This window comes from Scylla paramamosain, chromosome 14 (assembly GCF_035594125.1).
Source record: "Scylla paramamosain isolate STU-SP2022 chromosome 14, ASM3559412v1, whole genome shotgun sequence".
Lineage (NCBI taxonomy): Eukaryota > Metazoa > Arthropoda > Malacostraca > Decapoda > Portunidae > Scylla > Scylla paramamosain.
Window position 1 is genome coordinate 1,022,767 of NC_087164.1, and position 60,948 is coordinate 1,083,714.

The window sequence follows — 60,948 nt, forward strand, 5'->3', positions numbered from 1 at the left end:
GATAGGAATGAAAGAGTGGAGAAGACAGGAAAGGAGTGGATGGTGTTGTTGCTGGGATTGTGTAGAGAGGCGAATGAAAGGATGATTGAGGCGGTGAAAGAGTTTCTGGAGAGAATGTGGTGTGCCAGATGTAGGAACAATTAGGATAGAGGATGCTGTTCGTTTCTCTTTTTTTTTCCCCCGCCTTCTACAGGGGTTGCCGATCCAAAGGCCTGGCTCAGGAGCTATCCTGTGCCACCTGTACCATCAAGATCAAGATTAAGATCAGAAAGGAGTTAGGCAAGGCTGTATTTTGTCACCAACACGTTTTAGCTTGTGTACAGAGGAGTTAGCAGCCAGAATGAGAAAGAATATGGGAGTGAGTGTGGGGAATGATAAGATATGTGTGCTTTTTTTTATGCAGATGATGTAGTGGTTATGAGTGAATAGGCAGCTGAGCTTTAAAGTTTGTTTGATGTTGTAGATGGGTATGGAAGGGACTTTGATGTGAGATTTAGCAGCGAGAAAAGCAAGGTCATGATTGTGAAAAGGTCAGAGGATGAGAGAACTTCGGTGTGGAGACTGGGAGGAAATGTATTGCAACAGGCAGATGAATGCAAATACCTGGAAATGTGGATGAGTCTGAATGGCTGTGTGAAGGTAAAGAATGAAAAGATGAGCATGGTGAACCAGTGGATGGGTAGTCTAGGAAGTGCAGCAAGGATGAAAGTGAGCAAATATGACGTGCTGCGAGAGGTTTGGAAGAGCGTGGCTATTCCGAGCATTATGTATGGTATGGTTGTGATTGTGTGGAATGAGAGTGAATTAGAGAAGTTAGAAGTAGGACAGAATAGAGTAGCAAGGATGGCACTTAATGCACCAAGGTATGCAGCGATAGAGGCCTTGAGAGGGGACACGGGTTGGTGTAATTTTAGAGACAAGCAACAGCAGCCTTAAGGTACAAAGCTAGATTAAAGTGAATGGATGATGCGAGACTAGTGAGAAAGGTGTTTCTATGGAATGTTAGGAGCAGCAAGTGGGGGAAGAAGTGTGTTAAGATGGTAGTAAAGAGTGCTTTGGAAAGTAGTTGGACTTTTCAGCGGTTTGAGGGGAGGCATGTTGAGAATGACTGGAGTATGATTGTCAGAAATGGGAAGGGTTTAGAATGGGATGTAAGAAAGTGGAAAAGTGAGATAGACAGACTGGTAAAGCATGTGGGATATAGTGAATGGAAGAATAAGATGGAATAAAAGAGTATTTTGGAGTTGTATAGAGAGAAAGAGACTCCAATGTATGAAAAGAGGTATGAGGGAAGCCTGGGTCATGATCTCTTCCGAGTGAGACCACAGTGTATGGATATAATGCAAGGAGTTACAGATGGTCTGAGTCCCACAGCAAACTGTACTAGATGTGTGACATAGGAGAGGATGAGGTGGTGGAGCAGGTGGTGCTGGAATGTGTGAAGTATGTCAGAGATAGGGATAAGATTATGCAAGAGGTGCTTAGGGAAGTGGGACATGCTAGAGTGAGAAAGACAGGAGGGGAATGGATGATGTTGCTGCTGGGACTGTGTGGGAAGACAAATGAAAGGATGATTGAGGCTATGAAAGAGTTCCTGGAGAAAATGTGGCGTACTAGATGTAGAAACTAGTGGTGTGATAGATTTTATATGACCCTGCATGCCGTTTCTTGTTTGTCGTCCTTCCCCCCCCCCCCCCAACAGGAGTGCCAATGCAAAGGCCTAGCTTGGGAGGAATCGTGAGCTTCCTGTAACATCAAGATCAAGATCAAAAACACTGAATTGCTGAAGTTTGATGCAGGGTGGGAATGAAGTGAAATTGCCAAGTAAGAAAAAGAAGTGGAGACTGAGAGATGTAGGGTAGAAAAACTTTCAGGTTTATCTGAGTGAGAGAAGCTGGGATGACGAAAGTGTGCATGGCGTGGAGCATCTGAATGAGAAACTGGTTGAGGACATGAGGGGTGCTGCTGAGAACCAGATAGGGTTTGTGAGAGTAGGTAGAAGAAATAATGTATGTAAACCATGGTGGAATGATGAAATCAGAGCGGCTACGAAGGACCGAAAGAGAATGAGTAGACAGTGTAGATGGCTGAGAAAAAAGAGGCATAAAAGTGATGAGGCAGAGAAAGAGTATCAGAATGCATGGGCTGGGTATGTGAAGCAGCAGTGGTTGACAAGACGAATGATAATGAGTGCTAAAGTGAAGAGTGAAAGGAGTGTGATTCAATCTTTAAGGGAGAAAGGTATGGAAGGTGGCCGTGAATGGTACAAGTTCATGAGAGGTGAGAATATGTCAGGCAGTGTTGGTGTGGAGAGTCTAAAAGTGGAGGGTGTAGTTATAACAGAGAAGAAGGGAATCAGGGAGGCAATCAAAGGGTTCTGGGAAGAAGTAGGTGGGGCAGGTGAGATGTTTAGTGTGAGAGAAGGATGTGTGACACTGGAAAGGAAGAATGCAAATGAATTGGATGAAAGAATCAGCAGGGAGGAAGTGGAGAGGTGTGTGAGAAGGTACCAGGTCCAGATGATATACCATATGAGTTCTACAAGAATGGTGGGGTTGGTAGTGATTGATAGAATGACTGAATTATTCAACCGAGTGTGGGATGAAGAGAGAGTGCCAAGAAAGTGGAATGAGAGCCGAGTGAGTCTGTTGCATAAAGGAGGATTTAAGAGTAAGAATGAGTTGAAGAACTATAGGCCAATTGCATTAGTGAATACAATAGGTAAAGTTTTCAGTGCAGTGTTGAGAGACTCTGTAAATGGATGGAAACAGCTGGAGTGCTGGGTGAAGAACAAAATGGATTTTGTGTGGATAGGAGAGATGAGGACAATATGTTTGTGGTGAATGAAATGATTGAGAAGAAAAAGAAGGATGGGAGTAAATTGTATCTAGGTTTTCTGGATATACAGAAAGCTTATTATAGAGTGAACAGAGAAATGTTAGGTAGAGTCTTAAAAAAGACTGGATTGAGTGCAAAGACAGTTAACATAGGGCAAAGTATGTATGTGGACACAAGAGCTAGATACAGACTAGGAGACAGAAACAGACTGGGTGAAGAGTGAGAGAGGAGTTAGGCAGGGCTATATATTGTCACCAACCCTTTTAGCCTGTATACAGAGGAGTTAGCAGCTAGAATGAGAAGAATGAATGTAGGGGTAAGTGTGGGGAATGATAAAGTATGTGTGCTTCTTTATGCAGATGACATAGTTGTTATGAGTGAATCGGCAGATGAGCTTCAAAGTTTGTTGGATGTTGTGGATGGCTATGGTAAAGACTTTGGAGTAAGGTTTAGCAGTGAGAAAAGCAAGGTAATGAATGATTGTGAATAGGTCAGAGGATAAAAGTAATGTGGTATGGAGACTTGGAGAGAATGAGTTGAAACAGGTGCAAGATTACAAGTACTTAGGGATGTGGATGAATCCTAGTGGGTGTGGAAAGGCAAAGAATGGAAAGATAAGTATGGTAAACCAGTGGGTAGGTCGATTGGGAAGCGCGGCAAGGATGAGAGCAAGTAAATATAATGTGTTGAGAGAAGTGAGGAAGAGTGTGGCTGTGCCAAGTATAATGTATGGTATGGATGTGATTGCATGGAATGAAAGTGAAATTGATAAGTTGGAAGTGGGCCAGAATAGAGTAGCAAGGATGGCACTGAGTGCACTGAGGTGCACAGCACAGCACACAGCATTTGAAGCCTTGAGAGGTGATATGGAATGGAGCACCTTTAGGGAAAGGCTCACAAAAGCCACACTTAGGTACAAGATTAGGCTTGAGAGAATGGATGACGCAAGAATAGCAAGGAAGGTGTACCTGTGGAATGAAAGTGGAAGCAAATGGAGGAAGAAGTGCATGAGAATGACAGACAGGAATGGATTGCAAGTTGTGCCTGCGATGAGAATGAATGGGAGGAATCAAAATGAGCGTAAATGGTTGGTAACAAGAGGAGGCAGAGTGAGAGCTGAATGGGATGTGAGAAAATGGAAGAATGAGATAGACAAAGAAGTTAAATGTGTGGGAATGGAAGAATGAAATGGAAAGAAGGAAGACTCTGGAATGATACAAAGAGAAAGGGGCCCCGAGGTATGAAAGGTAGTATGATGGAAGCCTGGGTGGTGATCTTCTCTTCCGAGCAAGGGCACAATGTGTGGCGGCCAGCTGTGTGTGAAAACAAGTGTCCCCGTCTCCACTAACTTGACTGGAATTAAGTCCTATTAGAACCTCTGTACGCCAATCTTTGCAGAATACCACTCCATGAATCCAGTAAGTTCATGCTGGGAGTGTTAATTGGTGGAGAAACCGGTGGACTTTATAGTTACACTCAGTAAAAGCTAAACACAGTTGGTAAAACCTTCCCTGGAAGATTTTTCCAAGTCTGCGCATGCGCACTTGATTCACACAGTTTCCAAGGCAACCGTGACGGCCTGGCCCTGGCTACCTTGACTCTATCTGGTGTTTGATTGCTGGTTTAGTGAGACAGTGCAGTGCGCTATGGCTATGGCTACACGACTCCTAACTGATTTACGTAAAATGTCACAACACCAGCTGAATGCAATCCGAAAGGAGGAGTTGATTCAAAGTATAATGAACACTGCAGAACCCGCCGATGATGGACATTTTGCAGTACAGGAGCAGTTAAAGTCATTGATTGAAGAAGTATCAGAGCTGAAGAAGGTGTTGACATCTCCTAATAGCATCATTAGCAAGATACAAGATCTTCAGGATCAGGTGAATAAGCAACAGGAGATCATAGCAAAGCAACAGAGGTATCTGGAGACCCTGGACTGGAAGGAGAGGGAGTGTAACCTGGTGCTGCTTGGTGTGCCTGACGGGAGCGAGAGTATGGATGGTGCTACGACAGACGAGACCAATATCGAGAAAGTGTGGACAGCTATAGGATCGTCCACTGCCATTATATCATCAAGACGCCTGGGTCGGGAGAGTGGTCGACGCTGCCCCATACTAATCACTGTGGTGTCAAGGAATGACTGCAATTCTGTGCTGGAGTGTGCCAAGCGCTTGAAGGATGCCGGTGATGCGTATAAAAGGATCTTCATTAAGAAGGATACACACCCAGCAGTAAGAGAAGAATGGAAGCGGCTAGAGGATGTTGAAAAAAGAGAGAAAGAAAGACCTGAAAATGTTGGTTGTAATATCTATATGGACTATAAAGAACGGCAGCTATATAAGGACGGACAAGTGATTGACAGATTTAGTTTGATGGGTTTTTAGGAAGACCACATCCTCTTGTGAAATCTATTAAGGTATTGTCGCGGAATATTAATGCTGTTCAAACTAAGCTGGAAAAACCAGAGGTGCAAATTCTATTATTACAATACGATATTGTGAGCTTGAGTGACATCAAAACTGAAATGAGTGTGTCTTTGCCCAGCTATGTAACCTTCAGATGTACTAATAGTGCTGTAGCCCACCGAGGTGGCACCATAGTGCTGATTAAGAATTATCTAACTCGATATATTAGTAATGTAGATTGCAACACAGATGATCAAGTGTGGTTAAAACTAAGATGTATTCCAAGTGTCACTTTTGGTTTTTGCTATATTGCACCCTGCGACTCTGAATATTTCACCCACCATGCATTTTCAGCTATCCAAGAAAAACTCCAGACTGACGACAAGTGCATTATCATGGGGGACATGAATGCTAGATTTGGAGAATATGTCCGTGAGTTACCAGCACTTAGTGACATTCCTAACGATCACATGTATGAGTATCCTACTATTTCTGATAATATACCTACTCCAAATGAAAATGCATTTGTGTCATCTACGTTGTGTGTGGATAACAGGTTACTGGTATTGAACAACCTGCTGACCCCTGCTCACCACTGTATGACATACCATAGGAGAAATTGGATGTCAGAATTAGATGTATGTTTGGTGTCACATGATGTGGTAGATATTATAGAATCCTTTTGTGTGCATCAAGAAAACTGTTTACCCTCGGATCATGCTCCCATTAGTATTGAAGTAAATGTTCCTGTAATTAGTCTGGACAATGTTTACCGCCTCGCATGTCACCTTGGTGAGCACGCCTGGTTTGAATTCTTAGAGCATGATTCGAGGGTGTGCAGACCTGTAGGATTTTATTTGTATTGATAGAAATTTATTCACAGATAATGTGCACAATCTTGATATATTAAGGTTTCATGACATGACTGACATCAATGAATGCGCTGAAAGCATAGCCAACACATTGTATGACTGTGCCAAGTCAAGCTGCTGTCGCGGTGAGAGGGTGCAAGGTGGCAGCAGTATGCTCACTCGCTGGGAACGACTATTAGAAGACCGGGATGATAGGCAGGTGTGGCAGGCCATCAATTGGAGAGGAAACCTACATGATAGTGTTCAGGCAGATATTAAGCCTTCTGATGAGGTATTTAAACTTTATTATAACAATTTAATGAATGTTCCCACACCTGACCTGGCAGATGAGTGCCATGATGCTCAAGTAATGATACCAGTGTTGGATGACCCGATTTCTCCCACCGAGTTCACGGCTCAGATTGCTAAGATTAATGCAAATAAGGCTTGCGGTCCTGATGGCATAGCTCCTGGGATTTTTAAGTTGCTTCCAGCCCAGTGAATAATGTTTGTCACTTCACTTTTTAACACAATATTTACTACTGCCCAGTACCCTACAAGTTGGAATCGCGTTAAGTTTTTTTACCATTTTTAAGAGCAGGGATCGGAAAGACACTAAAAATTATAGGGGCATTAGCGTCACAAACAGTATCTCGAAGTTGTTCGATATGGTGCTGTGCGCAAGGCTAGAGCAGTGGTTCAAACCATATCGTGAGCAGGCAGGTACACAGAGTGGTCATGGGTGTACAGAACATATTGTAACCTTGCGTCTCCTCATGGACTTTGCCAGAAGAAGAAAGAAAAAATTATTTGTTACTTTTATCGATTCTAGGAAAGCGTATGATTTAGTGCCAAGACATATATTAATAAGAATTCTAATGTGCCTTGGGTGTGGGATGGTGATGCTGAGTGTCGTCTGTGCCATGTACAGTATAACAGAGAGTATCATTGGCACTGCTATGTTCGTGGCCACAATCAGGTCCGTCAGGGCTCTCCCACATCCTGTCTGTTATTTATTATATATGTAAATTATCTTACTAAGCTTATTAAGGATAACTGTAATGATGATCGCTTCTTGAAATGGTTACACATACTTATTCTAATGGATGACACTGTTCTATTGTCAACTACCAGAGAAAGAATGATTCAAAAATCGTCTCTTATGAATAAGTTTTGTGATGATTACGGAATGGAAGTCAATGAGGCAAAAACAATTTTTTTTGTGATAAATGGCACGATTGAGGACAAAGAAATTGTACACATAGGTGACCTGAAGGTGGAGCCGTGTAGCCAGTACATGTACCAAGAGTCACCCTTCACTGCTGATGGGTCCAGTGGCGGCTCGTCAATAGGGACTGCAAGACTGCAGCCCCCTCCGTGGATTTCTAGGATTCACGAAAATAATGTTAATTTATTTATGTTTGACTATCATTCACATGAAAACACCAATTCTCATATGTTTATATGAACAAAAAATACTGCAAAACAATGAGGAAGTACGGAAATCATTTACTATTTAATGATAGGAAAGTGGGGAGAAATGGGGGGAGGCTTCCCGGGCGGAATGGCGAGTATGGACTGCGTCCAGCGCAGTCTTGTCTTGGCCATTGCTGTGGCTAGGTGAGTGTTCTTACGTCGGTCTTATTTTCGATCGTATTTTTCAATTTGTCAGGGATGATTTTAAAATATTATTGATCAGTGATGGCTTGTGCTCAATCTTAATTATCATAGATGGTGTAAAATCACAGAAACATCGTATAAAATAGTATTTTTTTTTCTTTTCCCAGGTAGGCCTAGCAGTATTTTGCAAAATGGCACAAGAAGCAAAGACGGTTTCTGCATTGAAAGAACTCAGTTTTTCACAGTTAACACTTCAAGAGAAGGTAGCAATTAAACAAGTAGGTCGCCCATTACCAGACATTAAAATTGTGCAAGAAGGAGTAAGCCACAACAAGAAGTATATTCGCAGTTTTAATTGTGATTGGTACCAAAGGAAAACATGGCTCTGTGGATGTGAAGTTAAGAATGCACTATTTTGCTATTTTATTTGTCTGAATGTGAGACAGCCCCCCCATCAGTAACAGTCACGAGCCGCCACTGTCCGTGTCATCGTCAGTGAAGGCCCACGCCACTGCTGAAATGGCTCATGTCACGAAATTTATATCGTTCCTAAAGAAAAATAATGATATTCCATTCCATGTCAAAAAAGCAAGTGCTTGAAGCCTGCGTAATGTCAGCTATACTGTATGGGTGTGAGTCCTGGCTGAACACTGACTTGAGACCGGTGATGAAATTATATAATTGGGCATTAAAATATTTATTGGGAGTACGATTATCTACATGTAATGATGTATGTTATAACGAGTCTGGTTGTCCCCCATTGCCCTCTTTAGTAAAGAGTAGACAGAGAAACTTCTTTGGTAAGATGTGGAACGAGAGGTCGTCAATGGAAGATGAGCCCTTGGTTCTCTCTGTAAAAACTTATGGAAAGTCAATATAGGATACGTAATTACGTCAGTGATTTGTTGTATGCCAACACTGACGACATATGTGAGGGAGTTAATGAGCTGAAAGCAAATCTCCTTGATTCAACCTCTTCCAGACGAATTGATATAAACCCTAGTTTGTCAGTTCACTCTGTGTATAGTACGAAATGTAATGTCAGTGAGCACCATCGTGTTGCCTTCACTCGGTTCCGGGTGTCGGCACATTCACTGGCAATTGAAGTCGGAAGGTGAAACAGAAGGGGTAGAAGAAGATTGCTGGTAGAGGACAGGACATGTGTGTGTGGTCAGATACAGACAGAGGTACATGTGGTTCAATATTGTACACTAACACAACAACTGAGAGACACCTACAATTTTTTCACTATTGCTGAGCTGTTCTCAGATAAGTATAGTGATGCTCTGATATGTGAGATAATATATAAGATCTTGGCAGTATATCAGTAGCTTTTTGAGTGTAAATAATACTTTTTATATAGTTAATTAGGGGATGTGTAATTGTGATTTAACTCATTTTAATATTTTTTTTCTTGTTTGTATTGATGCGTGTGTAATTAAGTTTTGGATTAGTTTGACTTGAGATTTATCTTTTTAGAATAGTTTTTATTTACAACTTTTTTTATATTAGGTTAGTTTGATTAAGTTTTAAGTTAATGTTTTTGAATGTTATTCCCTTTTATCTTGTTTAGTACACATGTAAATTGTTACAGTTTATTTGAAGATTATTGTTTTTTATAGGTTTTTTTTTTTTTTTTTTTTTTTTTTGCAGTTTTATCAGTTGAAAAGTAGTGTTTTATCGATTTTCTACGTAAATAATTTAGTTCTTTTTTTTCTTCTTTCGGTTAACTGCTAACAGTGATGCATTATTTATTGAAATATGAAGTTTTATGGGCATATATGAGGAATTATTTGTCATTATTTCATGGACCAATCCTATGTAATTAAGTGTAAATTTGTAAGGGATGTTGATGGTCAATAAACAATAATAATAATAATATGAATGTGAACGCAAGGAGTTACAGATGGTCTGAGTCCCGCACCAAAGTGTGCCAGATGTGTGACATGGGAGAAGATGAGACGGTGTAACATGTGGTGCTGGAGTGTGTGAAGTATGCAAGAGACAGGAATGAGATGATGCAAGTGATACTGACTTAGTTAGGGCATGATAGGAATGAAAGAGTGGAGAAGACAGGAAAGGAGTGGATGGTGTTGTTGCTGGGACTGTGCAGAGAGACGAATGAAAGAATAATTGTGGCGGTGAGAATTTCTGGAGAGAAAGTGGCGTGCCAGAAGTAGGAACAATTACTGTAGAGGATGCTGTTCGTTTCTCTCTTTTTTTTTTTTTTTTTTTTCTACAGGAGATCCAAAGGTCTGGCTTAGGAGTGATCCCGAGTCCCCTGTTTAATCAAGATCAAGATCAAGATAATTGAACGGGACAATACAAGATTAGGCTTGAGAGAATGGATGATGCAAGAATAGCAAGGAAGGTATACATGTGGAATGAAAGTGGAAGCAAATGGAGGAAGAGATGCATGAGAATGACAGACAGGAATGGATTGCAAGTTGTGTGGGCGATAAGAATGGCTGGTAGGAATCAAAATGAGCGTGAATGGGTGGTAACAAGAGGAGGCAGAGTGGGAGCCGAATGGGATGTGAGAAAATGGAAGAATGAGATAGACAAAGAAGTGAAATGTGTGGGACTGAATGAATGGAAGAATGAAATGGAAAGAAAGAAGACCCTGGAATGGTACAAGGAGAAAGAGACCCCGAGGTATGAAAGGTGGTATGATGGAAGCCTGGGCGGTGATCTTCTCTTCCGAGCGAGGGCACAGTGTATGGATGTGAATGCAAGGAGTTACAGGTGGTCTGAGTTCCGCAGCAAAGTGTGCCAGATGTGTGACATGGGAGAGGATGAGACGGTGGAACATGTGGTGCTGGAGTGTGTGAAGTATGCCAGAGACAGGAATGAGATGATGCAAGTGATACTGACTGAGTTAGGGCATGATAGGAATGAAAGAGTGGAGAAGACAGGAAAGGAATGGATGGTGTTGCTGGGACTGTGTAGAGAGGCGAATGAAAGGATGATTGAGGCGGTGAAAGAGTTTATGGAGAGAATGTGGCGTGCCAGGTGTATGAGCAATTAGGATAGAGGATGCTGTTCGTTTCTCTATTTTTCTTTCCCCTTCTACAGGAGTTACCGGTCCAAAGGCCTGGCTCAGGAGTGATCCTGTGCCACCTGTACCATCAAGATCAAGATCAAGGACGTCGTGAGTAACAGGTGTAGTACAATGAATCTTCATTTGGTTTTATGATTTAAGTACACTATAACACGAATATGGTTTGGCATTATCCTTTTGAAATTCACCATGACAGAAGCACGTTTTCATGATATTCTCAAGAAATGTTGACTGGCAATATTTGAGAGCAGAGCAATTCTGGACTAACCTGAAGTCTTAATTATGCAGGACATGATTGCCACCTGTGGGCGTAACAAGAAAAAAATAGTATGTTATCTGAAAGCCACAGTATTAATAAATATTAGTGTTTAGTTTGCTCTCAAATTTTTTATGACATTTTGCTCCGGTAGGTGTTGCTGTTTTCTTGGAAATAAATGCTTAATTTCATTACTTTATTTCATTCATTTTTTTATGCATTTTTTCCACATGAGACTTTGGTAAAACTGCAGGGTTGGACCTCCCCCTTTTCCTCCATCCCACCCCCCCACCCTCCCTAACAAGCTTGGGGGCCTGTGGGGAATCTGGTTTTTTTTGGGGGGGGCAGACACAAAAGAGCGATAAATGAACTTTGAAAATTTAGGGAAATTGCCCTAGAAATTTTCCTAGAAAAAAAAAATTGGGGGAAAAAATTTAAGTTTCAACCAATACGCCAGAATAATTATATACCTAACCTAACCTAGCCGGGGGGCTGCGCCCCCACTGGACCCCCTAAGGTTATTAACCTAACCTAAACGGGGGGGCTGTCCCCCACCTGGACCCCCCCCTAAGATTACTAACCTAACCTTAACCTAACGTAACCGGGGGGGCTGCCCCCCCATGGACCACCCTAAGGTTACTAACCTAACCTAACTTATATCCTTGGCTAGTAACCTAACCATGCAATAGTAACTTAGCCACGCAATAACAGTACAGTACCTAGGGAAATTTCCCTAGATTGAAAAAATGCATTTGTAGCTTTTTTATACCTCCTCCCCCAAAAAATTCCTGATATGATGATAATATAATAAGAAATTCATCAATGTGACTTACGTTTACGGTTGCTGTGGAGATATTAGAAAATACGTAATAAATAACAAACTTACCAAATTAGGAAGACTGTGCAGCAGCAGCTGTCCCCTGAGAACGGAGAGCGTCATGTGGCGCGCTATTAATTTAATTACTACGGCCTCACAAAAGCCTTCCCCACATTGAAAACATCAATCACATACATGTTCTATAGTACAATACAATACATACAATCACAGACATGTTCTACAGTAAGTACTCTATCACGTTGCAATGTGTTTTTAATGAATAGAGAGGAGGTACAACCCTGCAGATATACGGAAACTTTATGAATTGGCCCCTTTCCGTTTTCGGTTGGAGTTAAAAAACGCAATAGTGGTAAGAATATGTAAAAGATGGAAATTGTGGGTTTTAAAAAGTAGATGAAAATAAAGGATAATCTTTTACAGTAAGACCAAACTGCATTTCGAGTACAAAGTTATAACATTCGCTTCTTTTTTTTTTTCTTTTTTTTTTTATGCGATTTTGAGTTTAAAGCATGTCTGAAGGCCCTCATTTTGCCTCTCCTTCCCTCATCCCCCAACAATCTTGGAGACTCATGGGACAGTGAGTTCATGTGCTGGGAGCACGACAATGATAATTTTAGTGTACCTCAGTGGAGATGATACCTTAAAAGGTGGTAATCTTAATTTGACCTACCTTGATCTAACCTAACTAACCTGTCAACCTAACATACGTGCATCACCTAACAAAAATTCCTTATCATGGAAACTAATTTGCGACAAAAACTTCAATAAAGTAAATTTCTCAGTACCCATAAAGGTAATCAAAAAACAATACTTCTAAATGTGTAGAGCATTATGGTCCTTCTAAATGACAACAAACAAACAAAAACCTAGAAAAATGAACAAAAACACAAGTAAATAGAGAATAGTCTGTGATGAAAATTTCCCAGTAAATGAATATTTGGCAGACAGGTGGACTTCACCCAAATAGGTGGTAATCTGATGGGGGTCTTTGTTCTCCGTGGATGTCCCCAAGATTAGTGACATAACCAAAGCTAACCAGGGAGAGGCTTAGACTCCATAGACCCCAAAGAGTCTAACCTAACTGAACCTAACATGATGTTTTATCCACCTTGGATCCCAAAGGACACTAATGTAACTGAACATAATATAACCTAACCTACCTGGGGGTGGCTTCACCTGGATGCCTGCAGGGACACTAACCTAACTGTTAAGCTCATAACATCACAGCTGGAGATCTTAAACATGGAGGTGAATCAAAGAGCCAAGCTGCTTGAGACAGATGCCATTTTTTAATGTAATTTTATTCCAGTATCTATGTTGTGTTAAGTGTACAGTCAGGAAAATAAGTAACCATTTCAGACCTTGTAAAGTATACAAAGATGGTATTGTTGCAGTGATCATCTCCACATTGGTGATATAGCTGAGGCTGAAGGTTTCTCCTCTGTGCTGGATGTAATTTTAACAATTGTCAAAGTATAGCTGAATGCATGTTTCCTGAGAGTGAAAAATTGGCTGTGATAAGACCTACACTTAAGGGAAATAAGGACCCCCAGAATTTCATTTCATATTGACCTGTCTCCAATCTTTTTGTTTTTGCCAAAAATCTTAGAAAATGTTATTCTTAACCAACTAATGGAATATCTTGTATGGATTGATGTGCTGCCTGATACACAATTAACTTATAGACAAATGTATTCCACAGAAACTGCTCTGTGTCATGTTACCAATGATTTGTTGCATCTAATGGATGAGTGTAAGTTTGGAGTTTTATTATTGCTGGACCTGAGTGATGCCTTTGACATAGCTGTTCATGATCTGCTGCTTGATGATCTGAGAGCCATAGGTGTAACACAAGGTGCACTTAGCTACCTAAAGAGTTATCTTCAAGACAGGAGCTACTGTTTGTAAGTGGGCAATACTCTCTCTGAAAATAGTCCACTCAGAAAAGGTGTCCCTCAAGGCAATGTGTTGGGACCCGTGTTATCTTGTATATACACTCTGGAACTCTCCTATATGCTACAGGACCATGGTGTGGCATTTACTTTGTTCACTGTTGACACTCAGTTTTATCTGTGTTCTTGACACAGGAGACCTCTTGACTAGAGCCATGAGTGATGTGAAGATCTGGATGGATGGTAAATAGTTTAAGTTAAATGAAGAAAAACTGAATGTTTAATAATTGGACAAAGAGGTCTCTTATGAAGTATTGATGTGCCAGAGATTTTTAATGTTAATGGTAAAACAATTCATGTATCACAAAAAGTGAGAAATTTGAGTGTGATCCGTAGCAAAAATGTGAATCTAGTTAACCAAATCAATCAAACAGTAAAATCTGCGAGGTATAATTTAAGGAATATTGTGTTTATAAGAAAGTACCTCAAAGAACATTCCACCAAAATCTTGATTCATAACTAGGTTATTAACAGGCTGGATTACTGTAATTCTCAGTACCATCAGTTGCCTAAATACCAACCAAGAAAGATGCAAATAATCATGAATACAGCTACCAGATTGATAAAGAAAGAATTCCACCTGTCCTCATTGAGCTGCACTGGTTACTGATTCAGGCCAGGATTATATACAAAATATGTGTGCTAACTTTCCAGGCAGTGTTGATTGGTAAGCCAGAGTATATACGGAATGTGTTAACACTACTTCAACCAGACACCAGCATTGTTGTTAGGCGTACATCAAAGGAGCATAGACTGCTGGAGCCTGGGTGCAGCACTGACATTGGTTTTAGAGCCTTGAGGAACTGTTATATGATAGGCTGCCTAATTGTCTTAATAGTCCAAATGTTGTTGTATTTAAGAAATTTTTAAAATCTTTCCTCTTTACAGACTGTCATGAACTAATGGATAGTACCATCACAGAATTCTATGCATTGTAAGCTATTTGTTCCTGCCATTTGCACCATGTGCAGTATTGTCCATGTGAAGCATTTCTCTGATAATGCAAGCTGTCATAAGTGTTATACATTTCAACATTTCCTTATATTATCATATTGTCCACTTTATTCTTAAATTGTACCTTGAAATAATATTATTCCTTTACATTTATTTTTAAGTACTATTACTTTTTTAGGTAAACCTATATTTATTATTATTATTACTTGTTGTTTTTATTGTTATTATTATTGCAATGATGATGATGACGATGATGATGATGATGATGATTATTATTATTATATTATTATTATTATTATTATTATTATTATTATTATTGTTTTGTTAGTAGTAGTAGTAGTAGTAGTTGTAGTAGTAGTAGTAGAAGTAGTTATTGCTATTTTCATTATTATTGTTATTATTATTATTATTATTATTATTATTATTATTATTATTATTATTATTATTATTATTATTATCATCATAATTAATATTAATATTACTAGTATTAGTATCATATTAATATCTGTGCAGTCTTTACCTCTATTAACTTTGTGTATAGCAAATTAATATATATATATATATATATATATATATATATATATATATATATATATATATATATATATATATATATATATATATATATATATATATATATATATATATTTTTTTTTTTTTTTTTTTTTTTTTTTTTTTTTTTTTTTTTTATGGATGCTTCTACCTTGTGGTGGAATAGAGCAGATAAACCAAATAAAGCTGAAAATAAAGATAGATAAAATAAAATAAAATGCTGTAATTTACAAAATGAAATGATGACTAACAGAGTAGTCTGAGTCAGGACTGGCACACTAACTATATATATGTGAAGACCAACTCAAGAAAAACAATGACTGCTTGGGAGACACAAATAACACAATGGCTCTCAAACTAACTTCAACATTATTCCCCACCACAGGAGTCCTAAACTCCTATTACATGACAGTTAGATATCAAAGTATAAACCATCAACTTCAAAAATTGCTCATACCTAGCACATACTGAAATCAATTTTTTTACAGCCTCATAAACTAGTCTGTCATTCTAAGGAACTTCAAATCACAAACAATCACAAATTGAGTTTTGTAGGAACCTAACTGATCTTCCAGAGTGAGTACAAGTCTCAGGAGGTGTCTCAGGAAGTGAATGAGTGTTTGAGGACTCCTGGACAACTGTAGCATTTTCAATTAGTGTTTGAGCACTCATTAGCTTCAGTAGGCTCATTACTTGATATTTCCAAGTTATATAATTTTTGAACTGCCCTATTTAATACTCCTCTGGAAGTCTTGACATTCACACTTCTGAGAACACCATCTTTATCAGGAAAAAGATCTACAACTAGACCAAAGGGCCACTGTAATCTTGTACTGTTGTCCTCCTTCACTAAAACTACATCACCTGTTTTAATTCTGCAATGTGGGGTGAAACCCTTAACAACTAGGGGCAAATTAGTAATATAGTCTGTGCTCCACTTCTTCCAAAATTTCTCTAAAATCTGATTTCTCAAAACTTCTCCATCCTTTAAATCTTTAGGAGAAACACAGAAAGGTTTTAGGTCCAGCTGAGACAGAACAAGCACTTCTGCCAGTGATAAAATGAGAGGGAGATAAGAGACTAGCACTGTCAAGTTATCTCCAACATAAATAAGGAGACAAGTTTACACACGCTTCTATTTCATGTACAGTCTCTAGTACATTTCTGGAAATATACTTAACAACTAAAGTTTTCCTGATGGCAGACTTAATGGATCTTATGAGATGCTCCCACCAGCCTCCCCACCATGAGGAACAAGAGACTACCACAAACTTCCAATGAGGAGACAGGTGACCGTAAATCTTCTGTATCTGCCCACTGCAATCAACAAATGTCTTAGCATTATCTGAATAAATTAAAGATGACAGCCCTCTTTATGCAATAACTCTTGCATATGGCAAGCATACAGTCCTCAACATTCAATGAGTCAGTGAGCTTTAAATGCATGGCTCTGACAACAGCACATGTGATCAGTAGAATGTTAAATTTCTTAGAGGGGAAATCATCATGGAAAAGAAGGCCAGCAAAACCTTGGCTAGTCACTATAAATGGTGGAGCATGTTTAACTCTCAGTTCTGGAAGTGGAGCTATAGGCTGACTGCATGCTCTACATTCAAGTTTTTGGCATCTTACACATTCTTTAATCACAGATTTTGAAAGCCTTATAATTCCTGTGATCCAGAAGCAATGGAGGAAAACACCTACATGTTTAAGATAATAATGCTGAAAATTGACTAGTAGCTTTGCTAAATGATATTTTGGAATTATTACAGCTTTACTACAGCCCTGAATTTTCTAATTTACCTCTGATTCTCATTAAACCTTTATCATCTAGAAAGGGATCTAAAGATATCTCAACTGTAACCCTTTAGGAAGAGCAATTCCTTAATGTCATGAGGATGCATGTTTCTCAGAACATGATAAAACTTCTTTACCCTGGCATTATCTGATTCCATGACCGAGATTAGACCACAGATCTTGTTATCAGGTATCATACAGTTCTGGGCATGTCTCAACATCCAAGCAACAACATGTTAAGCTTTTCTAAAGTCACCCCGTCTCAAATTCTAGCACAGGTGGAGTAGTTTACAGCTACACATACTAAATCCTCAGTAGTCTTGGACTCCCCATCTATACAGAGTTTGTTTCCATTACACTGATTGTAAGAGGTTCAGCTAGCCAAGATGGTCCACATCTACAATTTAGATAATACAATCTGATCTCTTAATACACCTCTAGAAACTAAATCAGCTGGATTCTCATCTCCAAGACAATGATTTCAAGAGCTTGGTAGAATTAAGCTTTGAATTTCTGTGATTCTGTATGCAACAAACTTTTTCACTTAAGAGGGTCACCCTTCATCCAAGCAAGTGTGATCTGCGAATCAATCCAGAAAAATACTATAGTAGTCATACTTAGAAGAAGGGCATTCTTCACAAAGCTCACTAATCTTGCATACAATAAAGCCCCCCATCAACTGTAATCTGGGCAGAGTTATGGTTTTAATTGGTGCCATCCTAGACTTTGATGCTACTAATGCGACCCTGTAGGCACCATTTGGTAAACAGGTATGGATATAAACACAGCCACTGTAACCTTTCTCCGAAGCATTTTCAAAGGCATGAAGCTCTACATCAGCAAGACTGTTCCATTTCATGAAAGGAAAATAATATCTGTCCATCATCCCATCCTTTAGAGATGCTGCACTCATGACTCACCTTTCAAATTTATGTTTCACATCCTGAGGCAATACATCATCCACTGAATACCAAGCCTCCAAAGATCTTGAAAAAAGTATTTTGCCAAACATCACAAAAGCGTTGATAAGGCTAGAGGGTCAAAGATCTTGGCAATAATGGTTAGCATGCTCCTTTTGATAGATGTCAGCTCAATTTTGGATATTCATTTCTAGTCCTTCAAAGGAAAACTCATCAGAAGAGTTACATCACTGTAATCCTGATGCCTTGGTAGTTCCCCATTTATGTGCTTAATCAATTTTATCCTGAAACACAGAAGTTACCAATTTACTGCTTGAATTAGTAAGAGGCATGCCTGCATGTGCCGAAACCTCACAACCCTCTGGAAATTTACACTACTCAGCCAATTATCCACATGCATATCCTCTTTCAGTTCTCATATCACTTCAGTACATGGATATTGTCCAAAATGATGCTTTAAAGTGGCAGCGTTCCCAAAGGAAACCTTCACGAATCTCATGTACTTCATCCTATTTCCCTCCCTTAACAAGAAATGATCTACATCTCTGTTTGGTTCTTTCATACATAGCTGTAGGAAGGCCTTGGTAACATCAGTAGTAAGAGCCAATGGGCCATCTCCTAAGCCTAATCATCTCATTTACTAAATCTGGATTAAATGAAGGACCCTTCAGGAGACAGTCATTCAGTGAGATTCCATTGTAGCCACTGGCTGATGCATCAAAGACAGGTCTCACCTTAGTGTTATTACTAGTTTCCCTAACTACAGGGCAGTGAGGCATATAAAATGTAGGATTTCTACTATCTCACATCACTACTAGGGATTTGCTCAATAATACCTTCTTGCTCATATTCCTCAAAAACTTTATAGTTTTGCATGCAATTTATCTAGTCTCTTTACAGGAAGTTTCTCATTGTTCAATTGGAAATTTTTCATGGATTCACTTTTCCATGGCAGTGGCACTTTATATCTGCCTTTAGCATATGAGGCATTTTGTGAAAATTCTTGCAAGGCAGCATCTGACTCAAACTTTTGATCTGATTCTTTGGGCTGTATTCCTATAGACTCTAAGTCCCAAAACTTACCTCATAAGTAGACACTAGAAATACATAGCATTTATGGAGAGGTTACTGGTACCTCTGAATTAGACTCAGCATTCCAAACACCCACCCAGATAATGATCTTTGGGCCACTATACATTCCACTTGCACAGATTCATTAAACATTATGTATTTCCAATATACATCCTGATCAACTAGTATATCTGTATCCACATAGGAGTCATTCAGGTAATCATCTGCAAGAGGAGCAGGGAATTTGCACAGTGTTCCTACAGGCACACTGGTTCTTACTAAGGGCTGGCATATCACAGGAATCTCTACAGCTGTCGGACTGTTTAGTGCATTATTACACTTAAGTACCTTCAGATCAAAAAGGTTACACTGCTTTATACTTGTTGAATAATTAGGTACCTCCAAATGTTGAATATGAAATGGGTTTGCTGTAGTTCCATATGGGTTTGCATTTTTTGACTAGTTTACTACTTACGTATATTCTGTCTGAACCACTATTAAACATCAGTCTGGCCATATGAAGTGCACCATTTGCTCCAACAACTTTCACTCAGTCAATCTGCAATACAGTACATGTCTCCTTGTTACCTGAAATATTAGACACACAAACTCCAGCAAAATTTGTAGCCAAACTCTTATCAAGTTCACTTGGAGTATTTTTGGCTGCTAGTTCCTGAGTTGCCTTTACAGCTTCATTTTTACTGCTGTCCTCCACTTTAGCATCACAAATCAGGATGTGGTGGTTGCCTCTATGTTTATAACATTTAGCATGGCACCCTTTAGCAACATTTCCAGCCTTAGATCTAATTTTCAGTTTGTAGAACACCACCCCTCCTCTACTAAACCTCATCTTCTCTTGCTCACTGAAACACAGGTGTCTGAGGCAACTGACAGTAGCCCCTTTTCTGTTCTCTCCTACTTTCTCTATCCTCATTTACACTCCAAAGCTGGGTGTTGTGTCTATGTGTGCAACAACTTAACTTGCTCTCATGCCCACGCTCTTGAATGTTACGAATTTTACACCATCTGGCTACGACTACAGAGTCACTCTCAAACTAAATTTATCTGTGCAGTATACCTCTCACCTAACTCCTCTGACTATAAGAAATTCTTTGACTACTTAACTTCCAAAGTGGACCACATTCTGACTCTCTTCTCTTTTGCAGAGATCTCCATTCTTGGAGACTTCAATGTTCACCACCAGCTTTGGCTTTCCTCTCCCTTCACTGACCATCCTGTTGAACTAGCCTTTAACTTTGCTATCCTCCACGACCTAGAGCAATTGGTGCAACACCCTACTTGTATTCCTGACCGTCTTGGAAATACACCCAACATTCTTGACCTTTTCCTAACCTCTAATCCTTCTGCTTATGCTGTCACCCTATCTTCTCTGTTGAGCTCCTCCGATCACAATCTCATATCTGTATCTTGTCCTATCGCTCCAATACCTCCTCAGGATCCCCCTAAGCGGAGGTGCCTCTGGCATTTTGCCTCCGCTAATTGGAGGGATCTGGGGAGGTATTATGCTGATTTTCCTTGGAATGACTACTGCTGCTGTGTCAGAGACCTGTCTTTGTGTGCTGAGTGCATAAAAAAAGGTGATAGTTTCTGGCATGGAGGCGTACATTCCTTACTCTTTCTCTCGACCTAAACCTTCCGAACCTTGGTTTAACACAGCCTTTTCTCTTGCTATACATGATAGAGAGATAGCCCACAAAAGGTACTTAAGCCTTCCATCACCTGAATCTCATGTATCTTATATTTCTGCCTGAAATCATGCCAAATTTGTTCTCCAACTAACCAAAAACTCCTTCATTAATAGAAAGTGTCAAAATCTTTCAAGATCTAACTCCCCTCATGACTTTTGGCACCTAGCCAAAAAACATCTCCAATAACTGTTTTTCTTCATCTTTCCCTCCTTTTATTTCAACCTGATGGCACCACTGCCATCTGATCTATTTCTAAAGCTGAACTTTTGCTCAAAGCTTTGCTAAAAACTCTACTTTGGACGATTCAGGCCTTGTTCCTCCCTCTCCTCCATCCTCTGACTACTTCATGCTACCCATTAAAATCTTTTGCAATGATGTTTTCCATGCCCTCGTTGACCTAAACCCTTGGAAGGCTCATGGACCTGATGGGGTCCCTCCTATTATTCTCTGAAACTGTGCCTCTGTGCTTGCACCTTGCCTCGTCAAACTCTTTCAACTCTGTCTATCAACATCTACCTTTCCTTCTTGCTGGAAGTGTGCCTACATTCAGCCTATTCCCAAAAGGGGTGACAATTTTAATTTCTCAAGCTACTGTTCTATTGCTTTAATTTTCTGCCTATTTAAAGTTTTTAAATCTATCTTCAACAGGAAGATTCTTAAATATCTATCACTTCACAACCTTTTATCTGATTGCCAGTATGGGTTCTATCAAGGCTGCTCTACTGGTGATCTGGCCTTTTTTAATGAGTCTTGGTTATCATTTTGGTGAAACTTTTGCTGTTGCCTTAGACATACCAAAAGCTTTTGAAAAGTGTGGCACAAAGCTTTGATTTCCAAAATACCATCCTACAGCTTCTATTCTTTTCTCTGTAACTTCACCTCAAGTTTCCTTTCTGACCATTCTATTGCTACTGTGGAATGGAAGGAGGGAGGGTGGGTGGGTGGATGAGATGGATGGAAGGAGGGAGGGAAGGGGGAGGATGTCAGGAAAGGGAGAGGGAGAGGATTGGATAGGAAAGATAGAAGGGAGAGCGAGGGCACAGAAGTAGGGGGAAGGACACACACACACACACACACACACACACACACACACACACACACACACACACACACACACACACACACACACACACACACACACACTAAGGAAAGTGGAAAACAATGCAGAACAGCAGAAAAAGGAGATGGAAATAGTGTTGCGAGTGGTTAAAGCTCTTCAGGACAAACTGAAGAAGAACCTTGGAAAAGATGGTGAAATATTCAAACTGAAATCTGAACAGGAGGAAATGAGAGTGAGAGAACAGCACATTATTAAAAAAAAATGAGGAAATACAAAACAACATAAACACAGTGATGAAAGAAAATAAAGATCTGAAAGCTGAACTAGTGAGGGGTGAGAAGAGGGTGAGAGAAGGAGTCATAGATGAAATAAAAGGCTGGAAAATAAAAAATGATAAAGCAAATGTTGACTTTAAGGAAATAACTGAAATGTAACTGAAAGAAAAAATGAAAATGTAGAAAAGGAAGTAGTGAAGGCACTGAAAAAACAATGAAGATCTGGTAAGAGATGCAGTAGTTAAGAAGTGTTATAGTTTATGGAATAAAGGAGAAAAATATAACACAAACTGAAAAGAGAAAAAGAAGAAACAAAAACAGCAAAGGATTTGTTGAAGAAACTAAATGATGAAGATGACACTAAATTTGAGGAAGAAGTGGAAGAGGTTGTTTGACTGGGACCTTATCTGGAAGGTAAAAAAAAAACCATGAAAATAAGACTAAAATCACAACAAGCAGCAGAAGAGACACTAGAAAGAACATCCAAACTAAGAGAAGTAAAAGATTGCAAAGATATTAAGAAAAACAGAAATTAAGAAGAACAGAAATAAATTAAATGCATGAAGAGGTTAAAGGGAAAAATTAATCAAGAACAGAAGAAGAAAAGACTGTATTTTTTTTTTGAATTTTGTGAGACAGAGTGAAATGAAAATAAAATGGAAAAAAATAGTAAAAATGAAGGACTGAATGTGATGTATACCAACATCTACATCTAGCCAAAAATGTAGTGCCGGGATGTAATGTTAAGCTAATATAAGTAATATTAGGTTAATATAAGTAGAATTAAGTTAAGAAGGGTTCTATCCTGTCACCCACTCTCTTCTTATTATTCATTAATGATCTTCTAAACCAAACTTCTTGTCCTATCCACTCCTACACTGATGATACCACCCTGCACTTTTCCACGCCTTTTCATAGAAGTCCAACCCTTCAGGAGGTAAACATTTCATGCAGGGAAGCCACAGAATGCTTGACTTCTGATCTTTCTAAAATTTCTGATTGGGGCAGAGCAAACTTGGTAATGTTCAATGCCTCAAAAACTTAATTCCTCCATCTATCAACTCAACACAACCTTCCAGACAACTATCCCCTCTTCTTCATTGACATTCAACTGTCCCCCTCTTCTACACTGAACATCCTCGGTCTGTCCTTTACTTATAATCTGAACTGGAAACTTTACATCTCATCTCTAGCTAAAACAACTTCTATGAAGGTAGGCGTTCTGAGACATCTCTGCCAGTTTTCCTCACCCCGCCAGCTGCTAACTCTGTACAAGGGCCTTATCTGTCCATGTATGGAGTATGCTTCACATGCCTGGGGGGTTCCACTCATACTGCTCTTCTAGACAGGGTAGAATCAAAAGCTTTTTGTCTCATCAACTCTCCTCTAACTGACTGTCTTCAGCCTCTCTCTCACTGCCGCAGTGTTGCATCTCTAGCTGTCTTCTACCGTTATTTTCATGCTAATTGCACTTCTGATATTGCTAACTGCATGCCTCCCCTCCTCCTGTGGCCTCGCTGTACAAGACTTTCTTCTTTCTCTCACCCCTATTCTGTCCACCTCTCTAACACAAGAGTTAACCATCATACCTTTTTCTGGTAAACTCTGGAACTCCCTGCCAGCTTCTGTATTTCCACCTTCCTATGACTTGAATTCCTTCAAAAGGGAGGTTTCAAGGCACCTATCCTGAATTCCTTCAAAAGGGAGGTTTCAAGGCACCTATCCTTCAATTTTTGACTACCACTTTTGACCCTTTTATGGGACTGGCATTTCACTGTGATTTTTTTTTATTGGATTTTTGTTGCCCTTCTACTTAAAAAAAAAAAAATAGACAGACTGCTACACAGAACTCTGGAATTACAAAACTGTTTAAAAGAAAAAAATTGGAAGGTGGTGTGTTTAACAGAAACAAAGCTAAAAGAAGAAAATCAGACTCATTAACAATAACTACAATATATGGAGAAGAGGTAGGAATGGTAAAGGAGGGGGAGGTGTAATGATAATGACAAGAAAAGGGTTGATGACAAAAACAATGAAATATGAGGAAGGAAAAGCAGAAATAGTGAGTGTTAACTTGGAGAAAAATAATGGAGAAATGCTGATGGTAATAACCTATGTACCACCTAAAACAAATTCTTGGAGCAAGGAAGAATATGAAAAAAAAATAATAGAAGATACCATCCAGTGTTTGAGTAAATTAATCAAAAGTAATAAAAGATTACTTTTGGTTGGTGACTTCAATTGCAAAGAAATAAATTGGAAAATGTTCAAGGCAGGAGGAAATGAGACTGCATGGGGAGAAAGATTTTTAAAGCTGACTATGGAAAACACAATGATGCAATGGGTGACTGAAAATACAAGATACAGGGGAGATGATGAACCAACAAGACTTGACCTAATATTAACCAAAGGAATTGACCTAACTAAAGAATTAAGATACATGTGCCCCATGGGAAAAAGTGACCATGTAGTGATAGAAATAGAGGCTGATAATGATTTCAGTGAAGAGGATGAATCATACAAAGAAAACAAGAGAAACTATGGGAAAGTGAATACAAATGATCTTAAGAGATTCTATGAAGAAATGGACTACAAAAAGCTGAAAAGAGCAAATGATGTGCAAGATGAGTATGACATTTTTATGAGACAGGAGTGAATAAATATGTCCACTATGAAAACCTAAAGAAAAGGAAAACAGGAGTGGTTCAATGCAAGATGTGCAAATGCAAAAGAAAAAGAGATAAAGCATGGATAAAAATTAAAAGAAATTAAAACCAAGAAAATAAAGAAGACTTTAGAATAGCAAGAAATTAATATGTGAAAGTAAAGAAAAAAATGAATATGTGAAAATAAGGAGAGGAAAAGAAAGGATATGAAAAAGATATAATTGAAAAGTGCAAGGACGAACCAAAACTGTTCTACAGATTCATAAATGGAAAAATTTTACTAAAAAGAAAAACTAGAAAGGTTGAAAGAAGGAAATGAAACATATGAAGACCCAAAAGACATGAGTGAATTGCTAAACAAAAAGTTACAGCAAGTTTTCTCAGAATTTAATGAACCACAAGATGAGAAGACAAAAGAGCAAATGTGGGAAATTACAGTAATCAAAGAAGTTTATAAAATGATGGAGGAACTGGAAGAAAGGAAAGCAACGGGACCAGATGGAGTATCAGGTTTCATTTTAAAAGAGTGCAGGAAACAGTTAATTGAACCAGTATATGACATAATAAAGTTCTCATTATGATCTGGAAGAGTGCCTAAGGAATGGAAGAGAGCAGACATAGTGCCAGTTTATAAAAGTGGAAAGAAAGAAGAACCACCAAACTACAGACCAGTATCAATGACCAGCATAGTATGAAAGATCTGTGAAAATATGATAAAGAAGCAGTGGACAAAATTTCTAGAAAAAACATGATATAATAACAGAAAAAACAGTATGGGTTTAGACAAAAATGATCATATGTAACAAATTCAATGAGCTTCTATTCAAGAATGACTAATATAACACAGGAGAGGGATGGATGGGTAAACTGTGTGTATTTAGATCTAAAAAAAGATTTTGACAAAGCTCCCCACAACAGGCTACCATGAAAGATAGAATATGTAGGAGGATTAAACGGAAAAATAATAAACTGGATGGAAAGCTACTTAAAGGGAAGAGAAATGAGAATGGTAGCAAAAAAATGTAAAATTGAAATGGAGAAAAGTAGATAGTGGAGTACCACAAGGATCAGTGCTGGCACCAATACTTTTCCTGATCTACATAAATGATATGCCTGAAGGAGTAAAGAGTTATATGAGTTTGTTTGCAGATGATGCAAAATTACAAAGACATATAAGAAATAACAATGACTGTGAAATTCTATAAGAGAACTTAAATAAAATCTGGGACTGGAGTAAGAAATGGGAGATGGAATTTAATGTGAAAAAATGTCATGTAATAGAAATGGGAAAAAGTGAAGAGACCAAAATGGACATATAAAATGGGAAATGAATAAATAATAAAAGTACAAGAAGAGAAAGATCTGGGAGTGATAATACAGGATAGTCAACAGTCAGAGAAACATGTAGAAAAGATATTCAGAGATACATATAGAATGGTGAGAAATATTGAAACAGCATTCCACTACATGGGTGAAGCTATGATGAGAAAGATAATTACCACTATGGTTAGACCAAAGCTGGAATATGGTGAATCAGTGTGTGGTCTCCCTACAAGATGAAACATGTCAAAAAAAATAGAAAGGATACAAAGGATGGCAAGGAAGATGGCTCCAGAACTGGAAGAATTAACATATGAAGCCACATTAAAGGAAATGAACCTGCCAACATTGGAACAAAGAAGAGAAAGGAGAGATTTAATTCTGATTTATAAATTGTGGAATAGAGTAGAAGAAATAGATAATGAGAAACTGCTGTTAAGAGAAGTAGAAAATACCAGTTACACATGAGGACACAGCAAAAAAAAACTAAGAAAAGGAAGATGCTTGAATAACATAAAGAAATGTAGTTTCCCACAGAGAAATATAGAAGTATGGAACAGGCTAAGTGAGGATGTAATATAAGCAGTGAGTGTGCACAACTTTAAGGAAAAACTAGACAAGTACAGATATGGAGATAGGACCACAGGGGCATAGCTCAGGCCCTGTAAATTACAACTAGGTAAAACTTGGTAAATACACACACACACACACACACACACACACACACACACACACACACACACACACACACACACACACACACACACACACACACACACACACACACACACAGTTTTAGATGCGATGGTAGTACTGCACAACCATAACGTTGCATCACGCCAGATGTGAGGACAAAATGCACACTTAGAAATTTTGGAGAAACTTTCACTGTTGCCTCAGACATATCAAAAGTTTTTGATAGAATCAGGCACAAAGTTTTGATTTCCACACTACCCTCCTATGGCTTCTATCCTTCTCTCTGTAACTTCACCTTAAGTTTCCTCTCTAACTGTTCTATTGCTGCTGTGGTAGACAGTCACTGTTCTAAGTCTATTAACAATGGTGTTCCTCAGGGTTCTGTCCTGTCATCCATTTTCTGTTATTCATCATTGATCTTCTAAACCAGTGGTTCCCAAACTGGGGGTCATGGCCCACTGGGGGCCATACAGCAAAATTTTGGGGGCCATTAGCTGAGGTTATGTATACATAAAAATCCTGAGGCCCACCACACTAGAACAGCCAGTCAGCTGTTCAGCCAGATAAACAAGGTGCACCTGTACTCGGTACACATTTGAACAACGGACCTAAATAAATGTAGGACTACAGACAGTCATTGTAGTCACGAGATGTGATGGGGGGGAGAGGGGGGCATGGATGAGGATCATTATATGAAAAGTGGGTAAAGATCAGAAAAAGTTTGGGAACCACTGTTCTAAACTAAACTTCTTGTACTATCCACGCCTGTGGTGATGATACCACCCTACTCTTTTCTGTCTTTTCATAGATGTCCAACCCTTCAGAAAGTAAACAGCTCATGCAGGGAAGCCACAGAATGCCTGACTTCTGATCTCTCTAAGCTTTCTGATTGGGGTAGAGCAAATTTAGTAATGTTGAAAGCCTCAAAACTCAATTCTTCATTTTATCAACTTGACACAACCTTTCAGATATTTATCCCCTCTTCTTCAGTGACACTCATCTGTCCCTCTCTTCAACACTGAACATCCTCAGTCTGTCCTTTACTTATAATCTAAGCTGGAAACTTCACATCTCTTCTCCAGCTAAAGCAGCTTCTATGAAGTTGGGCATTCTGCATCATCTCTGCCAGTTTTTCTCACATCCACCCCCCACACTCCAGCTGCCAACTCTGTACAGGGGCCTTATCTATCTATGTACAGAGTTTGCTTTATGTGTGTGGGCAGGGTTTCCACTTGCACCACTATTTTAGAGAGGATGGAATCAAAAGCTTTTCATCTCATCAACTCCTCTCTTCTAACTGACTGTCTTCAGCCTCTCTCTCATCACTGCAGTGTTGCAGCTCTTGCTATCTTCTACCAGTATTTTTACGTTAACTGCTCCTCTGATATTGCTAACTGCATGTTCTTCCTGCAGCCTGGCTGCACAAGACTTTCTTCTTCCTTTCATCCCTATTCTGTCCATCTCTCTAATGCAAGAGTAGAGCAGTATTCTCAGTCATTTATCTCTTTCTCTGGTAAGCTCTGGAACTCCCTGCCTGCTTCTGTATTTCCTCCTTCTTAAGAATTGAACTCTTTCAAGAGGGAGGTTTCAAGATACTTATACTTTTTTTTTTTTTTGTCTGTATAGGAATTGGCAATAAATGGGCCTTTCTTATTATTAATTTTTTTTGTTGCTCTTGGCCAGTGGCTTCTTACATAACACACACACACACACACACACACACACACACACACACACACATACATACATACATTCATTCATACACACACACACACACACACACACACACACACACACACACACACACACACACACACACACACACACACACACACAAATACACTTTTTTTTTTTTTTTCAATAACCTTATTATGAAACAAAAAAAATTTCCACCAAACGTCCTTGTAAAATATGGGCGTGTCTTATGCAGAGGTATATCTAATACACCAGCAAATACAGTAATTTAAATTTTGTTGTAGATTCATCAGGTTCAGTTGAGGAAAGTATGTCTGCCCACATTGCACAGACAAAGGAATCTTTTAGTTCAGCATATGCTAGACAAGTTTTGAAGACAGAGAGAATGGCCAAATGGAGTCATCTTGATCTGAAATTTGGTGAACTAGGAGACAATTTTGCCATGCACATTCCTATTTTGGATCCTGGTAAAGGAAACCGATGTGATACTCTTAATATTCTTAGCATTATCACAGCAAGAGATCTGGACACTATCAAGGCTTGGATTTTATACAGACACTGCATAAGAAATCAATTTGAGTTGTGGCCCCAGCAACTTCTGACAAAGCAAGATGTTAACTTGGGGGAAGTGGTGGTGCTGTACTCAGCTCTCACAACCTAGTCAGCTTCGGATGGACAGGGTTTCAATAAGATGTATATGCAGTGGACTTGAGCAGTGCCATACAAACCAGTGTACATGCTTCAAGGCCAAACTGAAATGCTATTTACTTTGCCATGCCATGGGAGTTGCACTTCTGTAAACACATGAATAACTTGACTCACTATATTTTCATGCTGTGATTGTACTTCTATCTTAAGAAGTTTTGTTTGATTTGACCTGTTGATTAGTCTTAATAAGTAAAGCAGTTTTAACATGTTTTACTTCAGCTTCAATTTATCCAAATAAATAAAGTTCTGTTTTTAATAAGTTGCATTTAAGTTTCATTTTACATTGTTGTATCACATTTTTACTTTATATTTTAAATTTAATTTTACAATATTTTACCTGTAAAAGCAACATTTCTGGAAATACATGAATTTCCTGGGTCTTCAAAGCAGATATTTCATGAAGCCTCTAGTCATTCCAGGGATTATGTGAAACCACTATTACATAAACTTATATAAACTAAAGATTTCAGTAATTGCATAAATTACAGATTACACTTCTTCCCTATAATATTGTATGTGTGTGTGTGTGTGTGTGTGTGTGTGTGTGTGTGTGTGTGTGTGTATTTACCTAGTTGTATTGTTTGGGCCATGAGCCCAAGCTCATTTTTTCCTGTCTCCATAACCATATTTATCCAGTTCCTCTTTAAACATGTGTACACTGTTTGCCACAACTATCTCTTTCTTCAAATCATTCTAGATTTTAGTAATTCAATATGGGAAGCTATATTTCTTGATGTCTCTCAAATATCTACTCTTCTTTATTTTCTTCCCATGCCCCCTCATCTGTCTCTCTCCCTCCTCCATCTGTGGTACCAAGTCATTTCTGTCTATTCTTTCTATATTGTTTACTAATTTGTACATTATTATCAGGTCTCCTCTTTCTCTTCTCTCTTGTAGTGTTGGTAATCCCATCTCTTCAGATCTTTCTTCATAGCATAAGTCTTTCAATTCTGGTACCATCTTCGTCACTATCCTCTTTATTCTTCCCAGTTTCCATTTGTCTTTTTTTCTATGTGGAGGCCAAACTACTGCTACATATTCAAATTTAGGTTGTATCATGCTTGTTATAATTTTCTTCACCATTTCTTTATCTAAATAGTTAAACACCACTCTAATGTTTGTTAACAAGCTGTATGTAGAGCCAAATAGTCTGTTTATGTGCCTTTCAGGTGACACTGTGTCCTGGATCATTACTCCCAAATCTTTTTCTTCATTACTTTTCATTATTATTTGTCCTCCCATTTTGTAATTCCATGAAGGTCTCATTTTACTTTTTCCTATTTCTAACGTGTCATTTTCTGGCATTAAATTCTAGTTTCCATCTCTGGCTCCATGCATGTATCTTGTCAATATCCTTTTGTAACTCCTTGGTCTTTTTCATCCCTTATTATTTTCATAATTTTTGCATTATCAGCAAAAAATATGTCATATCATTTACATATGTTTCAAATATAATAGGTGCCAACACAGATCCTTGAGGTACCCCACTTGTCACTTTGTGCTAACTTAAATTAGTGTCTCTGATTACTGTTTTCATTTCTCTCCCTTGTAAATAATCATCCATCTATCTCAATGTTGCTCCCTTTGGTCCTCCTTCATTCTCTGATTTCCACATAAGACTTTTGTGGGGAACTTTATCAAATGCTTTTTTGAGATCCAGGTATACTGCATCAACCCATCCGTCTCTCTCTTGCACTCCATCTATTACTCTTGTATAAGAGTTCAGTAGATTTGTGACACAGAATCTCCCTTTCCTGAATCCAAATTGCTTTTCTGTAATTATCTTTTCATCTTTTAAATATTGCACCCATCTATCTTTAATTACTATTTCACAAAGCTTGCCTACAATACTTGTTAGTGACACTGGTCTGTAATTTAATGGTTCCATTTTATTTCCCCTTTTGTATACTGGGACTATTTAAGCTCTTTTCCATATCCTTGGTACTTTTCCTTCTTTCAACAAGCTGTTGATCATATCCCATATGGGTTTTTCCATTTGTTCTCTGCATTCTTTTGATAACCATCCATTTACCAGATCTGGCCCCATAGCTTTTCTAACATGCAGCTCTTCCAGCAGTTTCTTGATTTCTTGTCTCTTTACTTGTATCTCCTGTATTCCCTCATTCTGTGATACCACTTTTGGTGCCACAAAATTGGTTTCCTTTGTAAACATAGATTGAAAACTCTCATTCATTAGTTCACTCGTCTTATCATTAGTTTCATAAATTCTTCCCTTGCTTTTTAACTAACTTGTTTATGTCATCCCTATGTCTCATTTTTCCACTTATGTATCTGTAGAAGAGTTTGGGCTCTTCCTTGCATTTTCTTACTATGTCACGTTCAAAATTTCTTTCTCCTCTTCTTATTATAACATATTCATTCTTTGCCTTTCTGTATTCTTCCCTAGTGTTTCTGTTCAGTTTTCTCATAATTTTTCTCAATGCCCTGTCCTTTTTCTTTTTTTGCTGCTTCACACCTGGCATTATACTATTTATGCTTCCCAATTTTCACTTTATAACTTGGTACAAACTGTTGCACCCCCTCTCTATACTTGCTCAAAAATATCTCATACTTTTCTTGCACTACTTTACCTTCAAATAGCTCTTTCCAGTTCATTTTTCCATAAAATCTATTAAGCTCTGCAAAGTTTGCCTCAGCATAGTTTTGTCTCCCATTTCTAAATTCTTCATTCCTGTGCAACACTTTCCTCCTGTAGTACTATTTCTATTGTCACATGATCACTTCTTCCCAGTGCATTCAGACAATGTATACTTGGTCTATTTTCTGGGCTTTTCATAAGTCCAACTGTGATGGTTCTTCTCTGCATCTTGTAGGTTCATTCACCCATTGTCTCATTGTACTCCCCATCATGGTATGCATAAGTTCTTTGCTCCATGACCTGACATTTTCTTTCACTTCCATCTCCTGCCAGTTAATTCCCTTAGTGTTGAAGTCACCTACTAAGAGCACTTTGTTACTTTTCCTTATCATTTCCTCTATGCTACTTCTTGTTTCTAGTTGCATAGTTTTAGATCTATTGGTCTCCCATGCATTAGTTTTTGGTAATACATATATCACAATAACTTTCCTTTTTTCACTTCCTTTGATCTTAATCACAACACTCAAAGTTTCTGCCATTCCATCACCAAATTCCATTTCCTCAACAACAATATCCTCTTTTACCAATATCATCACTTGTCCTCCTCCTCCCTTTCCTTTTCTGTCTCTCCTCCATGTGCTGTAACATTCCTTTGCAAAAATCATCTTTATTTCCTCTTTTTAGTTTGGTTTCCATCAAAGATACCACATCTGGTTTATTGTTCTTTTAGGTAGTCTTTTAGTTCCAATAGGCTCAACACCAAACCATCTACATTTGTATACATGATTTTTAAGCTTCTGCTTGATCTTCTGTGGCATCTTTGTGCCACCAGTTGTTCACTTTCATCTCCTCAACTTTCCAGATGAATCTCCTCTCTCATTCCTGTGTTCTCTCCTCATTTTCTGACTGGACCTCTGCTCTCAACTCTTTCAGTTTACTTCTCTCTTCTTTGTTCATGTCTCTTTTTATCCTTATTCCCTTCATTCCTTCTACTTTTGCCAGTTTTCCTGTTCTTTGTAATACATGTTCCTGTTTGTGACATGAATTTTATTTTCATTGGGCTTGTTCCATTTTTGTCATACTTTTCAATCCTGTAAACCTCTTCAGTTTGTTCAACCATCTCCTCTCCATCCCCCGCCACTTCTCCTATAATTTCCTTAGCCCTTTTTGCCTCTTCTTGTGTGTGTGTGTGTGTGTGTGTGTGTGTGTGTGTGTGTGTGTGTGTGTACTTATATTCTCATATGTATTTTCATAAATGTAATTTATTGAAGTTGATATTTTCAGCTAATGCTATCTTTTGATTTTGCAGGTTTTCAGACCTGCTGTATAAAAAAAAAATATTAAAAAAATAGATGAAACTTCCATGATGCAGAAAGCTGTGGCCATGCATTTTCATGACAATGTCTCCAAAATATGGAAAGTCTTCATGACTGGAGTAGATTCTGTGCATCCCAAGGAAATAGTAAAAAAATTTGTTAAAAGAGATGGTGAAAAACTTGTTATTGGTAATGCAGAATATGACTTAAAGAATAATGTTTATGTAATTGGCTTTGGAAAAGCTGTTATTGGAATGGTTAATCCTGTTGAAAATGCCTTGAAAGTATCCAGTAATGGATCTCATTTACAAAAGGGAATTTTGAGTGTTCCTGTAGGAATAAAGGAAAAATTTGATCTTCATTCCTCATCATATTCAAATAATGTGATAGAATATTTAGAAGGTGCAATGAACAACATTCCTGATGAAGATGCTTTTACTGCTTCAAAAAGGATAGTAACTTTGGTGCAAAGTCTGAAAGAACAGGATCTCCTCCTTGTCTTGATATCAGGTGGAGGCTCTGCTCTCCTTCCATACCCTGCTTCTCCCCTCACACTGTGTGAGAAATCTGCCATTATCAGAAGTTTAAGTCGTTGTGGTGCAAACATCTCTGAGCTCAACACTGTAAGAAAGGCTCTATCAGTCACTAAAGGGGGAGGCATTGCACAAATGACAAAGGCAAAAGTTGCTTCCTTAATACTATCAGATGTTATTGGCAATTCTCTTGATGTAATAGCAAGTGGCCCCACAGTGGTAAATAGAGATCCTCCTGAAGCTGCCATTCAGATCTTGCAAAAATATAACATACAAATTACAGATAAAATTTATCAGACTCTTGAAAGCAGAACAGCACCAAAAAAAGAATTTTCTCATGTCAGCAACAATATCATAGGCAGCATTGAAACTGCTTTATCTGCAATTGAAACTTTTCTAACTTGCAATGGAGACATATCATCTCAAGCATTAATATTATCATCATCACTTCATGGTGAAGCTGCTGAGGTAGGAGCAAAGATGGCAACACTGGCAGCAGTGCTCACAAATATGATTCAAGGTGAGCAGAAGGATGACCCACTTTGTGAAAAGATGCTTCAGGAATTATGTATCGACATAAAGAAAAAAAGCATCATCAAGAACACAGTAGCCAAATGTCAGCAACAAAAATGCCCTGTGTGGCTTATATTTGGAGGAGAGACAACTGTTACTGTCACTGGGACTGGCCAAGGAGGAAGGAATCAAGAAATGGTCTTGTCATTTAGCATCAGCATTGCAAAGGTAAACTTATACAAATAATAAGGCTTGTACATATTGGGTTCTTCACAGTAGTGACATCTGCTGATGGATCTGAAACTGTTTAAAAGTCAAAACTAGCCACAATCTTCAAAAATAGAATATACTGCAGTGTTATATACTTTTGAAATTATATTAGTGATCTGCAATTGAAAATCTAGGGAAAGCACCTTGATATAAAATCTTAAATTAAAATGCAACTTTATCTATGATGGAGAAATAAAGTCTCCATGACAAAGACAGTAACTTTATTTATTTACTTTTATTCATTTTTTTATTTTTTTATTTATTACACACACACACACATATATATATATATATATATATATATATATATATATATATATATATATATATATATATATATATATATATATATATATATATATATATATATATATATATATTTTTTTTTTTTTTTTTTTTTTTTTTTTTTTATCAAGGTAGCATTATACAAATGTAAACATCAACAAATAAGTGGGTAATCTCACCTTTCATGTTGTCTTTGGCAGAAAATGCAAGAATCATCCTTTAAAGGTGAAGTGGTTTTCATGTCTGGAGGAACAGATGGTATTGATGGACCCACAGATGCTGCAGGGGCACTCACCTATTGGTCATCACAAAATGCTTCTACTCAGTAATTATGTTTCATATATATATATATATATATATATATATATATATATATATATATATATATATATATATATATATATATATATATATATATATATATATATATATATATATATATATATATATATACAAATTGCAGTAGTACTTCAGGTTACAAGTTTCTTTCCAGAGGGCCATTCATAACCAGTAATTATTCCCAGTGAGGTCTAAAAAGCATTGTACGGGGAGTGCTGTGAACTTATCATTAAACCCAGCTGTGACCTCACTGAACGTTTTCCTTTGTGTCTCACAACACAGGGGGGCAGTCACAGCCTGCCCTCTAAAGACAACTCTCTTCCTCCACACAAAACTACAAGCACCTAATAACACACACACCCTTCACTCAAAAATTTTAAAATCATCATGGCAACTCCTACACCAGCCTCGGAGTCCCCATCTGGGGAGGGGACCATAAATGTCCCCAGGTCAGACTGCCTTTCTGTCAAATGACCCTAAGTGTCTTGACACCCCCCCCTCAACTTTTTCTTCATTAACTTCTGCAACATTCGCTATCTAAGATCTAATTTTCAATCTGTAGAACATGCTCTTGAATCTTCCAAGTTTTCCACCATCTGGCTACGACTACAGAGTCACTCTCATACTAAATTTATCTGTGCTGTATACCTCTCACCTAACTTCTCTGACTATAAGAAATTCTTTGACTACTTAACTTCCAAAGTAGAGCACATTCTGACCATCTTCCCTTTTGCAGAGACCTCCATTCTTGGAGACTTCAATGTTCACCACCAGCTTTGGCTTTCCTCTCCCTTCGCTGACTATCCTGGTGAACTAGCCTTCAACTTTACTATCCTCCATGACCTAGAGCAATTGGTGCAACACCCTACTCATATTTCTCACTGTCTTGGAGATACGCCCAACATTCTTGACCTTTTCCTGACCTCTAATCCTTCTGCTTATGCTGTCACCCTTTCTTCTCCATTGGGCTTCTCCAATCACAATCTCATATCTGTATCTTGTCCTATCGCTCCAATCCCTCCTCAGGATCCCCCTAAGCGAAGGTGCCTCTGGCGTTTTGCCTCTGCTAGTTGGGGGGACCTGAGGAGGTATTTTGCTGATTTTCCTTGGAATGACTACTGCTTCCATGTCAGAGACCCGTCTTTGTGTGCTGATCGCATAACAGAGGTGATAGAGTCTGGCATGGAGGCGTACATTCCTCACTCTTTTTCTCGTCCTAAACCTTCTAAACCTTGGTTTAACACAGCTTGTTCTCGTGCTATACATGATAGAGAGGTGGCCCACTAAAGGTACTTAAGCCTTCCATCACCAGAATCTCATGCACTTTATATTTCTGCCCAGAACCATGCCAAGTCATGACTTGACTCCAACTAGCCAAAAACTCCTTCATTAACAGAAAGTGTCAAAACCTTTCAAGATCTAACTCCCCTCATGACTTGTGGCATCTAGCCAAAAATATCTCCAATAACTTTGCTTCTTCTTCTTTCCCTCCTCTATTTCAACCAGATGGCACCACTGCTATCACAACTATTTCTAAAGCTGAACTCTTCACTCAAACCTTTTCTAAAAACTCTACCTTGGACGATTCTGGGCTTGTTCCTCCCTCTCCTCCACCCTCTGACTACTTCTTGCCACCTATTAAAATTCTTCGCAATGACGTTTTCCATGCCCTCGCTGGCCTAAACCCTCGGAAAGTTTATGGACCTGATGGGGTCCCTCCTATTGTTCTCCAAAACTGTGCCTCCATGCTTGCACCTTGCCTAGTCAAACTCTTTCAGCTCCGTCTGTCAACATCTACCTTTCCTTCTTGCTGGAAGTTTGCTTACTTTCAACCTGTTCCTAAAAAGGGTGACCATTATAGTCCCTCAAACTACTGTCCTATTGCCTTAATTTCCTGCCTATCTAAAGTTTTTGAATCTATTCTCAACAGGAAGATTCTTAAACATCTATCACTTCGCAACCTTCTATCTGATTGCCAGTATGGATTCCGTCAAGGCCACTCTACTGGTCAATTTCTGGCTTTCCTTACTGAGTCTTGGTCATCCTCTTTTAGAGATTTGGGTGAAACTTTTGCTGTTGCCTTCGACATATCAAAAGCTTTTGATAGAGTCTGGCACAAAGCTTTGATTTCCAAACTATCCTCCTACAGTTTCTATCCTTCTGTCTGTAACTTCATCTCAAGTTTCCTTTCTGACCGTTCTATTGCTGCTGTGGTAGACGGTCACTGTTCTTCTCCTAAATCTATTAACAGTGGTGTTCCTCAGGGTTCTGTCCTGTCACCCACTCTCTTCTTATTATTTAATAATGATCTTCTAAACCAAACTTCTTGTCCTATCCACTCCTACACTGATGATACCACCCTGCACTTTTCCACGTCTTTTCATAGACGTCCAACCCTTCAGGAGGTAAACATTTCATGCACGGAAACCACAGAACGCTTGACTTCTGATCTTTCTAAAATTTCTGATTGGGGCAGAGCAAACTTGGTATTGTTCAATGCCTCAAAAAACTCAATTCCTCCATCTATCAACTCGACACAACCTTCCAGACAACTATCCCCTCTTCTTCAATGACACTCAACTGTCCCCCTCTTCTACACTGAACATCCTCGGTCTGTCCTGTACTTATAATCTGAGCTGGAAACTTCACATCTCATCTCAAGCTAAAACAGCTTCTATGAAGTTAGGCATTCTGAGACGTCTCCACCAGTTTTTCTCATCCCCCAGCTGCTAACTCAGTACAAGGACCTTATCCGTCCATGTATGGAGTATGCTTCACATGTCTGGGGGGTTCCACTCATACTGCTCTTCTAGACAGGGTGGAAGCAAAAGCTTTTCATCTCATCAACTCCTCTCCTCTAACTGACTGTCTTCAGCCTCTCTCTCACCGCCGCAGTGTTGCACCTCTAGCTGTCTTCTACCACTATTTCCATGCTAACTGCTCTTCTGATCTTGCTAACTGCATGCCTCCTCTCCTCCCGCAACCTCGCTGCACAAGACTGTCTTCTTTCTCTCACCCCTATTCTGTCCACCTCTCTAACGCAAGAGTCAACCAGTATTCTCAATCATTCCTGCCTTTCTCTGGTAAACTCTGGAACTCCCTGCCTGCTTCTGTATTTCCACCTTCCTATGACTTGAATTCCTTCAAGAGGGAGGTTTCAAGACATTTATTCATCAATTTTTGACTATTGCTTTGACCATTTTATGGGACTGGCATTTCAGTGGGCATTTTTTTTATTGGATTTTTGTTGCTCTTGGCCAGTGTCCTCCCTACATAAAAAAAAATAAATAAATAAAAAACTGAAAAACTCTAGAAACATATTTTTCCATAAAGATTAATGAAATCTCATTAATCTGTTCCACATCCCCCAAAAAAACTATTACAGAATACATAAAAAAAAAAATTGCCCATCCACTGCCACCCAATATCTTGCCAGTCTCTTATTATATACATTGTCTTCTCACCCTCATTTTTTTTTTCATTTCTTTTTATTTTTTTATTTATTTATTTACTTATTTATTTTTCTTTATACATATCTGGCAACTCACTGGGTCTGGCAGACATGAGTGTGATACACTGTCATCACACTACTAGATTAGAGCTCTCTGAGTTACTGCTGTGGGTCAATATGTCATGCACTCACAACATCATTTCTCACTCATTCCCCACCACCTCTCCATTCCTTTTTTTTTTTTTTTTTTTCATGTTCTCCATCATGTCTGGCAAGCACTTGTCAAATGTGGAAAATGCCAGGATTCTCACCCTGATCAAAGGTAATGTGTCTGAGGGAAATTTCAAGGCATACTGGACACCACTTTTTCACTATGAAGTGGTTCATTGCAGTTGCCAGATGCACACCAGACTGCCTGATCCCTGCCAGAAGGCCTGGGTCTGGGTGCCCTAGGAAGACATCCCAGACCACTGACACACTTCTAAGGAAAGAAGTGTTAAAGAACACCAAGTTCACAGTTAGACAACAGAAAACAATGCATGCTGGCTTACTGAGAAGCATGTCTCAGCACACCATTCAGCACCACCTCACTGAGGACCTAAAGCTGCCCTCACACTCACCTGCCAAAAAGCCATTCCTCACTAAACCAATGAGAAAGAGGCATGCATTTGCTAAAAAAAATACAAAACATGGTCTGAAGATGGTAATGTGGCGGGATAAGTCCACATTCAGATGCTTGATGGAGCATCAGGGTAGAGCAAGGAGGCCTGTGGGTGTCAGATGCAATGCCAAGCACTTCACTAAAAGAACTGATAAACACTCAGCCTCTCTGATGGTGTGGGGCTGCTACAGTGGTGAGGATGGCTGTGGAGGTTTGCATATATTGCTAAAGAATGTCATAGTAAATGGTATCATTTATATCAAGATTCTACACAACCACATAATGCCATCCTTCAAGAACTACAAATTCAACTTCTTTTTATGCATGACTCTGCTCCAGGATACATGGCCAAAAAGGTCTCAGATTTCCTTCAGGATAACAGTGTACAAGTGCTGATTAGCCTGGCAACTCACCAGATCTTAACCTTATTGTCTACAGCATAACTCAAAATCAGGTCACGCTCACTCATTTTTTATAAATAAAACAAAATTCTAAACAAGAAATAGTTTTAGCATATAATTCTTTCTATGTAAATCAAAATTTGAAAAGGAATGGCCTTGTGAAAAAACTGCAACAAAATCAGTCTAATCAATGACATTTTATACTTTTTCTTTAATTAATTTGCAAAACAGTATGACAACCATAGCTAGGCACGATAACAAAAAAATTTAACATGATAACCGATAAATCAGTAACGATAATCTTATCGGCGATAACCAATAATCAATAACTGGTGATAAATTTATCACCCGATGACCAATAACTGATAAACTGATAAATTCAAAATTACAATACTAGTGATAATGATATTGATATTTTAAATTAAAGTTGATCAATCCATATCTTTATTTTTATCTTTATCTTAGAAACTTAGAAAAATCATTAAAAATTCAAATTTAGTGTTTATCCTGTCTCTCCATTAATGAAAAGTACTGCTTTCAGTAAAATAACCATATTTTATTATGAAAGTTTAAAACTTCAACATCCTCATGTTTCAAAAACTAAAATTATCGATTATCACTAGTTTGGAACCAAAAGTATCTGTGATACTGATGAATTGATAACACAGGAAAAATAATTGTTGGATAAGCAATGACCCAATATTGTTATTGTGATAATTCATTGTGATAATGCCCACCTATGCTCTCTTCCTTTGCATATTATTCAAAGGTGGCTGTCACAGTGTCCGTGTGTGTGTGTGTGTGTGTGTGTGTGTGTGTGTGTGTGTGTGTGTGCAGAATATATCTATCTAATGTGAAGTGCTGATAGTGATGTGGAGAAAGCAGATATGAGCAATGGTGAATGATTGAGAATACTGGCCAACTCTTGCATTAGAGAGGTGGACAGAGAGAGAAAGAGAGAAAGAAGAAAGTCTTGTGCAGCCAGGACACAGGAGGAGGGGAGGTATGCAGTTAGCAATATCAGAGGAGTAGTTAATGTGAAAATACCAGTAGAAGATAGCAAGAGCTGCAACACTGCAGTGATGAGAGAGAGAGAGGCTGAAAAGTCAGTTAGAGTAGAGGAGTTGATAAGACAAAAAGCTTTTGATTCCAGCCTCTCTAAAACATCAGTGTAAGTGGACCCCCACATATGTGAAGCAAACTCCGTACATAGACAGATAAGGCCCCTGTACAGAGTTAATAGCTGGAATGTGAGTTGGTGGGGATGAGAAAAACTGGCAGAGATGACACAGAACACCTAACTTTGTAGATGTTTTAGTCGTAGATGAGATACGAAGTTTCCGTTTTAGATTATAAGGACAGACCAAGGATGTTCAGTGTAGAAGAGGGGGACACTTGAGTGTCATTGAAGAAGAGGGAATAAATATCTGGAAGGTTGTGTTGAGCTGATAAAAGGAGGAATTGAGTTTTTGAGGCATTGACCATTACTAAATTTGCTCTACTCCAATCAGAAATTTTAGAAAGATCAGAGGTCATGCATTCTGTGGCTTCCCTGCAAGAGCTGTCTACTTCCTGGAGGGTTGGACGTCTATGAAAAGACAGGAAAATGCAAGGTGGTATCATCAGCACAGGAGTGGATAGGACAAGTTTGATTTAGAATATCATTGATGAATAACAGTTAGAGAGTGGGTGGCAGGAGAGAACCCTTAGGAGCACCATTGTTAATAGACTTAGGAGAACAGTGACCGTCTACCACAGCAGCAATAGAACAGTCAGAGAGGAAACTTAAGATGAAGTTACAGAAAGAAGGATAGAAATCATAGGAGGGTAGTTTGGAAATCAAGGTTTTGTGCCAGATTCTATCAAGAACTTTTGATATGTCTAAGGCAACATTGCATGTAGTATGTACTATGTGCTATATTTGCCAGTGCATTAAATGCACTTTTCTTGAAAAGAGTATCTGATAATTACTGTGCACTAAATGCGGCCATAGTACAGATGCCTAGGCCTGTTAGTACGAATATTTTCACTAATAATATTACTACTAATAAAATTTCTCTCTCTCTCTCTCTCTCTCTCTCTCTCTCTCTCTCTCTCTCTCTCTCTCTCTCTCTCTCTCTCTCTCTCTCTCTCTCTCTCTCTCTCTCTCTCTCTCTCTCTCTCTCTCTCTCTCTCTCTCTCTCTCTCTCTCTCTCTCTCTCTCTCTCTCTCACACACACACACACACACACACACACACACACACACACACACACACACACACACACACACACACACACACATGGCAGCAGCGAAGCTAACAGGACATGTTTCCTAGTGCTCTACATATAAAATGAACGAACAATACAAATCACTCATGGTGGAACAAGTCATGATATAGACCCAGGAATACCCAGGTGGTAAATAGGGAAGGGAGAAACAGTATGTGAGTATAGTTATTCTGTCTCTAGGAAAGTTTGGTTGGTTTATTTACATTGGGCAAAATGGCAGAGGGCAACATTCCAAAAGAACTAGGGTTCTTTGAAGGTTTTACTGATGAGGAAAGAGAACTAAATTATAGATTGCAGTGTAGAAAAATTTTATATATGGAAGAAATGATGGACAAGTTAGTGGAGAGAATAAAGACATTGGAGGCACACCAGAAGGAGACAGGTGTGGAGTTGGTGATTATTATTATGGCCAAGTTGATGGATATGGAAGATAAAAATGAAAAGTTAAAGGTGAAAAATGACTGTTTAAAGAAACAAAAAGGAAAAAGTAGAAACTGTTCAGAAAGAAAATGAGGAGATGAAGACAAGTGTAAAGGATGTGGAAATGAGTGGTTAAATGAACATAAATTTGAAGAAGAATCACTAAAGAAATTAATAGAACAACAAGGAAATGAGAAACAAAACCTGAGACAAAGGGGTAAATGTTATTAAAGAGAAAAATCAGTGAGAGACACTGTAGAAAAATATAAACAAGTAATTGGTTTAAAGGAAGAGAAAATACTATGCAGAATTCAAAGAGAGGAAAGGAAAATGTTGAATAAATTACTGAAGAAAATGACAGGTGAAGACAGCCAGGTAGTGAAGCAAGTGGAAGAGTTCCAAAGAATTGGGAAATATGAAGAAGAAAAGATGAGACCCCTAGGAATAAGGTTTGCAACACAGGTACAAGCAGAAGAAGTAATTAGTGGGTCTTGGAGGTTGTCTGGAGGTGAAGAATATAAGAATGTATGGATAAACAGGGATATGGATGAGATTGGAAGGTTGAAGCAAAAGGAGCTGGTAAATAAGGCTAAACAAAAAAAAACAAGCAACGAATGGAGGAGAAGTTTCTCTGGAGAGTAAGAGATATGGGAATAAAGAAATGGTACATCAAACATTAAGTAAAGTATGTTATACTAATGTAAATGGATTAATGTCAACTAAAATGGAATTAAATGAGTTGTTAAGCAGAATCACACCAGATGTTGTTGTATTATGTGAAACAAAATGGAAAAATTAATGGGGAACTCCTGACACTGGTAATGATAAATATGATTTATGGATGAAAAATAGAAGTGACAAGAGAGGAGGTGGAGTGATATTTCTGACTCAAAAATGTGTCAAAGTGAAGACAAGTCTGAAATTCTACAAGTTATAATTAGAAGTGGAAATGGAAGGATAATGAATTAAGTAGGAGAGTATGTGCCACCTGTGACCAGTGCTTGGTGAAAAGAAAAGCACAAAGAGATGTTGGTAGATGTGTTAAAAGGTCTTGAAAAGATAGTGATGGAAAGTAGTGATGTAGTTATTGTTGATGATTTTAATTGTAAGGAGATAAATTGGGAGACATTGACAACTACTGGAAGTGAGAGCTCATGCAGTAATAGACTATTGAACTGGGCGGTGGAAAACTTAATGATTATGATACAAGATTCAGTGGAAGAGATAAACCATCAAGACTTGATTTAGTGTTTACCAAGGACATGGAAATTATTGAAACTATACACTATGATAGCCCTCTAGATAAAAGTGATCATGTGTTGATGGAATTTAATTTGAAAAATGAAAATGTAATCATTGATGAAAATTATAAGGTAAGAATATTTAAATATAGTAAAACTGACTTTGAAAAATTAAGAAAGTACTTTGTTGCCATGGACTGGAAAGACTTTAAAGATGCAAAAGATGTTCGGGAAAAATGGGTTGAATTTATAAGGAGAAATTTGTACCTAAAGGAGGAGTGAGATGTAGAAAGGGTAAAGAATGGTTCAATACAAAATGCAGAGAGGCAAGAAATCATAAATCAAATGCTTGGAATAGATGGAAGAAGAGGAAAACTGAGAGCAGATGAGTAGAATATAATGATGCTAGAAACAAATACATTGAGATGATAAGAATGGAGAGAAGAAACTATGAGATATAATAGATAAGTGTATAAATGAACCCAAACTGTTCTTTAGATATATTAATGGGAAGATGAAGAAGAAGGAAGGTGTATCAAGACTGAAAGATGAAGGAAAAATCTATGATGATGCACAGGACATGGCTGAGGTTATGAACAATAGTTTCAGATCGGTATTTACTGTGGAAGGGGAGTTTGATGCTGGAAGGGATAAGTTGGTGAGGAATATACTAAGTACAGTACCAGTCAGTTATGAGGAAATACTTAAGATGATGGAAGAACTTGATGTAAATAAAGCAAATGGTCCAGATGGAGTATCAAACTGGATATTGAAGGAATGTGGAGAACAACTGGCTGATGAAACTCATAGTCTAGTGGTGACATTACTATCACAGGGAAGAGTACCAAAAGATTGGAAGAGAGCAAATATTACACCAGTATTTAAAGGAGGAAATGAGGAAAATCTACTAAATTATAGATCAGTGTCCTTGACTAGTGTTGTAGGAAAATTATGTGAAAGAACAATAAAGGAAAGATGGATGGAACACTTGGAAAGAGATAAAGTTTTAGTAAATTATCAATTTGGATTTAGGAGGGGAAGATCATGCTCCATGAACTTACTGTCCTTTTATTTAAGAGTAATTTATGCTGTGCAGGAGAGAGACGGATGGGTGGATGGTGTCTGCTTAGACTTGAAGAAAGCGTTTGACAAAGTACCACACTGAAGATTGCTGTGGAAGATGAAAAATTATAGAAAAATTGGAGGAAGACTGCTGGAGTGGATGGAGGATTATCTGGATGATAGAGAGATGAGAACAGTAATACAAGACAAAAATTCATCTTGGCTGAAAATAACTAGTGGCGTCTTACAGGGATCAGTGTTGGGAATGATAATGTTTGTAATATATGTGAATGACATAAATGAAGAAATAGGTAGTTATATGAACTTATTTGCGGATGATGCTAAATTGATGAGAAGGGTAGAAAATGTATCGTTCTGCAAGATTATTTGAATAAGATAAATAGATGGAGTAAATCTTGCCAAATGGAAATCAATTTAAGTAAATGTAAAGTAATGGAGTTTGGTAAGAGTAAGAAAAGAATACAATATCATTATGAGAGTAAGAATTGCATTCTCATATTTGGATAAAGAAATTATAGAAAAGTTGTTGATATCCATGATAAGGCCAAGATTGGAATATGTGGCAATGGTGTGGTCTCCTCATACAAAGAGGAATATTATAAAATTAGAAAGAGTATAAAGAGCAGTCACTAAGATGGTTCCAGAGTTGAGTAAATTGACCTATGAAGAGAGATTAAGAATGTTGGAATTTCCTACCCTTGAAAATAGGAGAGAGAGAGAGGAGATTTAATAAACATTTATAGAATTATAAATGGTATGGAAAATGTGGACAAAGAAAGTTTTATAAATTTAGACTCACAGAGTACAAGGGGACACAATAAGAAGTTGAAGAAAGTTAACTATAGAAGAGACATTAAGATGTATAGTTTTCCTCACAGAAGTGTGAACAAATGGAATTAACTCAGTGAAAATGTAAATGCCAAAACTGTCCATGCTTTTAAGACCAAATTAGATATATATAGAGATGTGATACTATGACCTTACTCCCCTCCTGTAAACCACAACTAGGTAAATACACACACACACACACACACACACACACACACACACACACACACACACACACACACACACAGAGAGAGAGAGAGAGAGAGAGAGAGAGAGAGAGAGAGAGAGAGAGAGAGAGAGAACAAAACACACACACACACATACAGCTTTGAATGTGATGATAATACTGCACAGCCACAGCATTGCATCACACCAGATATGAGGACAAACTACACACTTTTAGAGATTTTGTTGAAACTTTCACTGTTGCCATAGACATTTCAGAAAGCTTTTGATAGAGTCTGGCACAAAACTTTGATTTCAAAACTATCCTTCTATGGTTTCTATCCTTCTATTTGTAACTTCATCTTAAGTTTCCTCTCTGACCATTCTATTGCTGCTGTGATAGACAATCACTGTTCTCCTAAATCTATTAACAATGGTGTTCCTCAGAGTTCTATCCTGTCACAAACTCTTTATTATTCATCAGTGATCTAAACCAAACTTCTTGCCCTATCCACTCCTGTGCTGACGATACCACCCTGCACTTTTCTGTCTTTTCATAGACATCCAAAGCTTCAGGAAGTAAGCAGCTCATGCAGGGAAGCCACAGAATGCCTCAAAAATTTCTGATTGGTGTAGAACAAACTTTGTATTGTTCAGTGCCTCAGAAACTCAATTCCTCCTTTTATCTAGTCAACACAACCTTCCAGATATCTATCCTCTCTTCAGTGACACTCAAGTGTCCCATTCTTCTATACTGAACATCCTTGGCTTGTCCTGAACTGGAAACTTCACATCTCATCTCCAGCTAAAGCAGCTTCTATGAAGTTAGGCGTTCTGAGTCAGTTTTCTCACCACCGCCCAACTCCCCAACCCCAACTGTTATATCTGTACTAGGGCCTTATCTGTCCATGTATGGAGTTTGCTTCACATGTATGGAGGGATCCACTCACACCACTATTTTAGAGAGAGTGGAATCAGAAGTTTTTCATCTTACCAACTCCTCTCCTCTGACTGACTTCAGCCTCTCTCTCTCTCATCACCATAATGTTGCAGCTCTTGCTATCTTCTACCAGTATTTTCACACTAACTGCTCCTCTGATATTGCTAACTGTATGCCTCCCCTCCTGCAGCCTGGCTGCACAAGATCTTCCATCATGCTTCTGTCCACCTCTGTAATGCAAGAGTTAACTGCTATTCTCAATCATCCATCTCTTTCTCTGGTAAACTCTGGAATTTCCTGCCTGCTTCTGAATTTTCTCCTTCCTATGGGTTGAACTCTTTCAGGAGGGAGGTTTCAAGACAATTATCCTCATTTTATTTTTTATTTATTATTTTTTTTATTTATTATTATTTTTTATTTTTTTATCTGACATGTCTATGTGAACAGGCATTAAGTGGACCTTTCTTGTAATTAAAAGTCTTTTGTTGCCCTTGGCCAATGGTCTTCTTAGATAAAACACACACACACACACACACACACACACACACACACTTGGACCATCTTAGCGAATGGACATACAACAGGAACTCCTGGACGACAGGGATACTACCTAGTTGTTGTGCTGGTTGAAAGTTTTATGACTCATTGCTGTCCCAAGTTAAATTCTGTAAGAAATTTGAAATGAAACAAAATAATTCAAAAGAGGTGGGAAACTATACTTTTTGGCGTCCGTAACAACAGCCGAAAGGTTTGTTTACGTTGGACAGCTGATAATGGCAGCCAATAGGACACCCACAGGAAAAGGAGTCTTGAATTTTAGTGGTTTTGTAGAGGATGATGGCGAGGTGCAGGAGAAACTGAATGCAAGGAGGTGCAAGGAAACCATGCTGGCGGTGAAGGTTGAAGAGATACAGTAGAAGGTAAGAGACCTAGAAATAAGAAATGGGAGGTTGGAACAAGAAAACAAGTCACTAAGAAAGGAATTGGAAAATGAAGAGAAAGTGCTGCAGAAAGAGATACGTGATAAGGAAAACCAAATTAGAATGCTGGAAATGAGAATGGGAATGATGGATAAAATGATGAAGGCTAGAGAAATATGAATGAATATGCTGGAGGAAAGGATGAAAAAGATTGAAGCCCAAGACAAAAACAGGGATAAGCAAATTAAGGAAAGCCAAGAACAAGTTAAGGAAATGGAAGGAAGATCCGTAAATAAGTGCAAGGAGTTGGAGAAAAAAGTGAGTTATACAGAAGTAGTGAAGGACCAGAGGAGTAAAGAAGGCTTGACAAAAGAAGTTATAAAGGTAATAAAGGGAAAGGAAAACCTGGTAAGAGACACTAGATAAAAAGAAGAGCATAATGATCTTTGGCCTGGAAGAAAGTGAGATAAAAGAATTGGTATAAAAGAGAAACAGAACAAAGAAAAACAGCTCGATAAATACTGAGTGTGATAAACGAAGGGGATACAAAGCTGGAGGACGAAATAGAGGAGGTGTACAAGATTGGAAAATACGATCAAGGAAAAAGTAGACCATTGAAAATCAAACTAAAATCCCAAACAGCAGCTGAAGAAACATTGGCAAATGCATGGAAGCCTGCCAAAAGTAATGAGTTTAAACAAGTCTGGATTAGAAGAGAAATGAATGAGGAAGAAAGGAAGAAACTTAATGAATTGAGAAGTGAAGCAAGAGAAAGGAATGAACACAGAACACAAGAGGAAAAGGAACTTTTTTTCTGGAGAGTAATGGACCTAAGGTTGAGGAAGTGGTACATGCAAAGAGTGAGGGGTGCAGAGGCACAGCTGTAAGAGAGGGAGGGACATGGACAGTGGCATACACTAATGTGGATGGTTTAGTTTCAGTGATGGATGAAGCTAATGAATTTATAAAAGCAAATGAACCAGACATCATGGCAATGGTAGAAACTAAACTAAGAGATTCAGAGACACCAAATTTAGGACAGGGAAAGTACAATATGTGGATAAGAAACGGATGTGGAAAAGGAGGAGGTGGAGTGATGATGCTTGTTAAAAAGGGTATCAGGGTGGAGAGTGTGGAAAAGGCAGAAGGCTTGGTGGAAGTCCTAAACTTACAATTAATAAATGGAAGAAGAGGAAGATATGTCACAGTGGTGTATGTCCCACCAAAAATAAAGACCTGGAATAGACAAGAGCATGAACAGTTGCTGACTGAGACAAAAGAATGGCTTGTAAAGAAATTTAAAGAAAACAACAAAATTGTTATAATGGGAGATTTTAATTGTAAAGAGATAAATTGGGAGGAGTGGAACACAAGAGGAGGAGAAGACTCATGGGGAGATAAGGTTCTGAAACTGGCAATGAACAATATTATGACACAGCGGGTTGAGGAAAACACTAGATACAGAGGAGGAGAGAAGTCATCAAGACTTGATTTGGTATTATCAAAAGAAACAGATATTATAGAAGACATGAACTATAGTTGTCCACTAAGAAAAAGCAACCATGTCATGATAAGGTTTTGTATTAAAGAAAAAAAGAGAGGAAAGTAGATGTTAAGATTATAACAGTGAAAGATTTAGTTATGGTAAGTCAAATTTTGAACAAATGAGAAGATACTTTGGTGAAGCGGACTGGAGTACACTTATCACAGCAAGTAATGTGCAAAAGAAGTGGGAAGCTTTCATCAATATTTATGAAGAGGGAGTGAAAAGATATGTACCAAAAGTAGAGACAAAGAGAAGAAATAACAATGACTGGTATAATAGAAGATGTGAAATAGCTAGGGAGGAGAGGGAAACGGCATGGAATAGATGACAGAGGAAAAATACTCTGGAGCTATGGCAAAACTACACAACTACAAGAAATGAATATGTAAGGGTTATTAGAGAAGAAAGGAAAAATTATGAGAAACATGTTATGGACAAATGCAAAGAGGAACCAAAACTATTCTTCAGATATGTGAACAGCAAAATGAAAAATAGAAAAGGAATAAGGAATAAGCAGATTGAAGGTGAATGGTCAAATGTGTGAGGATCCGGCTGAATTGGCAGAGATAATGAACAGGAGTTTTCAATCAGTATTTACAAAAGAGAAAACATTTTGTGGGGCAGAGTGAGATGAGTGAGGAAATGGATCTGGGGGAAATCCAAGTGACTGAAGAGGATGTTCAGAAACAGATGGAGGGACTAGACGTTAGGAAGGCCCCTGGACCTGATGGAGTGTCAGGATGGATACTAAAAGAGTGCAATCAGCAGTTGACATGGGTAGTACATAATATTATTGAGAGCTCCCTAATTGAAAGTAGAGTCCCAACTGAATGGAAGAGAGCCAATCTACAAAGGTGGTAGTAAAGAAGAGCCCTTAAACTTAAACCTGTGTTTCTAACAAGTGTGGTGTGCAAAATGTGTGAAAGATTGGTGAAGGATAAATGGATGCAGTACCTAGAAGGAAATGAAGTAATAAAGCAACAATTTGGATTTAGGAGAGGGAGATCTTGTGTTACAAACTTACTGAGTTTTATTCTAGAGTGGTGGATATAATGCAAGAAAGAGATGGATGGGCTGATTGTGTTTATTTTGACCTGAAGAAGGTCTTTAATAAAGTGCCACACAGGAAATTGTTGTGGAAGTTGAAGCATAATGGTGGGCTAAGGGGGTGCCTGCTGAGATGGATGGAAAATTTCTTGATAAACAGAAATGAGAATGGTGGTAAAAGATCAAAAATCATCATGGAGGGAAGTCATAAGTGGAGTACCCCAAGGCTCAGTACTTGCACCAATCATGTTTGCAGTCTATATAAATGATATGACAGAGAGTGTGAACAGCTACATGAGCCTTTTTGCGGATGATGCAAAGTTGTTGAAGAAAGTTGAGAGTGCAGAGGACTGGAACGTTACAAGAAGACCTGAACAAGATATCAGAGTGGAGTCATAGATGGGAAATGGAATTTAATATAAAGAAGTGTAAGGTAATAGAATTTGGAAAAAGTACAAGAAGAGTAAAAGGAAATTATGTGTTGAATGGTGTAAGGTTAAGTGGAGCAGAAGAGGAAAAGGATCTCGGTGTTATAGTGACTGGGAACCTGACCCCGGAGAGACACATTAGCAAAATTACAGGAGAAACCTATAACTTGTTGAGAAGAATAAAGAAGGCCTTTCCATATATGGATGAAGAGGTGGTCAGGAAGATGATCGTGTCACTGATAAGACCTAGACTAGAATATGCAGCAGTAGTGTGCGTCGCCATACAAGAAAAAGGATATAAGGAAGTTGGAGAGAGTTCAGAGAGCAGCTACGAAGATGGTACCAAGTATCAGGGACTTGTCATATGAAGAGAGACTGGAAAGGCTACATCTACCAACGTTGGAAAAGAGGAGAGAAAGGGGAGACTTGATTGCGATATATAAAGCATATGAGGGAGTAGAGGAGCTGGACCGGAGCGACTTAATGGTCTGGGATACACGGGACACTAGAGGACATGGGAAGAGGTTGAAGAGGAGTGCTTGTAGAAGAGACATCAAAAAGTATAGTTTCCCATATAGAAGTATTGATGTATGGAACAGTCTGGATGAGGAGATAGTAAATGCAGAAAGTATACATGGATTCAAGGCTAAGTTGGATATTAAAAGATACGGAGATGGGACAGCACGAGCATACCTCTTTTCCCATAAAGCACAACTAGGTAAAACTAGGTAAATAAGTAAATACACACACACACACACACACACACACACACACACACACACACACACACACACACACACACACACACACACACACACACACACACACACACAGCCCCCCAGCTGATTGTACACATCCACAGTAGATCCAAGGATTTATCTAGGTTTTTGGTTGTACAGGGGAGATGAGCTTGAGTCCTGTCTCCATACTAGGGAATTGTGTGATGCGTGAATGCAGGGGAAGTGAAGTGTAAATCGGGAAGTGACTGAAAGGTGAAATGGGAGAGTATCGTACAGGTAAACATTGTCAGTAGTATCAAGGACAATGGCGGCCACTATGGCAAATGTTTTCCAAGGTTTCCAGGAAGAAGACAAGTAGCTCATACAAATAAGCGAATGTGTAAAATTGAAGAAGAAAATGTGAAAATTTGAGAAGAAATACATAACTTGGCAGCAATAATAAAGACATGGAAGGAAGAGAGAGAGGTGGTAATGACAGTGTAAAAAAGATATCTAGTGATATAATAGAAATTAAGAAAAGGGAGATGGAAAGAGAAAAAGAAAATAAAGAACCGCAAGAAGAGGTGACAAAAATAATGGACTTAAACAAGAAGTACTGTGAAGAAATCAAGGAAGAGAAGGAGGAGTTAAAGAATGCTTTACAAGAGAGAGAGATCAAGGTTGGAAAAGTAAGTTAGTGACAGAGAGAGAACAACAACAAAAGGTGGATATGGAGGAGATAATAAGGCAACAGCAACAGGAACACAATAAGGATATGGAAAAGCAAGTTTTTTAAATAATAAAGGAAAAATATAATCTTGTGAGAGACACAATACAGAGAAAGATGTGTGTGGTGGTATTTGGGTTAAGGAGAAGAAACCTACCCATGAAAATAGCTAGAGAGAAAGAAGAGGCAAAAGGGGCAAAGGAAATTATAGCAGAAACACAAAATATTTCAATCTAACATTGTATGTGTACAGCACTGAGGGAGAGAGAAATAGGTGATTTATTATGTTGTGCCTGGTTGGCATACGCAGAGTTTGGTGAATGTTAGGCAGATATTCAAAGGGAAGAGTTTAAATCACAAAATGTAACCATGTTTGCAGTAGATGAATACGGCATGTTGAAAGCACCAGTGATGTATTTCAATTTTCCATGCCTTTGTCTCTCTTTTAGTGCTGGTGTGGTCAGTTCTTTTGTCATGAATTGACTCATTTTGTCTAGTAAGGGGACTCCGACATACCAACATTACTGAATCAGAGGATTTGTTTTGTTATGATTGTTACCAGGTTGGGGATCACCGTAACCGTGAAAACAACAAATGTGAAATCAGATCAAGGTGTTGGTAATGCCTGTTACCAGGTTGGTAAGGCTCTTGCTTGAGAATGTTACCAAACAATTATGAAATCAACCCTAAGAAATAAATACTGGCTCCTCAGTCTCAGTCATAATATATAAATAAATATATACATATATATATATATATATATATATATATATATATATATATATATATATATATATATATATATATATATATATATATATATATATGTGTGTGTGTGTGTGTGTGTGTGTGTGTGTGTGTACTTCTGGTGACATGCCATATGAGTTAATTAAGAGTGCCAAACAAAGGTTGGCCTGTGACCTTTATCCTCATGAGTAAATAAAAAGCTTATCTGCATAGATATATATAAAATATGTGTTGATTGTTCTGTAATCCTTCTTGTCTTGAAATATAAGGTAACATTTTATTCAGGCACCAAGGACTTTTCAAGGGCAGCACATCAAAGGTGCACATATCAAGATCACATCTAAGTTTGCGGTGTTAGAGGAGAATTTATCACGCAGAAACCTAATCAATTTCACAAAATAATGACATCGAAACGAACTAGATCAGTTCTAGTGTGGAATTATACAGAACACACTTTATCTGATGTATTGTATGCTTGTGGGGGTATATCAGTCTTTTTAGCCATTTTTGCTAAAGCTTATTCAGTTATTTTGAATTTTTTTATTGTAAGTGTGTCGATAAACTTAAGCTATCCCAATATATTGATGGGGATAAATGTTAAAGAAAAAAGAAAAAATTAAAATCCCAAAAAATTGCTAATTTAGTCCACCTAGCATATAGAGAATGACATAATTATGACTCCAAAATTACTTGAAATCTCATCCAATTAAAATTAGAATGGATACTTTAGAGTTTTATCTGACGTTTTTCTAAATTTCATATGCTTGTGGGATTTTTAGTAAAATTGTAAACTTGTGTGTTTTTTATTTTGTCAAAATGAGAAATTAGGGGAAAATTTGACTGGAAGATTTGGCAAAATAAAAAATTCTGATCAGAATAAGATGTAGAATATTAAGTGGTGATCACTTTAAAAAGAATGAAGGTAAATGGCTAAAAATTTGCGGAGTTCTTCTGTGTATGTCTTGCACAATACTACCATTGAAATGTTTAAAACTGACTATATGAATAGCTATGCACCAACAATCAACTCGAGTTTGTCACCCAAATAGACGTACAAGGTGAAACTATGGTAGCTGTTGATATTCAGCTATATTACAAAGAGCACTTGGTCTGTCTTTTTTGCATTTTCACAAGTGAGGTTCAATTGACTGGGAAAAAAAAAAGTCATGCAACACAAAACAGTCCATAAATTAAGGAAATTCCAAATACGCTCACAATATTAAACATCATTAACAGAAATGTACTTGCTTCAAAAGGCAGCCCAAATTTGGCGTGATCATAATTCCGGGCTGTGTTTGTGTTGCTTAGATGCCACTCATTTCATGTGGGTGGGCTGTTCATTTCCTGTCATTGTATTACAACACATGCATCATTGTTCTACAAGGCTACCATACAATTTTAAAGTGACGACAGTTTTTGCTTATTATTTCAATACTTTTCCATTGAAATTTACATATGGAGCTCTTCTTCCCCAGCCTCTTTATAGATAAGATAGGGCTGTTCCTAAACCTCATCCAAACATCATCTTAGGATTAACAGATCTGTCATTTGATTTTTTTTCCATATATTCATGTGTGTATTATTAGACAATTATTTTTGAATCAAACTAATGCAGTAGTGCAACATTTATTTTTGAAATCAAGATTTCTTCATCACAAGCAAAATTAGACAAATGAATGTAGCTAATTTATAATTATGATGTCTTAAATCAACAGATCCCAGGTTTTGGAAGCAAGGAATCAAGAGTTGATACCTGAAAATTTCCTTCAAGACAATGCTTCATATGACTACTTTTCTCAACTAAGCTCAGGAAAGTATCTCTTCAAGCCTGGCCACACTGGAACTAATGTCATGGATATCCAAATTCTTTTTATCAATCCCACTTAATGATAAAACAGGTGGTAGGTAGGGAAGTACATGCAATGATATAATGTGTTTTATATGTGAAGTATGTGGGGGTTGTGTGCATGTGCTTACCCTTAGTTATATTTACCCACTTGTGCTTTATGGGAAAAGAGCTAGTTATGCTCATGCTGTCCCATCTCCATATCTTTTAATATCCAATTTGGCCTTGAATCCATGTATACTTTTTGCATTTTCTATCTCCTCATCCAGACTATTCCGTACATCAAAACTTCTATACGGGAAAAATGTATTTTTTTAGGTGTGTGTAAGTGCATGTGTCTTTATGTCTTTCCATGTCTGTGAAAAGTAGGCACAAAAACCTGGCATCCTTCTAGGACACCTTGCGTGGTGTAGATTGGAAGCTCAGCCAGCGACCAGCAGCAAGAGGGAGAGGACATAGCAGAGTCGGCAGCCAAACACAAGGAGGAATAGACTTGGACAGCAGTAGGGAGTGGCAGAGAACTGGCAATGGTGGAACAAGTCCTGTGCCCATGGATCAAAGAGGGGCAGCAGAGAGGATGGTGCCAGACTGAGAAGGACTGAGGAGGGTGGATGTTTGTAGCTAGCTGTGAGGCCTCCCTGTTGCTGGAGGGACAGAGGCTGAAGGAGCCTCTGTGAGGTGTCTATCAAATAGCTGACCTGAGGGAGGACTGTGCTGAGGAAGACATCCTTTGGATGTGAGGATTATCTGCTGCTGAAGAGACAGAGATTGGAGGAACCTCTGTGAGGTGTCTGCTGTGGTAACAGATGCCAACCTGAGGAAAGACTGCATGGAGAAAAGTTATTCTGCTGATGGAGAGGATTACCTGCTACTGGGAAAGTGCAGTTGGACAGGACTCAGCAAGAAGTGATGGTGCAGAGACAAAGTGCATAAGTTGTACAATGAGGCTTGGTCCCCTGTACCCTGAGAGATGTGTCCGTGAACTAGTTACTGTGCCACGTACTGTGCATTGTAATCATGTCTATATTGTGATTTGTATTGTCCCCTGTATTTTGTCTGTGCTTAGGAAATAAACATGTATCCCATGTGCCCAAGTGTGTCTTTATCATGTTGAAGAACTCATACCAGAGTCTTGTTGAGCAGCCTCACATTCACTGTCTCTGTGCCAAACCCACAGTAAGTGGTACTGTTGTACTGTCCCCTCCCCTCCCCTGAGAATGCACTGACAATAAGGACAAAGAGGGATTTGCAACAGTTAATATCTGGAGTAAGTCTATGTGCAACAGACCAAGATTGAGATAACACATTATTACATTAGTTTTTCACAGCTTTAGAAGCAAAATAATAATAAAGAAAAAAAAATAGCCTTATGTAATCTACATTGATACCTGTTCCTTTGAAGTCACACTGAGGGTAATAAGAATATAAAACATAAGAGAATGAGGGAAGCTGCAAGAAGCCATCAGGCCTACTTTTTTTTTTTTTTTTTATGTCAGAGGGGCACCAGCCAAGGGCAACAATTGTATATGAAAAAAAAAGCCCATTTAGATGTCAGTCCTCAAACAAAGTCAAATGCAATTTAGAGTTTTGAGTGAAGGGAATGTGTATTTGTGCATCCCTGTATCTTTTTGGTCATTTTCATTTGTACTTATTCTAATAAACCCATATCCTTCCTGTAATATGGGAACCAGAACTGCACAGCACAGTCTAGATTAGTGGTTCCCAACCTTTTTCATTACATTACCCATTTAGCAACTTTTTGTTTTGTTTTACCCACATCAATTGAAAGTACAGTAGTACTGTATATATTTATAATAAAGAAACAGTGGTAAATCATTGAAAGCTATCTTTTGATTGAGAGTCACACACTCAGTGGGTGACTTATCGGGCATCTCAGATAGAGTTGCCAATCAGTTTTTTTCATTTATAAATCTTAAGATATAAATCTTTGGTATATATATATATATATATATATATATATATATATATATATATATATATATATATATATATATATATATATATATATATATATATATATATATATATATACCAAAGCCTCAATTTTCTATAATTTACAATTGGGTTAATCCTGAATATATTACTGCACTGCACCCTCAGGACACCCAGCAGCCTGAAACACCTTTGTTTGTGGGTCTGACATGGCTATGCCAAGTGGAGTGGTGGATAATGTGACGTAATCAGCCCCAGGACAGAACAGACTGACAAAGATGAAACCAGTGGCTGTATTTTACAAAACCAGGCACTTAAATGAGCACTGAATAATACAGCACAGTACCAAGGCCAATAGAATAGATACATCAACTCATCTTGGCCCACATGCCTGCCCAAGTCTCAGAGTACGTGATCAGAGATCTGAGACTGACGTCACAGGGTAGAAATTCAGCAGGATCAGGAGTAGCTAGCATGCCAGTTCATAACAGTCACGTGAGAAAGACAGGCCTATCCCCAAGAAGTCAATTGATGTAGAACGCAGGCTGGTGTTAACCAGTATACCAAATTGTTGTGCTGTATTTGATTGCAAGTCTTTATTCCAAAAACAGGGAAATATACATTTTTATAGCTTTCCAAAAGATGAAGATGATTTTTTTTCATGTCATGAGGCTATGCAAATGACACTGTGTACAAAAAATCTGCTATGATATAAGAAATCATCACCTTAAGTAAAGTTAAGAACTTAACAGAGCTGGAAAAATAAGTGAGTTAAACTGATGCTTTCACTTTTTTTGTCATACTTGTATTCCCAGGTGCTGTTATATGAGTAAGTTGTGTGCGGTGAAATAATACAATATAAAACAAAGAAAAAAGTAAAATTAAGAACAAATGAGAAAAGGATAATGGAGGAAAGGGAGAGAGAGATGAGAAGAGAGACAGGCTGGGGATGAGACTTAAACGCGTCCCTGACACGTAGCTACCCGGTCTGAAGCTTCTAGTATATTAATTAACCACACAATCATATCCCCCATATAAATTTCCTAACTTCCCCTTATCCATTCAATCTGAGTCTCATCCAATATTTAATAGAAGAGTTGCTCTTGACAGTAAAGTAATCAGTATTCATCTAGCCTCCATAGTTTGATCATTAGAATTTTTAGAAGAAAAGTGTTTTGTTCATGTAAGCCAGCACAGGGAGCAGGGAGACCAAGTGTGTGTATGTATTTATGTTTGTTACCACCCCATTCCCCCCTCTCTTATAGACTCACCCACCCTCCCATAGAAGCAGAGCAGGAGAGTGTTTGGCACACTTTCTCACACTCAGTCATACCCAGTGCTTAGACAGAGCAGACGCATTGAGACAGGCATTAATATCTGATGGAGACTGAGGCAGGATAACAGTTGGTCGAGTCAGTTGCTTTAAGGGGATAAGCAAGTCGTTACCAGCCGTACACCCCAGCCTACTTATCTGGTGTAGGAGTCTCCATAGTAGCCTGCCAGGCAGCGTAGCTGTGTATAACACTCCATATCCACGGAAGTGACTCCTCATCTGCGTGTGTGCGTGTGTGGGCCGAGTTCTTGTACAGCCAGTGATGAATTATCCTTCCATGTGTTCATGGGCACTCGTTTGGAGTCATGTCTCTTGTTAGTGAGCTTCTTTTGTGTTAAATGTTACTGCGTTGGGATCCTGGAGAGTGCCTGACCAGCAGAGGACTTAATTAATTGGCATTGTAGTGAAATTTACTCCCTCCTCAGGCCCTGATCAGGCCTGCCATCCAGGAGGCTGTAAATGACGCTACTCTGCTAGAGTGCTATAACACACTGTTGGACAGTGGGAGGATTTGTTACAAAGGCGGTTGTCCAACAAGGTTTTATACCTCAAACATATTTTTTTTTTTTTTTTTATGTAGGAAGGATACTGGCCAAGGGCAACAAAAATCTAATAAAAAAAAATGCCCACTGAAATGCCAGTCCCTTAAAAGGGTCAAAGCAGTGGTCAAAAATTGGTGGACAAGTGTCTTGAAACCTCCCTCTTGAAGGAATTCAAGTCATAGGAAGGTGGAAATACAGAAGCAGGCAAGGAGTTCCAGAGTTTACCAGAGAAAGAGATGAATGATTGAGAATACTGGTTAACTCTTGCGTTAGAGAGGTGGACAGAATAGGAGTGAGAGAAAGAAGAAAGTCTTGTGCAGCGAGGCCGCGGAAGGAGGGGAGGCATGCAGTTAGCAAGATCAGAAGAGCAGTTAGCATGAAAATAGCGGTAGAAGACAGCTAGAGATGCAACATTGCGGCGGTGAGAGAGAGGCTGAAGACAGTCAGTTAGAGGAGAGGAGTTGATGAGACGAAAAGCTTTTGATTCCACCCTGTCTAGAACAGCAGTATGAGTGGAACCCCCCAGACATGTGAAGCATACTCCATACATGGACGGATAAGGCCCTTGTACAGAGTTAGCAGCTGGGGGGGTGAGAAAAACTGGCCGAGACGTCTCAGAACACCTAACTTCATAGAAGCTGTTTTAGCTAGAGATGAGATGTGAAGTTTCCAGTTCAGATTATAAGTAAAGGACAGACCGAGGATGTTCAGTGTAGAAGAGGGGGACAGTTGAGTGTCATTGAAGAAGAGGGGATAGTTGTCTGGAAGATTGTGTCGAGTTGATAGATGGAGGAATTGAGTTTTTGAGGCATTGAACAATACCAAGTTTGCTCTGCCCCAATCAGAAATTTTAGAAAGATCAGAAGTCAGGCATTCTGTGGCTTCCCTGCGTGATATGTTTACCTCCTGAAGGGTTGGACGTCTATGAAAAGACGTGGAAAAGTGCAGGGTGGTATCATCAGCATAGGAGTGGATAGGACAAGAAGTTTGGTTTAGAAGATCATTAATGAATAATAAGAAGAGAGTGGGTGACAGGACAGAACCCTGAGGAACACCACTGTTAATAGATTTAGGAGAAGAACAGTGACCGTCTAGCACAGCAGCAATAGAACGGTCAGAAAGGAAACTTGAGATGAAGTTACAGAGAGAAGGATAGAAACCGTAGGAGGGTAGTTTGGAAATCAAAGCTTTGTGCCAGACTCTATCAAAGGCTTTTGATATGTCCAAGGCAACAGCAAAAGTTTCACCAAAGTCTCTAAAAGAGGATGACCAAGACTCAGTAAGGAAAGCCAGAAGATCACCAGTAGAGCGGCCTTGACGGAACCCATACTGGCGATCAGATAGAAGGTTGTGAAGTGATAGATGTTTAAGAATCTTCTTGTTGAGGATAGATTCAAAAACTTTAGATAAGCAGGAAATTAAAGCAATAGGACGGTAGTTTGAGGGATTAGAGCGGTCACCCTTTTTAGGAACAGGTTGAATGTAGGCAAACTTCCAGCAAGAAGGAAAGGTAGATGTTGACAGACAGAGCTGAAAGAGTTTGACTAGGCAAGGTGCAAGCACGGAGGCACAGTTTCGGAGAACAATAGGAGGGATCCCATCAGGTCCATAAGCCTTCCGAGGGTTTAGGCCAGCGAGGGCATGGAAAACATCATTACGAAGAATTTTAATACGAGGCATGAAGTAGTCAGAGGGTGGAGGAGAGGGAGGAACAAGCCCAGAATCGTCCAAGGTAGAGTTTTTAGCAAAGGTTTGAGCAAAAAGTTCAGCTTTAGAAATAGATGTGATAGCAGTGGTGCCATCTGGTTGAAGTAGAGGAGGGAAAGAAGAAGAAGCAAAGTTATTGGAGATATTTTTGGCTAGATGCCAGAAATCACGAGGGGAGTTAGATCTTGAAAGGTTTTGACATTTTCTGTTAATGAAGGAGTTTTTGGCTAGTTGGAGAACAGACTTGGCATGGTTCCGGGCAGAAATATAAAGTGCATGAGATTCTGGTGAAGGAAGGCTTAAGTACCTTTTGTGGGCCACCTCTCTATCATGTATAGCACGAGAACAAGCTGTGTTAAACCAAGGTTTAGAAGGTTTAGGACGAGAAAAAGAGTGAGGAATGTACGCCTCCATGCCAGACACTATCACCTCTGTTATGCGCTCAGCACACAAAGACGGGTCTCTGACATGGAAGCAGTAGTCATTCCAAGGAAAATCAGCAAAATACCTCCTCAGGTCCCCCCAACTAGCAGAGGCAAAACGCCAGAGGCACCTTCGCTTAGGGGGATCCTGAGGAGGGATTGGAGCGATAGGACAAGATACAGATATGAGATTGTGATTGGAGAAGCCCAATGGAGAAGAAAGGGTGACAGCATAAGCAGAAGGATTAGAGGTCAGGAAAAGGTCAAGAATGTTGGGCGTATCTCCAAGACGGTGAGAAATGTGAGTAGGGTGTTGCACCAATTGCTCTAGGTCATGGAGGATAGTAAAGTTGTAGGCTAGTTCACCAGGATGGTCAGTGAAGGGAGAGGAAAGCCAAAGCTGGTGGTGAACATTGAAGTCTCCAAGAATGGAGATCTCTGCAAAAGGG

General features: G+C 38.6%; 1 protein-coding gene across 1 annotated transcript; it reads left to right on the forward strand.

Annotated features, from left to right (window-relative positions):
* The first annotated feature begins 10,724 nt into the window (after positions 1–10,724).
* Positions 10,725–55,631, forward strand: LOC135106732 (glycerate kinase-like). Its single transcript, XM_064015990.1, has 4 exons — positions 10,725–10,879; positions 33,156–34,436; positions 34,964–35,088; positions 54,412–55,631. The coding sequence occupies exons 2-4, from the start codon at positions 33,210–33,212 to the stop codon at positions 54,581–54,583; spliced, it is 1,524 nt and encodes a 507-aa protein (XP_063872060.1). The 5' UTR covers positions 10,725–10,879; positions 33,156–33,209; the 3' UTR covers positions 54,584–55,631.
* Positions 55,632–60,948: the final 5,317 nt, after the last annotated feature.

What these genes read in the sequence shown, in the direction of transcription:
- LOC135106732 (XM_064015990.1), top strand. Translation starts at nt 33,210, where the DNA reads ATGATGCAGAAAGCTGTGGCCATGCATTTTCATGACAATGTCTCCAAA. An exon ending in TTAGCATCAGCATTGCAAAG is followed by an intron (nt 34,437 to 34,963) that starts GTAAACTTATAC and finishes TGTCTTTGGCAG; the next exon opens with AAAATGCAAGAATCATCCTT. An exon ending in TCACAAAATGCTTCTACTCA is followed by an intron (nt 35,089 to 54,411) that starts GTAATTATGTTT and finishes TTAAATCAACAG; the next exon opens with ATCCCAGGTTTTGGAAGCAA.